General features: G+C 32.6%; 11 non-coding genes across 11 annotated transcripts; all 11 read right to left on the bottom strand.

Moving 5' to 3' along the window:
- Nucleotides 1-16527: 16527 nt before the first annotated feature.
- TRNAP-UGG (transfer RNA proline (anticodon UGG)) lies at nucleotides 16528-16599 on the bottom strand. Its single transcript has one exon. It is a non-coding gene; the product is annotated as a tRNA-Pro (tRNA).
- Nucleotides 16600-17487: 888 nt separating this feature from the next.
- On the bottom strand, nucleotides 17488-17559 carry TRNAP-UGG (transfer RNA proline (anticodon UGG)). Its single transcript has one exon. It is a non-coding gene; the product is annotated as a tRNA-Pro (tRNA).
- A 3925-nt stretch (nucleotides 17560-21484) lies between these two features.
- TRNAP-UGG (transfer RNA proline (anticodon UGG)) lies at nucleotides 21485-21556 on the bottom strand. The gene has a single exon. It is a non-coding gene; the product is annotated as a tRNA-Pro (tRNA).
- An 888-nt stretch (nucleotides 21557-22444) lies between these two features.
- On the bottom strand, nucleotides 22445-22516 carry TRNAP-UGG (transfer RNA proline (anticodon UGG)). Its single transcript has one exon. It is a non-coding gene; the product is annotated as a tRNA-Pro (tRNA).
- A 3925-nt stretch (nucleotides 22517-26441) lies between these two features.
- Nucleotides 26442-26513, bottom strand: TRNAP-UGG (transfer RNA proline (anticodon UGG)). Its single transcript has one exon. It is a non-coding gene; the product is annotated as a tRNA-Pro (tRNA).
- Nucleotides 26514-27398: 885 nt separating this feature from the next.
- TRNAP-UGG (transfer RNA proline (anticodon UGG)) lies at nucleotides 27399-27470 on the bottom strand. Its single transcript has one exon. It is a non-coding gene; the product is annotated as a tRNA-Pro (tRNA).
- A 3003-nt stretch (nucleotides 27471-30473) lies between these two features.
- TRNAP-UGG (transfer RNA proline (anticodon UGG)) lies at nucleotides 30474-30545 on the bottom strand. The gene has a single exon. It is a non-coding gene; the product is annotated as a tRNA-Pro (tRNA).
- Nucleotides 30546-32229: 1684 nt separating this feature from the next.
- On the bottom strand, nucleotides 32230-32301 carry TRNAP-UGG (transfer RNA proline (anticodon UGG)). Its single transcript has one exon. It is a non-coding gene; the product is annotated as a tRNA-Pro (tRNA).
- A 1698-nt stretch (nucleotides 32302-33999) lies between these two features.
- Nucleotides 34000-34071, bottom strand: TRNAP-UGG (transfer RNA proline (anticodon UGG)). The gene has a single exon. It is a non-coding gene; the product is annotated as a tRNA-Pro (tRNA).
- Nucleotides 34072-34959: 888 nt separating this feature from the next.
- On the bottom strand, nucleotides 34960-35031 carry TRNAP-UGG (transfer RNA proline (anticodon UGG)). Its single transcript has one exon. It is a non-coding gene; the product is annotated as a tRNA-Pro (tRNA).
- An 8776-nt stretch (nucleotides 35032-43807) lies between these two features.
- TRNAP-UGG (transfer RNA proline (anticodon UGG)) lies at nucleotides 43808-43879 on the bottom strand. The gene has a single exon. It is a non-coding gene; the product is annotated as a tRNA-Pro (tRNA).
- Between the last annotated feature and the right edge of the window lie 17069 nt (nucleotides 43880-60948).

Below are 60948 nucleotides of genomic sequence, written 5' to 3'. Positions count from 1 at the left end.
TGCAAATAAGTAAATCCAATCTATTTTGAGAGTTTTGAAAAAACAATATTCAGTTGAAATTCACTCTGGAAATTAACTTCAATAAGATAATGGAACCATGTCAAAGAATCTAAAAATTTGGGCTTGTCCAGGATTTGAACCTGTGACCTCTCGCACCCAAAGTGAGAGTCATAGAATCATCATGTAAGCATATTTTATATGATTTCTTATCTGTTTTTATGTGAAAATTGTATTATTTTAAAGTAGTCACTAATGTATACAAGGTGGAAATATTAACATAAGTAATATATTTCCTAATAGTCAATATTTTTCTAAGTATACTTGCTTGGAAATTGCTGTGCAAAGTTTTATGATGCCCAGCAGAGTTTTTCTGATGGATAAAACCCAAGACATGTCACATGCTATGTTCAGATAAGTACTTACAAATAATTTTAGCAGTCTGACAAAAAACAAACTTCAATTCTGCAAATAAGTAAATCCAATCTATTTTGAGAGTTTTGAAAAAACAACATTCAGTTAAAATTCACTCAGGAAATTGACTTCAATAAGATAATGGAACCATGTCAAAGAATCTGAAAAGTTGGGCTCATCCAGGATTTGAACCCGTGACCTCTCGCACCCAAAGTGAGAATCATAGAATCATAAAGTAAGCATGTTTTATTTGATTTCTTAACTGTTTTTATGTGAAAATGGTATTCTTTTAAAGCAGTCTCTAATGTATACAAGGAGGAAATATTAGCATAAATAAAATATTTCCTAATAGTCAATATTTTTCTAAGTATACTTGCTTGGAAATTGCTGTGCAAAGTTTTATGATGCCCAGCAGAGTTTTTCTGATGGATAAAACCCAAGACATGTCACATGCTATGTGCAAATAAGTACTTACAAATAATTTTAGCAGTTTGACAAAAAACAAAATTCAATTCTGCAAATAAGTAAATCCAATCTATTTTGAGAGTTTTGAAAAAACAATATTCAGTTGAAATTCACTCTGGAAATTAACTTCAATAAGATAATGGAACCATGTCAAAGAATCTAAAAATTTAGGCTTGTCCGGGATTTGAACCTGTGACCTCTCGCACCCAAGTGAGAATCATAGAGTCATCAAGTAAGCATGTTTTATTTGATTTCTTAACTGTTTTTATGTGAAAATTGTATTATTTTAAAGCAGTCACTAATGTATATATGGTGGAAATATTAGAATAAATAAAATATTTCCTAATAGTCAATATTTTTCTAAGTATACTTGCTTGGAAATTGCTGTGCAAAGTTTTATGATGCCCAGCAGAGTTTTTCTGATGGATAAAACCCAAGACATGTCACATGCTATGTGCAGATAAGTACTTACTAATAATTTTAGCAGTTTGACAAAAAACAAAATTCAATTGTGCAAATAAGCAAATCCAATCTATTTTGAGAGTTTTGAAAAAACAACATTCAGTTGAAATTCACTCTGGAAATTGACTTCAATAAGATAATGGAACCATGTCAAAGAATCTAAAAATTTGGGCTCATCCAGGATTTGAACCCGGGACCTCTCGCACCCAAAGTGAGAGTCATAGAATCATCATGTAAGCATGTTTTATATGATTTCTTATCTGTTTTTATGTGAAAATTGTATTATTTTAAAGTAGTCACTAATGTATACAAGGTGGAAATATTAACATAAGTAATATATTTCCTAATAGTCAATATTTTTCTAAGTATACTTGCTTGGAAATTGCTGTGCAAAGTTTTATGATGCCCAGCAGAGTTTTTCTGATGGATAAAACCCAAGACATGTCACATGCTATGTGCAGATAAGTACTTACAAATAATATTAGCAGTTTGACAAAAAACAAAATTCAATTCTGCAAATAAGTAAATCCAATCTATTTTGAGAGTTTTGAAAAAACAACATTCAGTTGAAATTCACTCAGGAAATTGACTTCAATAAGATAATGGAACCATGTCAAAGAATTTGAAAATTTGGGCTCGTCCACGATTTGAACCTGGGACCTCTCGCACCCTAAGCGAGAATCATAACCCTAGACCAACAAGCAACCTACCTGAACATTTTTCTATTGATTTTTCAATTGATTTAAAGAAAATAGCTTTGTTTTTAAAAACACCATATACATTTATGTAAAAATGAATTTGTAGAATAAATAAAATATTTCCTTATGGTCCATTAGATAGTTTTCTAAGTATGCACATAGGAAAAGTGCAGGTACAAGATTTTTGAGTGCCTACAGAGTTTGGACTTCTCTCATGGACGAAGCTAAAGACTTGTCATATGCAATGTACAAATCATGCTTCCAGACACAGAAGAAAGGCAAAAGAAAACCTTACAATTTCATTTTTGAACTTTTTGTATTTCAAAATGAGACTATTCTTATAAAACATTCAAAGCTATCTAGACAGTAGGGAACCTGCAGTTTTCCTAATATACCACAATACAGTTGAAATTTGAATAAGTATGCTCTTATTTTTAGAACAACTAAAATGTTTCCAAAAGATTCTATTCATAGTTTTCTTTGTGTGCTTATTTGGAAAGTGCAGTGACAAGATTTAAAAATGGCTACAGAGTTTGGACTTGTCTGATCGATAAAACCCAAGACTTGCCAAAAGCTATGTGTCAATCATGCATAAATAGAAGAAAGGCAATTGAAAAATGATGAAGGCAAGATTCATAAGTATGTACAAATTCTATTGGGAGTATGGCAAAAACAAAACTCAGTTGATGCTATTGACTTAGCCAATTGAGAAAATCAGATATATATAAACCATGAGATGCACTGTAAAAAAGAAATAGAGGGCTCATCCAGGATTTGAAGCCGGGACCTCTCGCACCCAAAGCAAGAATCATACCCCTAGACCAACGAGCCAACTGAAGTAAATTTGTTTTATTTGATTTCTTAACTGTTTTTATGTGAAAATTTTATTATTTTAAAGCAGTCACTAATGTATACAAGGTGGAAATATTAACATAAGTAATATATTTCCTAATAGTCAATATTTGTCTAAGTATACTTGCTTGGAAATTGCTGTGCAAAGTTTTATGATGCCCAGCAGAGTTTTTCTGATGGATAAAACCCAAGTGATGTCACATGCTATGTTCAGATAAGTACTTACAAATAATTTTAGCAGTCTGACAAAAAACAAAATTCAATTCTGCAAATAAGTAAATCCAATCTATTTTGAGAGTTTTGAAAAAACAACATTCAGTTGAAATTCACTCAGGAAATTGACTTCAATAAGATAATGGAACCATGTCAAAGAATCTGAAAAGTTGGGCTCATCCAGGATTTGAACCCGTGAACTCTCACACCCAAAGTGAGAATCATAGAGTCATCAAGTAAGCATGTTTTATTTGATTTCTTAATTGTTTTTATGTGAAAATGGTATTCTTTTAAAGCAGTCACTAATGCTTAAAAGGAGGAAATATTAGCATAATTAAAATATTTCCTAATAGTCAATATTTTTCTAAGTATACTTGCTTGGAAATTGCGGTGCAAAGTTTTATGATGCCCAGTAGAGTTTTTCTGATGGATAAAACCCAAGACATATCACATGCTATGTGCCGGTAAGTAATTACAAATAATTTTAGCAGCTTGACAAAAAACAAAATTCAATTGTGCAAATAAGTAAATCCAATCTATTTTGTGAGTTTTTAAAAAATAATATTCAGTTGAAGATTTGACTCAGAAAATTGACTTCAATAAGATAATGGAACCATGTCAAAGAATCTGAAAATTTGGGCTCGTCCACGATTTGAACCTGGTACCTCTCACACCCTAAGCGAGAATCATAACCCTAGACCAACAAGCCACCTACCTGACCATTTTTCTTTTGATTTTTCAATTGATTTAAAGAAAATAGCTTTTTGTTTTTAAAAACACCATATACATTTATGTAAAAATGAATTTGTAGAATAAATAAAATATTTCCTTATGGTCCAGTAGATAGTTTTCTAAGTATGCATATAGGAAAAGTGCAGGGACGAGATTTGTGAGAGCCTACAGAGTTTGGACTTCTCTCTTGGATGAAGCTAAAGACTTGTAATATGCAATGTAGAAATCATGCTTCCAGACACAGAAGAAAGGCAAAAGAAAACCTTGCAATTTCATTTTTGAACTTTTTGTGTTTCAAAATGAGACTATTCTTTTAAATCATTCAAAGCTATCTAGACAATAGGGAATCTGCAGTTTTCCTAATATACCACAATACAGTTGAAATTTGAATAAGTATGCTCTTATTTTTAGAACAACTAAAATGTTTCCGTAAGATTCTATTGATAGTTTTCTTTGTGTGCTTATTTGGAAAGTGCAGTGACAAGATTTAAAAATGGCTACAGAGTTTGGACTTGTCTGATCGATAAAACCCAAGACTTGTCAAAAGCTATGTGTAAATCATGCATAAATAGAAGAAAATCAATTGAAAAATGATGAAGGCAAGATTCATAAGTATGTACAAATTCTATTGGGAGTATGGCAAAAACAAAACTCAGTTGATGCTATTGACTTAGCCAATTGAGAAAATCAGATATATATAAACTATGAGATGCACAGTAAAAAAGAAATAGAGGGCTCGACCGGGATTTGAACCCGTGACCTCTCGCACCCAAAGTGAGAATCATAGAGTCATCAAGTAAGCATGTTTTATTTGATTTCTTAACTGTTTTTATGTGAAAATGGTATTCTTTTAAAGCAGTCACTAATGTATACAAGGAGGAAATATTAGCATAAATAAAATATTTCCTAATAGTCAATATTTTTCTTAGTATACTTGCTTGGAAATTGCTGTGCAAAGTTTTATGATGCCCAGCAGAGTTTTTCTGATGGATAAAACCCAAGACATGTCACATGCTATGTGCAGGTAAGTAATTACAAATAATTATAGCAGCTTGACAAAAAACAAAATTCAATTGTGCAAATAAGTAAATCCAATCTATTTTGTGAGTTTTTAAAAAATAATATTCAGTTGAAGATTTGACTCAGGAAATTGACTTCAATAAGATAATGGAACCATATCAAAGAATTTGAAAATTTGGGCTCATCCACGATTTGAACCTGGGACCTCTCACACCCTAAGCGAGAATCATAACCCTAGACCAACAAGCCACCTACCTGACCATTTTTCTATTGATTTTTCAATTGATTTAAAGAAAATAGCTTTTTGTTTTTAAAAACACCATATACATTTATGTAAAAATGAATTTGTAGAATAAATAAAATATTTCCTTATGGTCCAGTAGATAGTTTTCTAAGTATGCATATAGGAAAAGTGCAGGGACAAGATTTGTGAGTGCCTACAGAGTTTGGACTTCTCTCATGGACGAAGCTAAAGACTTGTCATATGCAATGTACAAATCATGCTTCCAGACACAGAAGAAAGGCAAAAGAAAACCTTGCAATTTCATTTTTGAACTTTTTGTGTTTCAAAATGAGACTATTCTTTTAAAACATTCAAAGCTATCTAGACAGTAGGGAACCTGCAGTTTTCCTAATATACCACAATACAGTTGAAATTTGAATAAGTATGCTCTTATTTTTAGAACATCTAAAATGTTTCCGTAAGATTCTATTGATAGTTTTCTTTGTGTGCTTATTTGGAAAGTGCAGTGACAAGATTTAAAAATGGCTACAGAGTTTGGACTTGTCTGATCGATAAAACCCAAGACTTGTCAAAAGCTATGTGTAAATCATGCATAAATAGAAGAAAGGCAATTGAAAAATGATGAAGGCAAGATTCATAAGTATGTACAAATTCTATTGGGAGTATGGCAAAAACAAAACTCAGTTGATGCTATTGACTTAGCCAATTGAGAAAATCAGATATATATAAACCATGAGATGCACCGTAAAAAAGAAATAGAGGGCTCGTCCGGGATTTGAACCAGGGACCTCTCGCACCCTAAGCAAGAATCATACCCTAGACTAACGAGCCAACTGAAATAAGCCTGTTTTATTTGATTTCTTAACTATTTTATGTGAAAATGGTATTCTTTTAAAGTAGTCACTATTGTATACAAGGAAGAAATATTAGCATAAATAAAATATTTCCTAATATTCAATATTTTTCTAAGTATACTTGCTTGGAAATTGCTGTGCAAAGTTTTATGATGCCCAGCAGAGTTTTTCTGATGGATAAAACCCAAGACATGTCACACGCTATGTGCAGATAAGTACTTACAAATAATTTTAGCAGTTTGACAAAAAACAAAATTCAATTCTGCAAATAAGTAAATCCAATCTATTTTGAGAGTTTTGAAAAAACAATATTCAGTTGAAATTCACTCTGGAAATTAACTTCAATAAGATAATGGAACCATGTCAAAGAATCTAAAAATTTGGGCTTGTCCAGGATTTGAACCTGTGACCTCTCGCACCCAAGTGAGAATCATAGAGTCATCAAGTAAGCATGTTTTATTTGATTTCTTAACTGTTTTTATGTGAAAATTGTATTATTTTAAAGCAGTCACTAATGTATATATGGTGGAAATATTAGAATAAATAAAATATTTCCTAATAGTCAATATTTTTCTAAGTATACTTGCTTGGAAATTGCTGTGCAAAGTTTTATGATGCCCAGCAGAGTTTTTCTGATGGATAAAACCCAAGACATGTCACATGCTATGTGCAGATAAGTACTTACTAATAATTTTAGCAGTTTGACAAAAAACAAAATTCAATTGTGCAAATAAGCAAATCCAATCTATTTTGAGAATTTGAAAAAACAACATTCAGTTGAAATTCACTCTGGAAATTGACTTCAATAAGATAATGGAACCATGTCAAAGAATCTAAAAATTTGGGCTCATCCAGGATTTGAACCTGGGACCTCTCGCACCCAAAGTGAGAGTCATAGAATCATCATGTAAGCATATTTTATATGATTTCTTATCTGTTTTTATGTGAAAATTGTATTATTTTAAAGTAGTCACTAATGTATACAAGGTGGAAATATTAACATAAGTAATATATTTCCTAATAGTCAATATTTTTCTAAGTATACTTGCTTGGAAATTGCTGTGCAAAGTTTTATGATGCCCAGCAGAGTTTTTCTGATGGATAAAACCCAAGACATGTCACATGCTATGTTCAGATAAGTACTTACAAATAATTTTAGCAGTCTGACAAAAAACAAACTTCAATTCTGCAAATAAGTAAATCCAATCTATTTTGAGAGTTTTGAAAAAACAACATTCAGTTAAAATTCACTCAGGAAATTGACTTCAATAAGATAATGGAACCATGTCAAAGAATCTGAAAAGTTGGGCTCATCCAGGATTTGAACCCGTGACCTCTCGCACCCAAAGTGAGAATCATAGAATCATAAAGTAAGCATGTTTTATTTGATTTCTTAACTGTTTTTATGTGAAAATGGTATTCTTTTAAAGCAGTCTCTAATGTATACAAGGAGGAAATATTAGCATAAATAAAATATTTCCTAATAGTCAATATTTTTCTAAGTATACTTGCTTGGAAATTGCTGTGCAAAGTTTTATGATGCCCAGCAGAGTTTTTCTGATGGATAAAACCCAAGACATGTCACATGCTATGTGCAAATAAGTACTTACAAATAATTTTAGCAGTTTGACAAAAAACAAAATTCAATTCTGCAAATAAGTAAATCCAATCTATTTTGAGAGTTTTGAAAAAACAATATTCAGTTGAAATTCACTCTGGAAATTAACTTCAATAAGATAATGGAACCATGTCAAAGAATCTAAAAATTTAGGCTTGTCCGGGATTTGAACCTGTGACCTCTCGCACCCAAGTGAGAATCATAGAGTCATCAAGTAAGCATGTTTTATTTGATTTCTTAACTGTTTTTATGTGAAAATTGTATTATTTTAAAGCAGTCACTAATGTATATATGGTGGAAATATTAGAATAAATAAAATATTTCCTAATAGTCAATATTTTTCTAAGTATACTTGCTTGGAAATTGCTGTGCAAAGTTTTATGATGCCCAGCAGAGTTTTTCTGATGGATAAAACCCAAGACATGTCACATGCTATGTGCAGATAAGTACTTACTAATAATTTTAGCAGTTTGACAAAAAACAAAATTCAATTGTGCAAATAAGCAAATCCAATCTATTTTGAGAGTTTTGAAAAAACAACATTCAGTTGAAATTCACTCTGGAAATTGACTTCAATAAGATAATGGAACCATGTCAAAGAATCTAAAAATTTGGGCTCATCCAGGATTTGAACCCGGGACCTCTCGCACCCAAAGTGAGAGTCATAGAATCATCATGTAAGCATGTTTTATATGATTTCTTATCTGTTTTTATGTGAAAATTGTATTATTTTAAAGTAGTCACTAATGTATACAAGGTGGAAATATTAACATAAGTAATATATTTCCTAATAGTCAATATTTTTCTAAGTATACTTGCTTGGAAATTGCTGTGCAAAGTTTTATGATGCCCAGCAGAGTTTTTCTGATGGATAAAACCCAAGACATGTCACATGCTATGTGCAGATAAGTACTTACAAATAATATTAGCAGTTTGACAAAAAACAAAATTCAATTCTGCAAATAAGTAAATCCAATCTATTTTGAGAGTTTTGAAAAAACAACATTCAGTTGAAATTCACTCAGGAAATTGACTTCAATAAGATAATGGAACCATGTCAAAGAATTTGAAAATTTGGGCTCGTCCACGATTTGAACCTGGGACCTCTCGCACCCTAAGCGAGAATCATAACCCTAGACCAACAAGCAACCTACCTGAACATTTTTCTATTGATTTTTCAATTGATTTAAAGAAAATAGCTTTGTTTTTAAAAACACCATATACATTTATGTAAAAATGAATTTGTAGAATAAATAAAATATTTCCTTATGGTCCATTAGATAGTTTTCTAAGTATGCACATAGGAAAAGTGCAGGTACAAGATTTTTGAGTGCCTACAGAGTTTGGACTTCTCTCATGGACGAAGCTAAAGACTTGTCATATGCAATGTACAAATCATGCTTCCAGACACAGAAGAAAGGCAAAAGAAAACCTTACAATTTCATTTTTGAACTTTTTGTATTTCAAAATGAGACTATTCTTATAAAACATTCAAAGCTATCTAGACAGTAGGGAACCTGCAGTTTTCCTAATATACCACAATACAGTTGAAATTTGAATAAGTATGCTCTTATTTTTAGAACAACTAAAATGTTTCCAAAAGATTCTATTCATAGTTTTCTTTGTGTGCTTATTTGGAAAGTGCAGTGACAAGATTTAAAAATGGCTACAGAGTTTGGACTTGTCTGATCGATAAAACCCAAGACTTGCCAAAAGCTATGTGTCAATCATGCATAAATAGAAGAAAGGCAATTGAAAAATGATGAAGGCAAGATTCATAAGTATGTACAAATTCTATTGGGAGTATGGCAAAAACAAAACTCAGTTGATGCTATTGACTTAGCCAATTGAGAAAATCAGATATATATAAACCATGAGATGCACTGTAAAAAAGAAATAGAGGGCTCATCCAGGATTTGAAGCCGGGACCTCTCGCACCCAAAGCAAGAATCATACCCCTAGACCAACGAGCCAACTGAAGTAAATTTGTTTTATTTGATTTCTTAACTGTTTTTATGTGAAAATTTTATTATTTTAAAGCAGTCACTAATGTATACAAGGTGGAAATATTAACATAAGTAATATATTTCCTAATAGTCAATATTTGTCTAAGTATACTTGCTTGGAAATTGCTGTGCAAAGTTTTATGATGCCCAGCAGAGTTTTTCTGATGGATAAAACCCAAGTGATGTCACATGCTATGTTCAGATAAGTACTTACAAATAATTTTAGCAGTCTGACAAAAAACAAAATTCAATTCTGCAAATAAGTAAATCCAATCTATTTTGAGAGTTTTGAAAAAACAACATTCAGTTGAAATTCACTCAGGAAATTGACTTCAATAAGATAATGGAACCATGTCAAAGAATCTGAAAAGTTGGGCTCATCCAGGATTTGAACCCGTGAACTCTCACACCCAAAGTGAGAATCATAGAGTCATCAAGTAAGCATGTTTTATTTGATTTCTTAATTGTTTTTATGTGAAAATGGTATTCTTTTAAAGCAGTCACTAATGCTTAAAAGGAGGAAATATTAGCATAATTAAAATATTTCCTAATAGTCAATATTTTTCTAAGTATACTTGCTTGGAAATTGCGGTGCAAAGTTTTATGATGCCCAGTAGAGTTTTTCTGATGGATAAAACCCAAGACATATCACATGCTATGTGCCGGTAAGTAATTACAAATAATTTTAGCAGCTTGACAAAAAACAAAATTCAATTGTGCAAATAAGTAAATCCAATCTATTTTGTGAGTTTTTAAAAAATAATATTCAGTTGAAGATTTGACTCAGAAAATTGACTTCAATAAGATAATGGAACCATGTCAAAGAATCTGAAAATTTGGGCTCGTCCACGATTTGAACCTGGTACCTCTCACACCCTAAGCGAGAATCATAACCCTAGACCAACAAGCCACCTACCTGACCATTTTTCTTTTGATTTTTCAATTGATTTAAAGAAAATAGCTTTTTGTTTTTAAAAACACCATATACATTTATGTAAAAATGAATTTGTAGAATAAATAAAATATTTCCTTATGGTCCAGTAGATAGTTTTCTAAGTATGCATATAGGAAAAGTGCAGGGACGAGATTTGTGAGAGCCTACAGAGTTTGGACTTCTCTCTTGGATGAAGCTAAAGACTTGTAATATGCAATGTAGAAATCATGCTTCCAGACACAGAAGAAAGGCAAAAGAAAACCTTGCAATTTCATTTTTGAACTTTTTGTGTTTCAAAATGAGACTATTCTTTTAAATCATTCAAAGCTATCTAGACAATAGGGAATCTGCAGTTTTCCTAATATACCACAATACAGTTGAAATTTGAATAAGTATGCTCTTATTTTTAGAACAACTAAAATGTTTCCGTAAGATTCTATTGATAGTTTTCTTTGTGTGCTTATTTGGAAAGTGCAGTGACAAGATTTAAAAATGGCTACAGAGTTTGGACTTGTCTGATCGATAAAACCCAAGACTTGTCAAAAGCTATGTGTAAATCATGCATAAATAGAAGAAAATCAATTGAAAAATGATGAAGGCAAGATTCATAAGTATGTACAAATTCTATTGGGAGTATGGCAAAAACAAAACTCAGTTGATGCTATTGACTTAGCCAATTGAGAAAATCAGATATATATAAACTATGAGATGCACAGTAAAAAAGAAATAGAGGGCTCGACCGGGATTTGAACCCGTGACCTCTCGCACCCAAAGTGAGAATCATAGAGTCATCAAGTAAGCATGTTTTATTTGATTTCTTAACTGTTTTTATGTGAAAATGGTATTCTTTTAAAGCAGTCACTAATGTATACAAGGAGGAAATATTAGCATAAATAAAATATTTCCTAATAGTCAATATTTTTCTTAGTATACTTGCTTGGAAATTGCTGTGCAAAGTTTTATGATGCCCAGCAGAGTTTTTCTGATGGATAAAACCCAAGACATGTCACATGCTATGTGCAGGTAAGTAATTACAAATAATTATAGCAGCTTGACAAAAAACAAAATTCAATTGTGCAAATAAGTAAATCCAATCTATTTTGTGAGTTTTTAAAAAATAATATTCAGTTGAAGATTTGACTCAGGAAATTGACTTCAATAAGATAATGGAACCATATCAAAGAATTTGAAAATTTGGGCTCATCCACGATTTGAACCTGGGACCTCTCACACCCTAAGCGAGAATCATAACCCTAGACCAACAAGCCACCTACCTGACCATTTTTCTATTGATTTTTCAATTGATTTAAAGAAAATAGCTTTTTGTTTTTAAAAACACCATATACATTTATGTAAAAATGAATTTGTAGAATAAATAAAATATTTCCTTATGGTCCAGTAGATAGTTTTCTAAGTATGCATATAGGAAAAGTGCAGGGACAAGATTTGTGAGTGCCTACAGAGTTTGGACTTCTCTCATGGACGAAGCTAAAGACTTGTCATATGCAATGTACAAATCATGCTTCCAGACACAGAAGAAAGGCAAAAGAAAACCTTGCAATTTCATTTTTGAACTTTTTGTGTTTCAAAATGAGACTATTCTTTTAAAACATTCAAAGCTATCTAGACAGTAGGGAACCTGCAGTTTTCCTAATATACCACAATACAGTTGAAATTTGAATAAGTATGCTCTTATTTTTAGAACATCTAAAATGTTTCCGTAAGATTCTATTGATAGTTTTCTTTGTGTGCTTATTTGGAAAGTGCAGTGACAAGATTTAAAAATGGCTACAGAGTTTGGACTTGTCTGATCGATAAAACCCAAGACTTGTCAAAAGCTATGTGTAAATCATGCATAAATAGAAGAAAGGCAATTGAAAAATGATGAAGGCAAGATTCATAAGTATGTACAAATTCTATTGGGAGTATGGCAAAAACAAAACTCAGTTGATGCTATTGACTTAGCCAATTGAGAAAATCAGATATATATAAACCATGAGATGCACCGTAAAAAAGAAATAGAGGGCTCGTCCGGGATTTGAACCAGGGACCTCTCGCACCCTAAGCAAGAATCATACCCTAGACTAACGAGCCAACTGAAATAAGCCTGTTTTATTTGATTTCTTAACTATTTTATGTGAAAATGGTATTCTTTTAAAGTAGTCACTATTGTATACAAGGAAGAAATATTAGCATAAATAAAATATTTCCTAATATTCAATATTTTTCTAAGTATACTTGCTTGGAAATTGCTGTGCAAAGTTTTATGATGCCCAGCAGAGTTTTTCTGATGGATAAAACCCAAGACATGTCACACGCTATGTGCAGATAAGTACTTACAAATAATTTTAGCAGTTTGACAAAAAACAAAATTCAATTGTGCAAATAAGCAAATCCAATCTATTTTGAGAGTTTTGAAAAAACAACATTCAGTTGAAATTCACTCAGGAAATTGACTTCAGTAAGATAATGGAACCATGTCAAAGAATCTAAAAATTTGGGCTTGTCCAGGATTTGAACCTGTGACCTCTCGCACCCAAGTGAGAATCATAGAGTCATCAAGTAAGCATGTTTTATTTGATTTCTTAACTGTTTTTATGTGAAAATTGTATTATTTTAAAGCAGTCACTAATGTATATATGGTGGAAATATTAGAATAAATAAAATATTTCCTAATAGTCAATATTTTTCTAAGTATACTTGCTTGGAAATTGCTGTGCAAAGTTTTATGATGCCCAGCAGAGTTTTTCTGATGGATAAAACCCAAGACATGTCACATGCTATGTGCAGATAAGTACTTACTAATAATTTTAGCAGTTTGACAAAAAACAAAATTCAATTGTGCAAATAAGCAAATCCAATCTATTTTGAGAATTTGAAAAAACAACATTCAGTTGAAATTCACTCTGGAAATTGACTTCAATAAGATAATGGAACCATGTCAAAGAATCTAAAAATTTGGGCTCATCCAGGATTTGAACCTGGGACCTCTCGCACCCAAAGTGAGAGTCATAGAATCATCATGTAAGCATATTTTATATGATTTCTTATCTGTTTTTATGTGAAAATTGTATTATTTTAAAGTAGTCACTAATGTATACAAGGTGGAAATATTAACATAAGTAATATATTTCCTAATAGTCAATATTTTTCTAAGTATACTTGCTTGGAAATTGCTGTGCAAAGTTTTATGATGCCCAGCAGAGTTTTTCTGATGGATAAAACCCAAGACATGTCACATGCTATGTTCAGATAAGTACTTACAAATAATTTTAGCAGTCTGACAAAAAACAAACTTCAATTCTGCAAATAAGTAAATCCAATCTATTTTGAGAGTTTTGAAAAAACAACATTCAGTTAAAATTCACTCAGGAAATTGACTTCAATAAGATAATGGAACCATGTCAAAGAATCTGAAAAGTTGGGCTCATCCAGGATTTGAACCCGTGACCTCTCGCACCCAAAGTGAGAATCATAGAATCATAAAGTAAGCATGTTTTATTTGATTTCTTAACTGTTTTTATGTGAAAATGGTATTCTTTTAAAGCAGTCTCTAATGTATACAAGGAGGAAATATTAGCATAAATAAAATATTTCCTAATAGTCAATATTTTTCTAAGTATACTTGCTTGGAAATTGCTGTGCAAAGTTTTATGATGCCCAGCAGAGTTTTTCTGATGGATAAAACCCAAGACATGTCACATGCTATGTGCAGATAAGTACTTACAAATAATATTAGCAGTTTGACAAAAAACAAAATTCAATTCTGCAAATAAGTAAATCCAATCTATTTTGAGAGTTTTGAAAAAACAACATTCAGTTGAAATTCACTCAGGAAATTGACTTCAATAAGATAATGGAACCATGTCAAAGAATCTGAAAATTTGGGCTCGTCCACGATTTGAACCTGGGACCTCTCACACCCTAAGCGAGAATCATAACCCTAGACCAACAAGCCACCTACCTGACCATTTTTCTATTGATTTTTCAATTGATTTAAAGAAAATAGCTTTTTGTTTTTAAAAACACCATATACATTTATGTAAAAATGAATTTGTAGAATAAATAAAATATTTCCTTATGGTCCAGTAGATAGTTTTCTAAGTATGCATATAGGAAAAGTGCAAGGACGAGATTTGTGAGAGCCTACAGAGTTTGGACTTCTCTCTTGGATGAAGCTAAAGACTTGTAATATGCAATGTAGAAATCATGCTTCCAGACACAGAAGAAAGGCAAAAGAAAACCTTGCAATTTCATTTTTGAACTTTTTGTGTTTCAAAATGAGACTATTCTTTTAAATCATTCAAAGCTATCTAGACAGTAGGGAACCTGCAGTTTTCCTAATATACCACAATACAGTTGAAATTTGAATAAGTATGCTCTTATTTTTAGAACAACTAAAATGTTTCCGTAAGATTCTATTGATAGTTTTCTTTGTGTGCTTATTTGGAAAGTGCAGTGACAAGATTTAAAAATGGCTACAGAGTTTGGACTTGTCTGATCGATAAAACCCAAGACTTTTCAAAAGCTATGTGTAAATCATGCATAAATAGAAGAAAGGCAATTGAAAAATGATGAAGGCAAGATTCATAAGTATGTACAAATTCTATTGGGAGTATGGCAAAAACAAAACTCAGTTGATGCTATTGACTTAGCCAATTGAGAAAATCAGATATATATAAACCATGAGATGCACAGTAAAAAAGAAATAGAGGGCTCGACCGGGATTTGAAGCCGGGACCTCTCGCACCCAAAGCGAGAATCATACCCCTAGACCAACGAGCCAACTGAAGTAAATGAGTTTTATTTGATTTCTTAACTGTTTTTATGTGAAAATTTTATTTTTTTAAAGCAGTCACTAATGTATACAAGGAGGAAATATTAGCATAAATAAAATATTTCCTAATAGTCAATATTTTTCTAAGTATACTTGCTTGGAAATTGCTGTGCAAAGTTTTATGATGCCCAGCAGAGTTTTTCTAATGGATAAAACCCAAGACATGTCACATGCTATGTGCAGATAAGTACTTACAAATAATATTAGCAGTTTGGCAAAAAACAAAATTCAATTCTGCAAATAAGTAAATCCAATCTATTTTGAGAGTTTTGAAAAAACAACATTCAGTTGAAATTCTCTCTGGAAATTGACTTCAATAAGATAATGGAACCATGTCAAAGAATCTGAAAATTTGGGCTCGTCTACAATTTGAACTTGGGACCTCTCGCACCATAAGCGAGAATTATAACCCTAGACCAACAAGCCACCTACCTGAACATTTTTTTATTGATTTTTCAATTGATTTAAAGAAAATAGCTTTTTGTTTGTAAAAACACCATATACATTTATGTAAAAATGAATTTGTAGAATAAATAAAATATTTCCTTATGGTCCAGTAGATAGTTTTCTAAGTATGCATATAGGAAAAGTGCAGGGACAAGATTTGTGAGTGCCTACAGAGTTTGGAGTTCTCTCATGGACGAAGCTAAAGACTTGTCATATGCAATGTACAAATCATGCTTCCAGACACAGAAGAAAGGCAAATGAAAACCTTGCAATTTCATTTTTGAACTTTTTGTGTTTCAAAATGAGACTATTCTTTTAAAACATTCAAAGCTATCTAGACAGTAGGGAACCTGCAGTTTTCCTAATATACCACAATACAGTTGAAATTTGAATAAGTATGCTCTTATTTTTAGAACAACTAAAATGTTTCCGTAAGATTCTATTGATAGTTTTCTTTGTGTGCTTATTTGGAAAGTGCAGTGACAAGATTTAAAAATGGCTACAGAGTTTGGACTTGTCTGATCGATAAAACCCAAGACTTGCCAAAAGCTATGTGTCAATCATGCATAAATAGAAGAAAGGCAATTGAAAAATGATGAAGGCAAGATTCATAAGTATGTACAAATTCTATTGGGAGTATGGCAAAAACAAAACTCAGTTGATGCTATTGACTTAGCCAATTGAGAAAATCAGATATATATAAACCATGAGATGCACTGTAAAAAAGAAATAGAGGGCTCGTCCAGGATTTGAACCCAGGACCTCTCGCACCCAAAGCGAGAATCATACCCCTAGATCAACGAGCCAACTGAAGTAAATTTGTTTTATTTGATTTCTTAACTGTTTTTATGTGAAAATTTTATTATTTTAAAGCAGTCACTAATGTATACAAGGTGGAAATATTAACATAAGTAATTTATTTCCTAATAGTCAATATTTTTCTAAGTATACTTGCTTGGAAATTGCTGTGCAAAGTTTTATGATGCCCAGCAGAGTTTTTCTGATGGATAAAACCCAAGACATGTCACATGCTATGTTCAGATAAGTACTTACAAATAATTTTAGCAGTCTGACAAAAAACAAAATTCAATTCTGCAAATAAGTAAATCCAATCTATTTTGAGAGTTTTGAAAAAACAACATTCAGTTCATTGACGAAGCTAAAGACTTGTCATATGCAATGTACAAATCATGCTTCCAGACACAGAAGAAAGGCAAAAGAAAACCTTACAATTTCATTTTTGAACTTTTTGTATTTCAAAATGAGACTATTCTTATAAAACATTCAAAGCTATCTAGACAGTAGGGAACCTGCAGTTTTCCTAATATACCACAATACAGTTGAAATTTGAATAAGTATGCTCTTATTTTTAGAAAAACTAAAATGTTTCCAAAAGATTCTATTGATAGTTTTCTTTGTGTGCTTATTTGGAAAGTGCAGTGACAAGATTTAAAAATGGCTACAGAGTTTGGACTTGTCTGATCGATAAAACCCAAGACTTGCCAAAAGTTATGTGTCAATCATGCATAAATAGAAGAAAGGCAATTGAAAAATGATGAAGGCAAGATTCATAAGTATGTACAAATTCTATTGGGAGTATGGCAAAAACAAAACTCAGTTGATGCTATTGACTTAGCCAATTGAGAAAATCAGATATATATAAACCATGAGATGCACTGTAAAAAAGTAATAGAGGGCTCGTCCAGGATTTGAACCCGGGACCTCTCACACCCAAAGCGAGAATCATACCCCTAGACCAACGAGCCAACTGAAGTAAATTTGTTTTATTTGATTTCTTAACTGTTTTTATGTGAAAATTTTATTATTTTAAAGCAGTCACTAATGTATACAAGGTGGAAATATTAACATAAGTAATATATTTCCTAATAGTCAATATTTGTCTAAGTATACTTGCTTGGAAATTGCTGTGCAAAGTTTTATGATGCCCAGCAGAGTTTTTCTGATGGATAAAACCCAAGTGATGTCACATGCTATGTTCAGATAAGTACTTACAAATAATTTTAGCAGTCTGACAAAAAACAAAATTCAATTCTGCAAATAAGTAAATCCAATCTATTTTGAGAGTTTTGAAAAAACAACATTCAGTTGAAATTCACTCAGGAAATTGACTTCAGTAAGATAATGGAACCATGTCAAAGAATCTAAAAATTTGGGCTTGTCCAGGATTTGAACCTGTGACCTCTCGCACCCAAGTGAGAATCATAGAGTCATCAAGTAAGCATGTTTTATTTGATTTCTTAACTGTTTTTATGTGAAAATTGTATTATTTTAAAGCAGTCACTAATGTATATATGGTGGAAATATTAGAATAAATAAAATATTTCCTAATAGTCAATATTTTTCTAAGTATACTTGCTTGGAAATTGCTGTGCAAAGTTTTATGATGCCCAGCAGAGTTTTTCTGATGGATAAAACCCAAGACATGTCACATGCTATGTGCAGATAAGTACTTACTAATAATTTTAGCAGTTTGACAAAAAACAAAATTCAATTGTGCAAATAAGCAAATCCAATCTATTTTGAGAATTTGAAAAAACAACATTCAGTTGAAATTCACTCTGGAAATTGACTTCAATAAGATAATGGAACCATGTCAAAGAATCTAAAAATTTGGGCTCATCCAGGATTTGAACCCGGGACCTCTCGCACCCAAAGTGAGAGTCATAGAATCATCATGTAAGCATATTTTATATGATTTCTTATCTGTTTTTATGTGAAAATTGTATTATTTTAAAGTAGTCACTAATGTATACAAGGTGGAAATATTAACATAAGTAATATATTTCCTAATAGTCAATATTTTTCTAAGTATACTTGCTTGGAAATTGCTGTGCAAAGTTTTATGATGCCCAGCAGAGTTTTTCTGATGGATAAAACCCAAGACATGTCACATGCTATGTTCAGATAAGTACTTACAAATAATTTTAGCAGTCTGACAAAAAACAAACTTCAATTCTGCAAATAAGTAAATCCAATCTATTTTGAGAGTTTTGAAAAAACAACATTCAGTTAAAATTCACTCAGGAAATTGACTTCAATAAGATAATGGAACCATGTCAAAGAATCTGAAAAGTTGGGCTCATCCAGGATTTGAACCCGTGACCTCTCGCACCCAAAGTGAGAATCATAGAATCATAAAGTAAGCATGTTTTATTTGATTTCTTAACTGTTTTTATGTGAAAATGGTATTCTTTTAAAGCAGTCTCTAATGTATACAAGGAGGAAATATTAGCATATATAAAATATTTCCTAATAGTCAATATTTTTCTAAGTATACTTGCTTGGAAATTGCTGTGCAAAGTTTTATGATGCCCAGCAGAGTTTTTCTGATGGATAAAACCCAAGACATGTCACATGCTATGTGCAGATAAGTACTTACAAATAATATTAGCAGTTTGACAAAAAACAAAATTCAATTCTGCAAATAAGTAAATCCAATCTATTTTGAGAGTTTTGAAAAAACAACATTCAGTTGAAATTCACTCAGGAAATTGACTTCAATAAGATAATGGAACCATGTCAAAGAATCTGAAAATTTGGGCTCGTCCACGATTTGAACCTGGGACCTCTCACACCCTAAGCGAGAATCATAACCCTAGACCAACAAGCCACCTACCTGACCATTTTTCTATTGATTTTTCAATTGATTTAAAGAAAATAGCTTTTTGTTTTTAAAAACACCATATACATTTATGTAAAAATGAATTTGTAGAATAAATAAAATATTTCCTTATGGTCCAGTAGATAGTTTTCTAAGTATGCATATAGGAAAAGTGCAGGGACGAGATTTGTGAGAGCCTACAGAGTTTGGACTTCTCTCTTGGATGAAGCTAAAGACTTGTAATATGCAATGTAGAAATCATGCTTCCAGACACAGAAGAAAGGCAAAAGAAAACCTTGCAATTTCATTTTTGAACTTTTTGTGTTTCAAAATGAGACTATTCTTTTAAATCATTCAAAGCTATCTAGACAGTAGGGAACCTGCAGTTTTCCTAATATACCACAATACAGTTGAAATTTGAATAAGTATGCTCTTATTTTTAGAACAACTAAAATGTTTCCGTAAGATTCTATTGATAGTTTTCTTTGTGTGCTTATTTGGAAAGTGCAGTGACAAGATTTAAAAATGGCTACAGAGTTTGGACTTGTCTGATCGATAAAACCCAAGACTTTTCAAAAGCTATGTGTAAATCATGCATAAATAGAAGAAAGGCAATTGAAAAATGATGAAGGCAAGATTCATAAGTATGTACAAATTCTATTGGGAGTATGGCAAAAACAAAACTCAGTTGATGCTATTGACTTAGCCAATTGAGAAAATCAGATATATATAAACCATGAGATGCACAGTAAAAAAGAAATAGAGGGCTCGACCGGGATTTGAAGCCGGGACCTCTCGCACCCAAAGCGAGAATCATACCCCTAGACCAACGAGCCAACTGAAGTAAATGAGTTTTATTTGATTTCTTAACTGTTTTTATGTGAAAATTTTATTTTTTTAAAGCAGTCACTAATGTATACAAGGAGGAAATATTAGCATAAATAAAATATTTCCTAATAGTCAATATTTTTCTAAGTATACTTGCTTGGAAATTGCTGTGCAAAGTTTTATGATGCCCAGCAGAGTTTTTCTAATGGATAAAACCCAAGACATGTCACATGCTATGTGCAGATAAGTACTTACAAATAATATTAGCAGTTTGGCAAAAAACAAAATTCAATTCTGCAAATAAGTAAATCCAATCTATTTTGAGAGTTTTGAAAAAACAACATTCAGTTGAAATTCTCTCTGGAAATTGACTTCAATAAGATAATGGAACCATGTCAAAGAATCTGAAAATTTGGGCTCGTCTACAATTTGAACTTGGGACCTCTCGCACCGTAAGCGAGAATTATAACCCTAGACCAACAAGCCACCTACCTGAACATTTTTTTATTGATTTTTCAATTGATTTAAAGAAAATAGCTTTTTGTTTGTAAAAACACCATATACATTTATGTAAAAATGAATTTGTAGAATAAATAAAATATTTCCTTATGGTCCAGTAGATAGTTTTCTAAGTATGCATATAGGAAAAGTGCAGGGACAAGATTTGTGAGTGCCTACAGAGTTTGGAGTTCTCTCATGGACGAAGCTAAAGACTTGTCATATGCAATGTACAAATCATGCTTCCAGACACAGAAGAAAGGCAAATGAAAACCTTGCAATTTCATTTTTGAACTTTTTGTGTTTCAAAATGAGACTATTCTTTTAAAACATTCAAAGCTATCTAGACAGTAGGGAACCTGCAGTTTTCCTAATATACCACAATACAGTTGAAATTTGAATAAGTATGCTCTTATTTTTAGAACAACTAAAATGTTTCCGTAAGATTCTATTGATAGTTTTCTTTGTGTGCTTATTTGGAAAGTGCAGTGACAAGATTTAAAAATGGCTACAGAGTTTGGACTTGTCTGATCGATAAAACCCAAGACTTGCCAAAAGCTATGTGTCAATCATGCATAAATAGAAGAAAGGCAATTGAAAAATGATGAAGGCAAGATTCATAAGTATGTACAAATTCTATTGGGAGTATGGCAAAAACAAAACTCAGTTGATGCTATTGACTTAGCCAATTGAGAAAATCAGATATATATAAACCATGAGATGCACTGTAAAAAAGAAATAGAGGGCTCGTCCAGGATTTGAACCCAGGACCTCTCGCACCCAAAGCGAGAATCATACCCCTAGATCAACGAGCCAACTGAAGTAAATTTGTTTTATTTGATTTCTTAACTGTTTTTATGTGAAAATTTTATTATTTTAAAGCAGTCACTAATGTATACAAGGTGGAAATATTAACATAAGTAATTTATTTCCTAATAGTCAATATTTTTCTAAGTATACTTGCTTGGAAATTGCTGTGCAAAGTTTTATGATGCCCAGCAGAGTTTTTCTGATGGATAAAACCCAAGACATGTCACATGCTATGTTCAGATAAGTACTTACAAATAATTTTAGCAGTCTGACAAAAAACAAAATTCAATTCTGCAAATAAGTAAATCCAATCTATTTTGAGAGTTTTGAAAAAACAACATTCAGTTCATTGACGAAGCTAAAGACTTGTCATATGCAATGTACAAATCATGCTTCCAGACACAGAAGAAAGGCAAAAGAAAACCTTACAATTTCATTTTTGAACTTTTTGTATTTCAAAATGAGACTATTCTTATAAAACATTCAAAGCTATCTAGACAGTAGGGAACCTGCAGTTTTCCTAATATACCACAATACAGTTGAAATTTGAATAAGTATGCTCTTATTTTTAGAAAAACTAAAATGTTTCCAAAAGATTCTATTGATAGTTTTCTTTGTGTGCTTATTTGGAAAGTGCAGTGACAAGATTTAAAAATGGCTACAGAGTTTGGACTTGTCTGATCGATAAAACCCAAGACTTGCCAAAAGTTATGTGTCAATCATGCATAAATAGAAGAAAGGCAATTGAAAAATGATGAAGGCAAGATTCATAAGTATGTACAAATTCTATTGGGAGTATGGCAAAAACAAAACTCAGTTGATGCTATTGACTTAGCCAATTGAGAAAATCAGATATATATAAACCATGAGATGCACTGTAAAAAAGTAATAGAGGGCTCGTCCAGGATTTGAACCCGGGACCTCTCACACCCAAAGCGAGAATCATACCCCTAGACCAACGAGCCAACTGAAGTAAATTTGTTTTATTTGATTTCTTAACTGTTTTTATGTGAAAATTTTATTATTTTAAAGCAGTCACTAATGTATACAAGGTGGAAATATTAACATAAGTAATATATTTCCTAATAGTCAATATTTGTCTAAGTATACTTGCTTGGAAATTGCTGTGCAAAGTTTTATGATGCCCAGCAGAGTTTTTCTGATGGATAAAACCCAAGTGATGTCACATGCTATGTTCAGATAAGTACTTACAAATAATTTTAGCAGTCTGACAAAAAACAAAATTCAATTCTGCAAATAAGTAAATCCAATCTATTTTGAGAGTTTTGAAAAAACAACATTCAGTTGAAATTCACTCAGGAAATTGACTTCAGTAAGATAATGGAACCATGTCAAAGAATCTAAAAATTTGGGCTTGTCCAGGATTTGAACCTGTGACCTCTCGCACCCAAGTGAGAATCATAGAGTCATCAAGTAAGCATGTTTTATTTGATTTCTTAACTGTTTTTATGTGAAAATTGTATTATTTTAAAGCAGTCACTAATGTATATATGGTGGAAATATTAGAATAAATAAAATATTTCCTAATAGTCAATATTTTTCTAAGTATACTTGCTTGGAAATTGCTGTGCAAAGTTTTATGATGCCCAGCAGAGTTTTTCTGATGGATAAAACCCAAGACATGTCACATGCTATGTGCAGATAAGTACTTACTAATAATTTTAGCAGTTTGACAAAAAACAAAATTCAATTGTGCAAATAAGCAAATCCAATCTATTTTGAGAATTTGAAAAAACAACATTCAGTTGAAATTCACTCTGGAAATTGACTTCAATAAGATAATGGAACCATGTCAAAGAATCTAAAAATTTGGGCTCATCCAGGATTTGAACCCGGGACCTCTCGCACCCAAAGTGAGAGTCATAGAATCATCATGTAAGCATATTTTATATGATTTCTTATCTGTTTTTATGTGAAAATTGTATTATTTTAAAGTAGTCACTAATGTATACAAGGTGGAAATATTAACATAAGTAATATATTTCCTAATAGTCAATATTTTTCTAAGTATACTTGCTTGGAAATTGCTGTGCAAAGTTTTATGATGCCCAGCAGAGTTTTTCTGATGGATAAAACCCAAGACATGTCACATGCTATGTTCAGATAAGTACTTACAAATAATTTTAGCAGTCTGACAAAAAACAAACTTCAATTCTGCAAATAAGTAAATCCAATCTATTTTGAGAGTTTTGAAAAAACAACATTCAGTTAAAATTCACTCAGGAAATTGACTTCAATAAGATAATGGAACCATGTCAAAGAATCTGAAAAGTTGGGCTCATCCAGGATTTGAACCCGTGACCTCTCGCACCCAAAGTGAGAATCATAGAATCATAAAGTAAGCATGTTTTATTTGATTTCTTAACTGTTTTTATGTGAAAATGGTATTCTTTTAAAGCAGTCTCTAATGTATACAAGGAGGAAATATTAGCATAAATAAAATATTTCCTAATAGTCAATATTTTTCTAAGTATACTTGCTTGGAAATTGCTGTGCAAAGTTTTATGATGCCCAGCAGAGTTTTTCTGATGGATAAAACCCAAGACATGTCACATGCTATGTGCAGATAAGTACTTACAAATAATATTAGCAGTTTGACAAAAAACAAAATTCAATTCTGCAAATAAGTAAATCCAATCTATTTTGAGAGTTTTGAAAAAACAACATTCAGTTGAAATTCACTCAGGAAATTGACTTCAATAAGATAATGGAACCATGTCAAAGAATCTGAAAATTTGGGCTCGTCCACGATTTGAACCTGGGACCTCTCACACCCTAAGCGAGAATCATAACCCTAGACCAACAAGCCACCTACCTAACCATTTTTCTATTGATTTTTCAATTGATTTAAAGAAAATAGCTTTTTGTTTTTAAAAACACCATATACATTTATGTAAAAATGAATTTGTAGAATAAATAAAATATTTCCTTATGGTCCAGTAGATAGTTTTCTAAGTATGCATATAGGAAAAGTGCAGGGACGAGATTTGTGAGAGCCTACAGAGTTTGGACTTCTCTCTTGGATGAAGCTAAAGACTTGTAATATGCAATGTAGAAATCATGCTTCCAGACACAGAAGAAAGGCAAAAGAAAACCTTGCAATTTCATTTTTGAACTTTTTGTGTTTCAAAATGAGACTATTCTTTTAAATCATTCAAAGCTATCTAGACAGTAGGGAACCTGCAGTTTTCCTAATATACCACAATACAGTTGAAATTTGAATAAGTATGCTCTTATTTTTAGAACAACTAAAATGTTTCCGTAAGATTCTATTGATAGTTTTCTTTGTGTGCTTATTTGGAAAGTGCAGTGACAAGATTTAAAAATGGCTACAGAGTTTGGACTTGTCTGATCGATAAAACCCAAGACTTTTCAAAAGCTATGTGTAAATCATGCATAAATAGAAGAAAGGCAATTGAAAAATGATGAAGGCAAGATTCATAAGTATGTACAAATTCTATTGGGAGTATGGCAAAAACAAAACTCAGTTGATGCTATTGACTTAGCCAATTGAGAAAATCAGATATATATAAACCATGAGATGCACAGTAAAAAAGAAATAGAGGGCTCGACCGGGATTTGAAGCCGGGACCTCTCGCACCCAAAGCGAGAATCATACCCCTAGACCAACGAGCCAACTGAAGTCAATGAGTTTTATTTGATTTCTTAACTGTTTTTATGTGAAAATTTTATTTTTTTAAAGCAGTCACTAATGTATACAAGGAGGAAATATTAGCATAAATAAAATATTTCCTAATAGTCAATATTTTTCTAAGTATACTTGCTTGGAAATTGCTGTGCAAAGTTTTATGATGCCCAGCAGAGTTTTTCTAATGGATAAAACCCAAGACATGTCACATGCTATGTGCAGATAAGTACTTACAAATAATATTAGCAGTTTGGCAAAAAACAAAATTCAATTCTGCAAATAAGTAAATCCAATCTATTTTGAGAGTTTTGAAAAAACAACATTCAGTTGAAATTCTCTCTGGAAATTGACTTCAATAAGATAATGGAACCATGTCAAAGAATCTGAAAATTTGGGCTCGTCTACAATTTGAACCTGGGACCTCTCGCACCGTAAGCGAGAATTATAACCCTAGACCAACAAGCCACCTACCTGAACATTTTTTTATTGATTTTTCAATTGATTTAAAGAAAATAGCTTTTTGTTTGTAAAAACACCATATACATTTATGTAAAAATGAATTTGTAGAATAAATAAAATATTTCCTTATGGTCCAGTAGATAGTTTTCTAAGTATGCATATAGGAAAAGTGCAGGGACAAGATTTGTGAGTGCCTACAGAGTTTGGAGTTCTCTCATGGACGAAGCTAAAGACTTGTCATATGCAATGTACAAATCATGCTTCCAGACACAGAAGAAAGGCAAATGAAAACCTTGCAATTTCATTTTTGAACTTTTTGTGTTTCAAAATGAGACTATTCTTTTAAAACATTCAAAGCTATCTAGACAGTAGGGAACCTGCAGTTTTCCTAATATACCACAATACAGTTGAAATTTGAATAAGTATGTTCTTATTTTTAGAACAACTAAAATGTTTCCGTAAGATTCTATTGATAGTTTTCTTTGTGTGCTTATTTGGAAAGTGCAGTGACAAGATTTAAAAATGGCTACAGAGTTTGGACTTGTCTGATCGATAAAACCCAAGACTTGCCAAAAGCTATGTGTCAATCATGCATAAATAGAAGAAAGGCAATTGAAAAATGATGAAGGCAAGATTCATAAGTATGTACAAATTCTATTGGGAGTATGGCAAAAACAAAACTCAGTTGATGCTATTGACTTAGCCAATTGAGAAAATCAGATATATATAAACCATGAGATGCACTGTAAAAAAGAAATAGAGGGCTCGTCCAGGATTTGAACCCGGGACCTCCCGCACCCAAAGCGAGAATCATACCCCTAGATCAACGAGCCAACTGAAGTAAATTTGTTTTATTTGATTTCTTAACTGTTTTTATGTGAAAATTTTATTATTTTAAAGCAGTCACTAATGTATACAAGGTGGAAATATTAACATAAGTAATTTATTTCCTAATAGTCAATATTTTTCTAAGTATACTTGCTTGGAAATTGCTGTGCAAAGTTTTATGATGCCCAGCAGAGTTTTTCTGATGGATAAAACCCAAGACATGTCACATGCTATGTTCAGATAAGTACTTACAAATAATTTTAGCAGTCTGACAAAAAACAAAATTCAATTCTGCAAATAAGTAAATCCAATCTATTTTGAGAGTTTTGAAAAAACAACATTCAGTTCATTGACGAAGCTAAAGACTTGTCATATGCAATGTACAAATCATGCTTCCAGACACAGAAGAAAGGCAAAAGAAAACCTTACAATTTCATTTTTGAACTTTTTGTATTTCAAAATGAGACTATTCTTATAAAACATTCAAAGCTATCTAGACAGTAGGGAACCTGCAGTTTTCCTAATATACCACAATACAGTTGAAATTTGAATAAGTATGCTCTTATTTTTAGAACAACTAAAATGTTTCCAAAAGATTCTATTGATAGTTTTCTTTGTGTGCTTATTTGGAAAGTGCAGTGACAAGATTTAAAAATGGCTACAGAGTTTGGACTTGTCTGATCGATAAAACCCAAGACTTGCCAAAAGTTTTGTGTCAATCATGCATAAATAGAAGAAAGGCAATTGAAAAATGAAGGCAAGATTCATAAGTATGTACAAATTCTATTGGGAGTATGGCAAAAACAAAACTCAGTTGATGCTATTGACTTAGCCAATTGAGAAAATCAGATATATATAAACCATGAGATGCACTGTAAAAAAGTAATAGAGGGCTCGTCCAGGATTTGAACCCGGGACCTCTCACACCCAAAGCGAGAATCATACCCCTAGACCAACGAGCCAACTGAAGTAAATTTGTTTTATTTGATTTCTTAACTGTTTTTATGTGAAAATTTTATTATTTTAAAGCAGTCACTAATGTATACAAGGTGGAAATATTAACATAAGTAATATATTTCCTAATAGTCAATATTTGTCTAAGTATACTTGCTTGGAAATTGCTGTGCAAAGTTTTATGATGCCCAGCAGAGTTTTTCTGATGGATAAAACCCAAGTGATGTCACATGCTATGTTCAGATAAGTACTTACAAATAATTTTAGCAGTCTGACAAAAAACAAAATTCAATTCTGCAAATAAGTAAATCCAATCTATTTTGAGAGTTTTGAAAAAACAACATTCAGTTGAAATTCACTCAGGAAATTGACTTCAATAAGATAATGGAACCATGTCAAAGAATCTGAAAAGTTGGACTCATCCAGGATTTGAACCCGTGACCTCTCGCACCCAAAGTGAGAATCATAGAGTCATCAAGTAAGCATGTTTTAATTGATTTCTTAACTGTTTTTATGTGAAAATGGTATTCTTTTAAAGCAGTCACTAATGCTTAAAAGGAGGAAATATTAGCATAATTAAAATATTTCCTAATAGTCAATATTTTTCTAAGTATACTTGCTTGGAAATTGCGGTGCAAAGTTTTATGATGCCCAGCAGAGTTTTTCTGATGGATAAAACCCAAGACATATCACATGCTATGTGCAGGTAAGTAATTAGAAATAATTTTAGCAGCTTGACAAAAAACAAAATTCAATTGTGCAAATAAGTAAATCCAATCTATTTTGTGAGTTTTTAAAAAATAATATTCAGTTGAAGATTTGACTCAGAAAATTGACTTCAATAAGATAATGGAACCATGTCAAAGAATCTGAAAATTTGGGCTCGTCCACGATTTGAACCTGGGACCTCTCACACCCTAAGCGAGAATCATAACCCTAGACCAACAAGCCACCTACCTGACCATTTTTCGATTGATTTTTCAATTGATTTAAAGAAAATAGCTTTTTGTTTTTAAAAACACTATATACATTTATGTAAAAATGAATTTGTAGAATAAATAAAATATTTCCTTATGGTCCAGTAGATAGTTTTCTAAGTATGCATATAGGAAAAGTGCAGGGACGAGATTTGTGAGAGCCTACAGAGTTTGGCCTTCTCTCTTGGATGAAGCTAAAGACTTGTAATATGCAATGTAGAAATCATGCTTCCAGACACAGAAGAAAGGCAAAAGAAAACCTTGCAATTTCATTTTTGAACTTTTTGTGTTTCAAAATGAGACTATTCTTTTAAATCATTCAAAGCTATCTAGACAGTAGGGAACCTGCAGTTTTCCTAATATACCACAATACAGTTGAAATTTGAATAAGTATGCTCTTATTTTTAGAACAACTAAAATGTTTCCGTAAGATTCTATTGATAGTTTTCTTTGTGTGCTTATTTGGAAAGTGCAGTGACAAGATTTAAAAATGGCTACAGAGTTTGGACTTGTCTGATCGATAAAACCCAAGACTTGTCAAAAGCTATGTGTAAATCATGCATAAATAGAAGAAAGGCAATTGAAAAATGATGAAGGCAATATTCATAAGTATGTACAAATTCTATTGGGAGTATGGCAAAAACAAAACTCAGTTGATGCTATTGACTTAGCCAATTGAGAAAATCATATATATATAAACCATGAGATGCACAGTAAAAAAGAAAAAGAGGGCTCGATCGGGATTTGAAGCCGGGACCTCTCGCACCCAAAGCGAGAATCATACCCCTAGACCAACGAGCCAACTGAAGTAAATGAGTTTGATTTGATTTCTTAACTGTTTTTATGTGAAAATTTTATTTTTTTAAAGCAGTCACTAATGTATACAAGGAGGAAATATTAGCATAAATAAAATATTTCCTAATAGTCAATATTTTTCTAAGTATACTTGCTTGGAAATTGCTGTGCAAAGTTTTATGATGCCCAGCAGAGTTTTTCTAATGGATAAAACCCAAGACATGTCACATGCTATGTGCAGATAAGTACTTACAAATAATATTAGCAGTTTGGCAAAAAACAAAATTCAATTCTGCAAATAAGTAAATCCAATCTATTTTGAGAGTTTTGAAAAAACAACATTCAGTTGAAATTCTCTCTGGAAATTGACTTCAATAAGATAATGGAACCATGTCAAAGAATCTGAAAATTTGGGCTCGTCTACAATTTGAACCTGGGACCTCTCGCACCCTAAGCGAGAATTATAACCCTAGACCAACAAGCCACCTACCTGAACATTTTTCTATTGATTTTTCAATTGATTTAAAGAAAATAACTTTTTGTTTGTAAAAACACCATATACATTTATGTAAAAATGAATTTGTAGAATAAATAAAATATTTCCTTATGGTCCAGTAGATAGTTTTCTAAGTATGCATATAGGAAAAGTGCAGGGACAAGATTTGTGAGTGCCTACAGAGTTTGGACTTCTCTCATGGACGAAGCTAAAGACTTGTCATATGCAATGTACAAATCATGCTTCCAGACACAGAAGAAAGGCAAATGAAAACCTTGCAATTTCATTTTTGAACTTTTTGTGTTTCAAAATGAGACTATTCTTTTAAAACATTCAAAGCTATCTAGACAGTAGGGAACCTGCAGTTTTCCTAATATACCACAATACAGTTGAAATTTGAATAAGTATGCTCTTATTTTTAGAACAACTAAAATGTTTCCGTAAGATTCTATTGATAGTTTTCTTTGTGTGCTTATTTGGAAAGTGCAGTGACAAGATTTAAAAATGGCTACAGAGTTTGGACTTGTCTGATCGATAAAACCCAAGACTTGCCAAAAGCTATGTGTCAATCATGCATAAATAGAAGAAAGGCAATTGAAAAATGATGAAGGCAAGATTCATAAGTATGTACAAATTCTATTGGGAGTATGGCAAAAACAAAACTCAGTTGATGCTATTGACTTAGCCAATTGAGAAAATCAGATATATATAAACCATGAGATGCACTGTAAAAAAGTAATAGAGGGCTCGTCCAGGATTTGAACCCGGGACCTCTCACACCCAAAGCGAGAATCATACCCCTAGACCAACGAGCCAACTGAAGGAAATTTGTTTTATTTGATTTCTTAACTGTTTTTATGTGAACATTTTATTATTTTAAAGCAGTCACTAATGTATACAAGGTGGAAATATTAACATAAGTAATATATTTCCTAATAGTCAATATTTTTCTAAGTATACTTGCTTGGAAATTGCTGTGCAAAGTTTTATGATGCCCAGCAGAGTTTTTCTGATGGATAAAACCCAAGACATGTCACATGCTAGGTTCAGATAAGTACTTACAAATAATTTTAGCAGTCTGACAAAAAACAAAATTCAATTCTGCAAATAAGTAAATCCAATCTATTTTGAGAGTTTTGAAAAAACAACATTCAGTTGAAATTCACTCAGGAAATTGACTTCAATAAGATAATGGAACCATGTCAAAGAATCTGAAAAGTTGGGCTTATCCAGGATTTGAACCCGTGACCTCTCGCACCCAAAGTGAGAATCATAGAGTCATCAAGTAAGCATGTTTTATTTGATTTCTTAACTGTTTTTATGTGAAAATTTTATTTTTTTAAAGCAGTCACTAATGTATACAAGGAGGAAATATTAGCATAATTAAAATATTTCCTAATAGTCAATATTTTTCTAAGTATACTTGCTTGGAAATTGCTGTGCAAAGTTTTATGATGCCCAGCAGAGTTTTTCTAATGGATAAAACCCAAGACATGTCACATGCTATGTGCAGATAAGTACTTACAAATAATATTAGCAGTTTGGCAAAAAACAAAATTCAATTCTGCAAATAAGTAAATCCAATCTATTTTGAGAGTTTTGAAAAAACAACATTCAGTTGAAATTCTCTCTGGAAATTGACTTCAATAAGATAATGGAACCATGTCAAAGAATCTGAAAATTTGGGCTCATCTACAATTTGAACCTGGGACCTCTCGCACCGTAAGCGAGAATTATAACCCTAGACCAACAAGCCACCTACCTGAACATTTTTCAATTGATTTAAAGAAAATAACTTTTTGTTTGTAAAAACACCATATACATTTATGTAAAAATGAATTTGTAGAATAAATAAAATATTTCCTTATGGTCCAGTAGATAGTTTTCTAAGTATGCATATAGGAAAAGTGCAGGGACAAGATTTGTGAGTGCCTACAGAGTTTGGACTTCTCTCATGGACGAAGCTAAAGACTTGTCATATGCAATGTACAAATCATGCTTCCAGACACAGAAGAAAGGCAAATGAAAACCTTGCAATTTCATTTTTGAACTTTTTGTGTTTCAAAATGAGACTATTCTTTTAAAACATTCAAAGCTATCTAGACAGTAGGGAACCTGCAGTTTTCCTAATATACCACAATACACTTGAAATTTGAATAAGTATGCTCTTATTTTTAGAACAACTAAAATGTTTCCGTAAGATTCTATTGATAGTTTTCTTTGTGTGCTTATTTGGAAAGTGCAGTGACAAGATTTAAAAATGGCTACAGAGTTTGGACTTGTCTGATCGATAAAACCCAAGACTTGCCAAAAGCTATGTGTCAATCATGCATAAATAGAAGAAAGGCAATTGAAAAATGATGAAGGCAAGATTCATAAGTATGTACAAATTCTATTGGGAGTATGGCAAAAACAAAACTCAGTTGATGCTATTGACTTAGCCAATTGAGAAAATCAGATATATATAAACCATGAGATGCACTGTAAAAATGTAATAGAGGGCTCGTCCAGGATTTGAACCCGGGACCTCTCACACCCAAAGCGAGAATCATACCCCTAGACCAACGAGCCAACTGAAGTAAATTTGTTTTATTTGATTTCTTAACTGTTTTTATGTGAAAATTTTATTATTTTAAAGCAGTCACTAATGTATACAAGGTGGAAATATTAACATAAGTAATATATTTCCTAATAGTCAATATTTTTCTAAGTATACTTGCTTGGAAATTGCTGTGCAAAGTTTTATGATGCCCAGCAGAGTTTTTCTGATGGATAAAACCCAAGACATGTCACATGCTAGGTTCAGATAAGTACTTACAAATAATTTTAGCAGTCTGACAAAAAACAAAATTCAATTCTGCAAATAAGTAAATCCAATCTATTTTGAGAGTTTTGAAAAAACAACATTCAGTTGAAATTCACTCAGGAAATTGACTTCAATAAGATAATGGAACCATGTCAAAGAATCTGAAAAGTTGGGCTTATCCAGGATTTGAACCCGTGACCTCTCGCACCCAAAGTGAGAATCATAGAGTCATCAAGTAAGCATGTTTTATTTGATTTCTTAACTGTTTTTATGTGAAAATGGTATTCTTTTAAAGCAGTCACTAATGCTTACAAGGAGGAAATATTAGCATAATTAAAATTTTTCCTAATAGTCAATATTTTTCTAAGTATACTTGCTTGGAAATTGCTGTGCAAAGTTTTATGAAGCCCAGCAGAGTTTTTCTGATGGATAAAACCCAAGACATGTCACATGCTATGTGCAGGTAAGTAATTACATATAATTTTAGCAGCTTGACAAAAAACAAAATTCAATTGTGCAAATAAGTAAATCCAATCTATTTTGTGAGTTTTTAAAAAATAATATTCAGTTGAAGATTTGACTCAGAAAATTGACTTCAATAAGATAATGGAACCATGTCAAAGAATCTGAAAATTTGGGCTCATCCACGATTTGAACCTGGGACCTCTCACACCCTAAGCGAGAATCATAACCCTAGACCAACAAGCCACCTACCTGACCATTTTTCTATTGATTTTTCAATTGATTTAAAGAAAATAGCTTTTTGTTTTTAAAAACACCATATACATTTATGTAAAAATGAATTTGTAGAATAAATAAAATATTTCCTTATGGTCCAGTAGATAGTTATCTAAGTATGCATATAGGAAAAGTGCAGGGACAAGATTTGTGAGTGCCTACAGAGTTTGGACTTCTCTCATGGACGAAGCTAAAGACTTGTCATATGCAATGTACAAATCATGCTTCCAGACACAGAAGAAAGGCAAATGAAAACCTTGCAATTTCATTTTTGAACTTTTTGTGTTTCAAAATGAGACTATTCTTTTAAAACATTCAAAGCTATCTAGACAGTAGGGAACCTGCAGTTTTCCTAATATACCACAATACAGTTGAAATTTGAATAAGTATGCTCTTATTTTTAGAACAACTAAAATGTTTCCGTAAGATTCTATTGATAGTTTTCTTTGTGTGCTTATTTGGAAAGTGCAGTGACAAGATTTAAAAATGGCTACAGAGTTTGGACTTGTCTGATCGATAAAACCCAAGACTTGCCAAAAGCTATGTGTCAATCATGCATAAATAGAAGAAAGGCAATTGAAAAATGATGAAGGCAAGATTCATAAGTATGTACAAATTCTATTGGGAGTATGGCAAAAACAAAACTCAGTTGATGCTATTGACTTAGCCAATTGAGAAAATCAGATATATATAAACCATGAGATGCACTGTAAAAAAGAAAAAGAGGGCTCGTCCAGGATTTGAACCCGGGACCTCTCGCACCCAAAGCGAGAATCATACCCCTAGATCAACGAGCCAACTGAAGTAAATTTGTTTTATTTGATTTCTTAACTGTTTTTATGTGAAAATTTTATTATTTTAAAGCAGTCACTAATGTATACAAGGTGGAAATATTAACATAAGTAATTTATTTCCTAATAGTCAATATTTTTCTAAGTATACTTGCTTGGAAATTGCTGTGCAAAGTTTTATGATGCCCAGCAGAGTTTTTCTGATGGATAAAACCCAAGACATGTCACATGCTATGTTCAGATAAGTACTTACAAATAATTTTAGCAGTCTGACAAAAAACAAAATTCAATTCTGCAAATAAGTAAATCCAATCTATTTTGAGAGTTTTGAAAAAACAACATTCAGTTCATGGACGAAGCTAAAGACTTGTCATATGCAATGTACAAATCATGCTTCCAGACACAGAAGAAAGGCAAAAGAAAACCTTACAATTTCATTTTTGAACTTTTTGTATTTCAAAATGAGACTATTCTTATAAAACATTCAAAGCTATCTAGACAGTAGGGAACCTGCAGTTTTCCTAATATACCACAATACAGTTGAAATTTGAATAAGTATGCTCTTATTTTTAGAACAACTAAAATGTTTCCAAAAGATTCTATTGATAGTTTTCTTTGTGTGCTTATTTGGAAAGTGCAGTGACAAGATTTAAAAATGGCTACAGAGTTTGGACTTGTCTGATCGATAAAACCCAAGACTTGCCAAAAGCTATGTGTCAATCATGCATAAATAGAAGAAAGGCAATTGAAAAATGATGAAGGCAAGATTCATAAGTATGTACAAATTCTATTGGGAGTATGGCAAAAACAAAACTCAGTTGATGCTATTGACTTAGCCAATTGAGAAAATCAGATATATATAAACCATGAGATGCACTGTAAAAAAGTAATAGAGGGCTCATCCAGGATTTGAACCCGGGACCTCTCACACCCAAAGCGAGAATCATACCCCTAGACCAACGAGCCAACTGAAGTAAATTTGTTTTATTTGATTTCTTAACTGTTTTTATGTGAAAATTTTATTATTTTAAAGCAGTCACTAATGTATACAAGGTGGAAATATTAACATAAGTAATATATTTCCTAATAGTCAATATTTGTCTAAGTATACTTGCTTGGAAATTGCTGTGCAAAGTTTTATGATGCCCAGCAGAGTTTTTCTGATGGATAAAACCCAAGTGATGTCACATGCTATGTTCAGATAAGTACTTACAAATAATTTTAGCAGTCTGACAAAAAACAAAATTCAATTCTGCAAATAAGTAAATCCAATCTATTTTGAGAGTTTTGAAAAAACAACATTCAGTTGAAATTCACTCAGGAAATTGACTTCAATAAGATAATGGAACCATGTCAAAGAATCTGAAAAGTTGGGCTCATCCAGGATTTGAACCCGTGACCTCTCGCACCCAAAGTGAGAATCAAAGAGTCATCAAGTAAGCATGTTTTAATTGATTTCTTAACTGTTTTTATGTGAAAAAGGTATTCTTTTAAAGCAGTCACTAATGCTTAAAAGGAGGAAATATTAGCATAATTAAAATATTTCCTAATAGTCAATATTTTTCTAAGTATACTTGCTTGGAAATTGCGGTGCAAAGTTTTATGATGCCCAGCAGAGTTTTTCTGATGGATAAAACCCAAGACATATCACATGCTATGTGCAGGTAAGTAATTAGAAATAATTTTAGCAGCTTGACAAAAAACAAAATTCAATTGTGCAAATAAGTAAATCCAATCTATTTTGTGAGTTTTTAAAAAATAATATTCAGTTGAAGATTTGACTCAGAAAATTGACTTCAATAAGATAATGGAACCATGTCAAAGAATCTGAAAATTTGGGCTCATCCACGATTTGAACCTGGGACCTCTCACACCCTAAGCGAGAATCATAACCCTAGACCAACAAGCCACCTACCTGACCATTTTTCTATTGATTTTTCAATTGATTTAAAGAAAATAGCTTTTTGTTTTTAAAAACACCATATACATTTATGTAAAAATGAATTTTTAGAATAAATAAAATATTTCCTTATGGTCCAGTAGATAGTTTTCTAAGTATGCATATAGGAAAAGTGCAGGGACGAGATTTGTGAGAGCCTACAGAGTTTGGACTTCTCTCTTGGATGAAGCTAAAGACTTGTAATATGCAATGTAGAAATCATGCTTCCAGACACAGAAGAAAGGCAAAAGAAAACCTTGCAATTTCATTTTTGAACTTTTTGTGTTTCAAAATGAGACTATTCTTTTAAATCATTCAAAGCTATCTAGACAGTAGGGAACCTGCAGTTTTCCTAATATACCACAATACAGTTGAAATTTGAATAAGTATGCTCTTATTTTTAGAACAACTAAAATGTTTCCGTAAGATTCTATTGATAGTTTTCTTTGTGTGCTTATTTGGAAAGTGCAGTGACAAGATTTAAAAATGGCTACAGAGTTTGGACTTGTCTGATCGATAAAACCCAAGACTTTTCAAAAGCTATGTGTAAATCATGCATAAATAGAAGAAAGGCAATTGAAAAATGATGAAGGCAAGATTCATAAGTATGTACAAATTCTATTCGGAGTATGGCAAAAACAAAACTCAGTTGATGCTATTGACTTAGCCAATTGAGAAAATCAGATATATATAAACCATGAGATGCACAGTAAAAAAGAAATAGAGGGCTCGACCGGGATTTGAAGCCGGGACCTCTCGCACCCAAAGCGAGAATCATACCCCTAGACCAACGAGCCAACTGAAGTAAATGAGTTTTATTTGATTTCTTAACTGTTTTTATGTGAAAATTTTATTTTTTTAAAGCAGTCACTAATGTATACAAGGAGGAAATATTAGCATAAATAAAATATTTCCTAATAGTCAATATTTTTCTAAGTATACTTGCTTGGAAATTGCTGTGCAAAGTTTTATGATGCCCAGCAGAGTTTTTCTAATGGATAAAACCCAAGACATGTCACATGCTATGTGCAGATAAGTACTTACAAATAATATTAGCAGTTTGGCAAAAAACAAAATTCAATTCTGCAAATAAGTAAATCCAATCTATTTTGAGAGTTTTGAAAAAACAACATTCAGTTGAAATTCACTCAGGAAATTGACTTCAATAAGATAATGGAACCATGTCAAAGAATCTGAAAAGTTGGGCTCATCCAGGATTTGAACCCGTGAACTCTCGCACCCAAAGTGAGAATCATAGAGTCATCCAGTAAGCATGTTTTATTTGATTTCTTAACTGTTTTTATGTGAAAATGGTATTCTTTTAAAGCAGTCACTAATGCTTACAAGGAGGAAATATTAGCATAATTAAAATATTTCCTAATAGTCAATATTTTTCTAAGTATACTTGCTTGGAAATTGCTGTGCAAAGTTTTATGATGCCCAGCAGAGTTTTTCTGATGGATAAAACCCAAGACATGTCACATGCTATGTGCAGGTAAGTAATTACATATAATTTTAGCAGCTTGACAAAAAACAAAATTCAATTGTGCAAATAAGTAAATCCAATCTATTTTGTGAGTTTTTAAAAAATAATATTCAGTTGAAGATTTGACTCAGAAAATTGACTTCAATAAGATAATGGAACCATGTCAAAGAATCTGGAAATTTGGGCTCGTCCACAATTTGAACCTGGGACCTCTCACACCCTAAGCGAGAATCATAACCCTAGACCAACAAGCCACCTACCTGACCATTTTTCTATTGATTTTTCAATTGATTTAAAGAAAATAGCTTTTTGTTTTTAAAAACACCATATACAATTATGTAAAAATGAATTTGTAGAATAAATAAAATATTTCCTTATGGTCCAGTAGATAGTTTTCTAAGTATGCATATAGGAAAAGTGCAGGGACAAGATTTGTGAGAGCCTACAGAGTTTGGACTTCTCTCTTGGATGAAGCTAAAGACTTGTCATATGCAATGTACAAATCATGCTTCCAGACACAGAAGAAAGGCAAAAGAAAACCTTGCAATTTCATTTTTGAACTTTTTGTGTTTCAAAATGAGACTATTCTTTTAAATCATTCAAAGCTATCTAGACAGTAGGGAACCTGCAGTTTTCCTAATATACCACAATACAGTTGAAATTTGAATAAGTATGCTCTTATTTTTAGAACAACTAAAATGTTTCCGTAAGATTCTATTGATAGTTTTCTTTGTGTGCTTATTTGGAAAGTGCAGTGACAAGATTTAAAAATGGCTACAGAGTTTGGACTTGTCTGATCGATAAAACCCAAGACTTGTCAAAAGCTATGTGTAAATCATGCATAAATAGAAGAAAGGCAATTGAAAAATGATGAAGGCAAGATTCATAAGTATGTACAAATTCTATTGGGAGTATGGCAAAAACAAAACTCAGTTGATGCTATTGACTTAGCCAATTGAGAAAATCAGATATATATAAACCATGAGATGCACAGTAAAAAAGAAATGGAGGGCTCGACCAGGATTTGAACCCAGGACCTCTTGCACCCAAAGCAAGAATCATACCCCTAGACCAACGAGGCAACTGAAGTAAATGTGTTTTATTTGATTTCTTAACTGTTATTATGTGAAAATTGTATTTTTTTAAAGCAGTCACTAATGTATACAAGGAGGAAATATTAGCATAAATAAAATATTTCCTAATAGTCAATATTTTTCTAAGTATACTTGCTTGGAAATTGCTGTGCAAAGTTTTATGATGCCCAGCAGAGTTTTTCTGATGGATAAAACCCAAGACATGTCACATGCTATGTGCAGATAAGTACTTACTAATAATTTTAGCAGTTTGACAAAAAACAAAATTCAATTGTGCAAATAAGCAAATCTAATCTATTTTGAGAGTTTTGAAAAAACAACATTCAGTTGAAATTCACTCTGGAAATTGACTTCAATAAGATAATGGAACCATGTCAAAGAATCTAAAAATTTGGGCTCGTCCGTGATTTGTACCCGGGACCTCTCGCACCCAAAGTGAGAGTCATAGAATCATCAAGCAAGCATGTTTTATATGATTTCTTAACTGTTTTTATGTGAAAATTTTATTATTTTAAAGCAGTCACTAATGTATACAAGGTGGAAATATTAACATAAGTAATATATTTCCTAATAGTCAATATTTGTCTAAGTATACTTGCTTGGAAATTGCTGTGCAAAGTTTTATGATGCCCAGCAGAGTTTTTCTGATGGATAAAACCCAAGACATGTCACATGCTATGTTCAGATAAGTACTTACAAATAATTTTAGCAGTCTGACAAAAAACAAAATTCAATTCTGAAAATAAGTAAATCCAATCTATTTTGAGAGTTTTGAAAAAACAACATTCAGTTGAAATTCACTCAGGAAATTGACTTCAATAAGATAATGGAACCATGTCAAAGAATCTGAAAAGTTGGGCTTATCCAGGATTTGAACCAGTGACCTCTCGCACCCAAAGTGAGAATCATAGAGTCATCAAGTAAGCATGTTTTATTTGATTTCTTAACTGTTTTTATGTGAAAATGGTATTCTTTTAAAGCAGTCACTAATGCTTACAAGGAGGAAATATTAGCATAATTAAAATATTTCCTAATAGTCAATATTTTTCTAAGTATACTTGCTTGGAAATTGCTGTGCAAAGTTTTATGATGCCCAGCAGAGTTTTTCTGATGGATAAAACCCAAGACATGTCACATGCTATGTGCAGGTAAGTAATTACATATAATTTTAGCAGCTTGACAAAAAACAAAATTCAATTGTGCAAATAAGTAAATCCAATCTATTTTGTGAGTTTTTAAAAAATAATATTCAGTTGAAGATTTGACTCAGAAAATTGACTTCAATAAGATAATGGAACCATGTCAAAGAATCTGGAAATTTGGGCTCGTCCACAATTTAAACCTGGGACCTCTCACACCCTAAGCGAGAATCATAACCCTAGACCAACAAGCCACCTACCTGACCATTTTTCTATTGATTTTTCAATTGATTTAAAGAAAATAGCTTTTTGTTTTTAAAAACACCATATACATTTATGTAAAAATGAATTTGTAGAATAAATAAAATATTTCCTTATGGTCCAGTAGATAGTTTTCTAAGTATGCATATAGGAAAAGTGCAGGGACAAGATTTGTGAGAGCCTACAGAGTTTGGACTTCTCTCTTGGATGAAGCTAAAGACTTGTAATATGCAATGTACAAATCATGCTTCCAGACACAGAAGAAAGGCAAAAGAAAACCTTGCAATTTCATTTTTGAACTTTTTGTGTTTCAAAATGAGACTATTCTTTTAAATCATTCAAAGCTATCTAGACAGTAGGAAACCTGCAGTTTTCCTAATATACCACAATACAGTTGAAATTTGAATAAGTATGCTCTTATTTTTAGAACAACTAAAATGTTTCCAAAAGATTCTATTGATAGTTTTCTTTGTATGCTTATTTGGAAAGTGCAGTGACAAGATTTAAAAATGGCTACAGAGTTTGGACTTGTCTGATCGATAAAACCCAAGACTTGTCAAAAGCTATGTGTAAATCATGCATAAATTGAAGAAAGGCAATTGAAAAATGATGAAGGCAAGATTCATAAGTATGTACAAATTCTATTGGGAGTATGGCAAAAACAAAACTCAGTTGATGCTATTGACTTAGCCAATTGAGAAAATCATATATATATAAACCATGAGATGCACAGTAAAAAAGAAATAGAGGGCTCGACCGGGATTTGAAGCCGGGACCTCTCGCACCCAAAGCGAGAATCATACCCCTAGACCAACGAGCCAACTGAAGTAAATGAGTTTTATTTGATTTCTTAACTGTTTTTATGTGAAAATTTTTTTTTTTTAAAGCAGTCACTAATGTATACAAGGAGGAAATATTAGCATAAATAAAATATTTCCTAATAGTCAATATTTTTCTAAGTATACTTGCTTGGAAATTGCTGTGCAAAGTTTTATGATGCCCAGCAGAGTTTTTCTGATGGATAAAACCCAAGACATGTCACATGCTAGGTTCAGATAAGTACTTACAAATAATTTTAGCAGTCTGACAAAAAACAAAATTCAATTCTGCAAATAAGTAAATCCAATCTATTTTGAGAGTTTTGAAAAAACAACATTCAGTTGAAATTCACTCAGAAAATTGACTTCAATAAGATAATGGAACCATGTCAAAGAATCTGGAAATTTGGGCTCGTCCACAATTTGAACCTGGGACCTCTCACACCCTAAGCGAGAATCATAACCCTAGACCAACAAGCCACCTACCTGACCATTTTTCTATTGATTTTTCAATTGATTTAAAGAAAATAGCTTTTTGTTTTTAAAAACACCATATACATTTATGTAAAAATGAATTTGTAGAATAAATAAAATATTTCCTTATGGTCCAGTAGATAGTTTTCTAAGTATGCATATAGGAAAAGTGCAGGGACAAGATTTGTGAGAGCCTACAGAGTTTGGACTTCTCTCTTGGATGAAGCTAAAGACTTGTAATATGCAATGTACAAATCATGCTTCCAGACACAGAAGAAAGGCAAGAGAAAACCTTGCAATTTCATTTTTGAACTTTTTGTGTTTCAAAATGAGACTATTCTTTTAAATCATTCAAAGCTATCTAGACAGTAGGAAACCTGCAGTTTTCCTAATATATTACAATACAGTTGAAATTTGAATAAGTATGCTCTTATTTTTAGAACAACTAAAATGTTTCCAAAAGATTCTATTGATAGTTTTCTTTGTATGCTTATTTGGAAAGTGCAGTGACAAGATTTAAAAATGGCTACAGAGTTTGGACTTGTCTGATCGATAAAACCCAAGACTTGTCAAAAGCTATGTGTAAATCATGCATAAATAGAAGAAAGGCAATTGAAAAATGATGAAGGCAAGATTCATAAGTATGTACAAATTCTATTGGGAGTATGGCAAAAACAAAACTCAGTTGATGCTATTGACTTAGCCAATTGAGAAAATCAGATATATATAAACCATGAGATGCACAGTAAAAAAGAAATAGAGGGCTCGACCGGGATTTGAAGCCGGGACCTTTCGCACCCAAAGCGAGAATCATAACCCTAGACCAACGAGCCAACTGAAGTAAATGAGTTTTATTTGATTTCTTAACTGTTTTTATGTGAAAATTTTATTTTTTTAAAGCAGTCACTAATGTATACAAGGAGGAAATATTAGCATAAATAAAATATTTCCTAATAGTCAATGTTTTTCTAAGTATACTTGCTTGGAAATTGCTGTGCAAAGTTTTATGATGCCCAGCAGAGTTTTTCTAATGGATAAAACCCAAGACATGTCACATGCTATGTGCAGATAAGTACTTACAAATAATATTAGCAGTTTGGCAAAAAACAAAATTCAATTCTGCAAATAAGTAAATCCAATCTATTTTGAGAGTTTTGAAAAAACAACATTCAGTTGAAATTCACTCAGGAAATTGACTTCAATAAGATAATGGAACCATGTCAAAGAATCTGAAAAGTTGGGCTTATCCAGGATTTGAACCAGTGACCTCTCGCACCCAAAGTGAGAATCATAGAGTCATCAAGTAAGCATGTTTTATTTGATTTCTTAACTGTTTTTATGTGAAAATGGTATTCTTTTAAAGCAGTCACTAATGTATACAAGGAGGAAATATTAGCATAAATAAAATATTTCCTAATAGTCAATATTTTTCTAAGTATACTTGCTTGGAAATTGCTGTGCAAAGTTTTATGATGCCCAGCAGAGTTTTTCTGAAGGATAAAACCCAAGACATGTCACATGCTATGTGCAGGTAAGTAATTACATATAATTTTAGCAGCTTGACAAAAAACAAAATTCAATTGTGCAAATAAGTAAATCCAATCTATTTTGTGAGTTTTTAAAAAATAATATTCAGTTGAAGATTTGACTCAGAAAATTGACTTCAATAAGATAATGGAACCATGTCAAAGAATCTGAAAATGTGGGCTCGTCCACAATTTGAACCTGGGACCTCTCACACCCTAAGCGAGAATCATAACCCTAGACCAACAAGCCACCTACCTGACAATTTTTCTATTGATTTTTCAATTGATTTAAAGAAAATAGCTTTTTGTTTTTAAAAACACCATATACATTTATGTAAAAATGAATTTGTAGAATAAATAAAATATTTCCTTATGGTCCAGTAGATAGTTTTCTAAGTATGCATATAGGAAAAGTGCAGGGACAAGATTTGTGAGAGCCTACAGAGTTTGGACTTCTCTCTTGGATGAAGCTAAAGACTTGTCATATGCAATGTACAAATCATGCTTCCAGACACAGAAGAAAGGCAAATGAAAACCTTGCAATTTCATTTTTGAACTTTTTGTGTTTCAAAATGAGACTATTCTTTTAAAACATTCAAAGCTATCTAGACAGTAGGGAACCTGCAGTTTTCCTAATATACCACAATACAGTTGAAATTTAAATAAGTATGCTCTTATTTTTAGAACAACTAAAATGTTTCCGTAAGATTCTATTGATAGTTTTCTTTGTGTGCTTATTTGGAAAGTGCAGTGACAAGATTTAAAAATGGCTACAGAGTTTGGACTTGTCTGATCGATAAAACCCAAGACTTGCCAAAAGCTATGTGTCAATCATGCATAAATAGAAGAAAGGCAATTGAAAAATGATGAAGGCAAGATTCATAAGTATGTACAAATTCTATTGGGAGTATGGCAAAAACAAAACTCAGTTGATGCTATTGACTTAGCCAATTGAGAAAATCAGATATATATAAACCATGAGATGCACCGTAAAAAAGAAATAGAGGGCTCGTCCAGGATTTGAACCCAGGACCTCTCGCACCCAAAGCGAGAATCATACCCCTAGACCAACGAGCCAACTGAAGTAAATTTGTTTTATTTGATTTCTTAACTGTTTTTATGTGAAAATTTTATTATTTTAAAGCAGTCACTAATGTATACAAGGTGGAAATATTAACATAAGTAATATATTTCCTAATAGTCAATATTTTTCTAAGTATACTTGCTTGGAAATTGCTGTGCAAAGTTTTATGATGCCCAGCAGAGTTTTTCTGATGGATAAAACCCAAGACATGTCACATGCTATGTTCAGATAAGTACTTACAAATAATTTTAGCAGTCTGACAAAAAACAAAATTAAATTCTGCAAATAAATAAATCCAATCTATTTTGAGAGTTTTGAAAAAACAACATTCAGTTGAAATTCACTCAGGAAATTGACTTCAATAAGATAATGGAACCATGTCAAAGAATCTGAAAAGTTGGGCTTATCCAGGATTTGAACCCGTGACCTCTCGCACCCAAAGTGAGAATCATAGAGTCATCAAGTAAGCATGTTTTATTTGATTTCTTAACTGTTTTTATGTGAAAATGGTATTCTTTTAAATCAGTCACTAATGCTTACAAGGAGGAAATATTAGCATAATTAAAATATTTCCTAATAGTCAATATTTTTCTAAGTATACTTGCTTGGAAATTGCTGTGCAAAGTTTTATGATGCCCAGCAGAGTTTTTCTGATGGATAAAACCCAAGACATGTCACATGCTATGTACAGGTAAGTAATTACATATAATTTTAGCAGCTTGACAAAAAACAAAATTCAATTGTGCAAATAAGTAAATCCAATCTATTTTGTGAGTTTTTAAAAAACAACATTCAGTTGAAATTCTCTCTGGAAATTGACTTCAATAAGATAATGGAACCATGTCAAAGAATCTGAAAATTTGGGCTCGTCTACAATTTGAATCTGGGACCTCTCGCACCGTAAGCGAGAATCATAACCCTAGACCAACAAGCCACCTACCTGAACATTTTTCTATTGATTTTTCAATTGATTTAAAGAAAATAGCTTTTTGTTTGTAAAAACACCATATACATTTATGTAAAAATGAATTTGTAGAATAAATAAAATATTTCCTTATGGTCCAGTAGATAGTTTTCTAAGTATGCATATAGGAAAAGTGCAGGGACAAGATTTGTGAGTGCCTACAGAGTTTGGACTTCTCTCATGGACGAAGCTAAAGACTTGTCATATGCGATGTACAAATCATGCTTCCAGACACAGAAGAAAGGCAAATGAAAACCTTGCAATTTCATTTTTGAACTTTTTGTGTTTCAAAATGAGACTATTCTTTTAAAACATTCAAAGCTATCTAGACAGTAGGGAACCTGCAGTTTTCCTAATATACCACAATACAGTTGAAATTTGAATAAGTATGCTCTTATTTTTAGAACAACTAAAATGTTTCCGTAAGATTCTATTGATAGTTTTCTTTGTGTGCTTATTTGGAAAGTGCAGTGACAAGATTTAAAAATGGCTACAGAGTTTGGACTTGTCTGATCGATAAAACCCAAGACTTGCCAAAAGCTATGTGTCAATCATGCATAAATAGAAGAAAGGCAATTGAAAAATGATGAAGGCAAGATTCATAAGTATGTACAAATTCTATTGGGAGTATGGCAAAAACAAAACTCAGTTGATGCTATTGACTTAGCCAATTGAGAAAATCAGATATATATAAACCATGAGATGCACCGTAAAAAAGAAATAGAGGGCTCGTCCAGGATTTGAACCCAGGACCTCTCGCACCCAAAGCAAGAATCATACCCCTAGATAAACAAGCCAACCGAAAAAAGTTTTTTTTTTTTGATTTCTTAACTATTTTAAGTGAAAATGGTATTCTTTTAAAGCAGTCACTAATGTATACAAGGAAGAAATATTAGCATAAATAAAATATTTCCTAATAGTCAATATTTTTCTAAGTATACTTGCTTGGAAATTGCTGTGCAAAGTTTTATGATGCCCAGCAGAGTTTTTCTGATGGATAAAACCCAAGACATGTCACATGCTATGTGCAGATAAGTACTTACAAATAATTTTAGCAGTTTGACAAAAAACATAATTCAATTCTGCAAATAAGTAAATCCAATCTATTTTGAGAGTTTTGAAAAAACAATATTCAGTTGAAATTCACTCTGGAAATTAACTTCAATAAGATAATGGAACCATGTCAAAGAATCTAAAAATTTGGGCTCATCCGGGATTTGAACTCGTGACCTCTCGCACCCAAAGTGAGAATCATAGAGTTATCAAGTAAGCATGTTTTATTTGATTTCTTAACTGTTTTTATGTGAAAATTGTATTATTTTAAAGCAGTCACTAATGTATATATGGTGGAAATATTAGAATAAATAAAATATTTCCTAATAGTCAATATTTTTCTAAGTATACTTGCTTGGAAAATGCTGTGCAAAGTTTTATGATGATTCAAGAAAAGGAAAGTGGACAGGGGGATTCTCATAACCACACAGGACTAAAGTGTCAATTGATAGAAGTATTCAGTATAATAGTCAAAGACCAGCATATTTTAAAGAATTAAAATAGTATTTATTTCCTTAATAATTGTCATAGAATTGCCGGTGGTGCACCATTGGAAAAGTACAGATAGTACTTATATAGTGGGTATTGAGTCATAATAGAAAATGACTCAGAAAAAAGAAATTTCCTTTTTTGATGCACTCTTGTTACCTAATAATTAGTACATTGAATATCAGTACAGTATAAAACTTAACTTTTAATTATTGGACAAACAAACACAACAAAAGACATACATACAAAAAATCTGCTCGCAATCAAAGTATATAATGCTGCAGATAACTTGCTCAGCTTATAATGCTGCAAATAATTTACTCCCTTCAGGAGTGTTAATTGTTAAACTGGCTCAAAACAATTAATATAATCTATATAGGTCTATTATTACTCCAATCAATTGTGCTATATCAGCTAGTTTACTAAATACATAATTGGTTATTTCATCAATGTGAATAGACCTTATATTGAACAAGAGAAATTATAAAAAGTGAAATATATCAGTCAAAGGACCAATTTGTATTATCGTTCCTTGAAATATAGATAACAGTCCCGTTACAGGTATAAATTAAACATAGCAGGGTTACTCACATCCTCATAATTAACCCCTGTCAGAGTATTTGCATATGGTATAAGCAAAGATGTCAAAAAATAAATGTACATACAGAACCAGGTAGTTGATAGTATATATCATTCCATCCATATACCTATTCTTATTTGTGTATAGCAATAATGTTTAAATCCACATAATTAACCCCTGCTCAGAAAGCCACAATCAACAATGTCCAATATTAGATCAATTAAAGAATATAATACTTGATGGCATTTGTATCCACATTAAATACATTGTAGATCGTAATCTGGAGGCAGTTCAAAGTATAGGGTATTTGTAGATAATAATATATGGGACCAATCCAGGTAAATTATATTCTGAAAAGACCCCCACCCTGTTGGGGGAAGACCACTCACCCCTGTTTCCATTTACCCTAATGGGTATTGAACGGATCAGAGGGAGATGGAGACCTCCTGGGTGTAGGGTGAAACAATAGGACACAAAGAGAGTCATTGGTTCCTACTTTCCCAGCTAACACCGGTATCCCCCTGTTGCAGATATTGCAGCGCAGGGCGTTATAACCGGTGACAGCGGGATGAGGGGGCAGACGGAATAACCTGGTAGCCTGATATACAAGTCTGGCAGGGGAGGGATGATCGGGAGCGGCGTCCCGCTAGGTAACCTTGCTGCCGTCAGAAGCCGGGTCACATGGGTGCCCTGTGATGCCCGGAGTCCTGGCGCTGGCTGATGACGCGCGTTTCACATAGAGAGCTTGTTCACATCAGAGCCTATGTTATCCCTGTGACAGCTTCTCCTTAAAAAGCCCCAGGGTTTATGTTAATTGTCATGATTGACATGGGTAATTTAGAGATTATTGATCTCTCATTATTGGTTTAGTGTCTTTTAAGTAAAAAATAAAAAAATAAATCAATACTAGTTGAGTCTTGGGGTAATTTATCAATTATTACATAGCTGAACATAAATTATAACGAAATTGTAATAGATTGTGTATACTGGACACCAATACATAACTTAAATTAGACATAATTACGTGTAATATCATTATTTGAGACATATAGTCTTTATTATTCTCATAGTTGAGATATAATTAAACAGCCAGACATCAGTCACAATAGAGTGTAGATATATATTATTAAGGCATCCTTATACGTAATAAAATGAATTTATTTACTTCACAAAATAAATATAAAACCCCCAATAATCAGGTTATAAATTAGTAAAAAAAATTTTTTATATAATTCATATTGCATTAAAAATATAACCACAAAAAATAGAATTCAAGATTAAAGTAACATTATGATTCGATACAGTGATAGAATGTGATAAAGTATGTGATTCCATATAGTGTTCATTATGTGATCGATAGTATCATAGTTATATAAGGGAGATGACCTCCAAAATATATTCAAAATAATTGTGACATTAAAACAAAAAATATAATAAATATAGATAATGTTAAATAAAAAGTGTTGATTTATGTTAGACAAAAAACTAACTAAATACAAGTGTAAGAAGTGCTGAAGTGACTATCTATCAGTTAATATGACTGAAAAGAATCCAAATTATAATATATAAAAAATAAGGGGTATCTAAAAATTAAATAAATAGGATCAAATCATATAAATATTAATAATATTCTAAAAATGACACAATTATATATATATACACTCCACTAATATAAGGTTAATCAGTCAATGTAGTACCAACCAATAGTTGTTTATTGAATAAAAGTTGGAGAGAGAATACAGAAAATGCTGTTTATAGTGATTAACAGGATTACTAGAGACATTCAAGTCAATTATTCCTAATAGAAAGAGGGAAAATTACCTATATTATCTCCTACCTAAACCAACTTATGTTATAGACGGAACATCTCTACATATACATGTACTGGTAAAGGGAGAGAGAAAGGTTTTTTTAGTTTATGGCATCCGTATTAAACTTCATGTCGGCAAAAAGACTCCATAATTATTAGATTCATTGAGTCCTTTTGGTATTAATAAACCCATTTGAAAAATCCATTTACTTTCCATCTTTGAAAGTTCTTTAGTGGTATCACCTCCTCTTATGCCCATATGTAATCTCTCAAGTCCAAAAACTCTTAAGTCTTTACTGTTGTTAGGATGAGCACGTAGGAAATGTCTCACCACTGAGGTGAGTTGCTTATTCTTCCTTAAGTCCGATGCTGCATTCCGAATGTTCCCAAGATGTTCTAGGATCCTTGATTTTAACATCCTTGTAGTCATTCCTATATATTGCCTATCACATGGACATCTGATGCAATAGATCACATTCGTGGTTTTACAATTGATGTAATCATTAATTTTGATATTGTCGCCATATTTGTCTTTTACCACCGATTGTTGGATCATGTATTCACATACTTTACATGATCCACATGGGTAAGTGCCCTTAATCCTGTTCTTATTTGTGGATGTTCTGACAAAATGACTCCGGACCAATTTATCCTTTAGATTCGGGGATCGCCTCCAACTCATTGATATCCTTGGGCCCAATTTTTGGTTCAGATCTACATCATTAAGTAGAATATGCCAATATTTGTTAAGAGCATCCTGAATTTTATACCACTCATAACAAAAATCGCCCACAAATCTCATTTCTGGGGGTTCATTTTGTAGTTTCAATTTCTTTCTTTTGCTTTCCTGAAAAATCAGGGTGTCCCTGTTTGTTATTAGCAGTGAAGATTTTACTTTTTTGATGCTCCTCATGCTATATCCTCTTTCTACAAGTCTTGTCGCCAATTCTTCGCTCTTTACTTTATACACCTCATCATCAGAGCAATTGCGTCTTAGACGCAGGAATTCCCCTCTTGGGATATTTGAGAGTGTAGATGGAAAGTGTGAGCTTGAGCAATGAAGCAGGCTGTTAGTTGCTGTTTCTTTTCTATACAGCTCAGTTGATAACATATTATTACTGTCTCTATAGAGTTTCAGATCTAGGAATGTTACCTCAGATTCACTTATATTGTGGGTCAGTCTCAGGTTCAGATCATTTTCATTGAGTAATGTAATGAATTCCTCGAGGGGTGCTCTTTCTCCCTCCCATATCAAGAGAACATCATCTATGTATCTCATCCACATCATGATGTTTTTTGTAAATCTGTCGTATTTTTCATGAAAAACGATTTCTTGTTCCCACCAACCTAGATATAGGTTGGCGTAAGTGGGTGCACATGCTGCCCCCATAGCCGTGCCCCTGATCTGTGTATAGAACATATTATTAAATGTAAAAACATTTTTATTCAAAATGAAATGTAAAAGTTCCAGTAAGAATTCCTTGAAATCGTCTATTCCTTCTGTTTTCAAAAAATATTCAACAGCTTTAATCCCCTTTTGATGGCTAATGCTGGTATAGAGGGATTCAACATCTAAACTCACCAATAAAGAATTACTTTCCAATTTAATATCATGGATTTTGGTTAGTACATCTGTCGTGTCCCGTGTGTATGAGGACAAACTCTCCACATGTTTTCTTGAATGTATATCGACAAAGGTACTTGCTCTCTCAGAAATACCACCTATCCCTGAGACAATTGGTCTGCCGGGAGGTTTTTTTATATCTTTATGTACCTTTGGAAGTAGGTAAAAACTGGGAGTACGAGGATTATCATTTTTAAGATATTCAAATTCCTGTTTGGTTATAGTACCATTGGATCTTGCTCTATTGATAATCCCATCATAGATGATTTTACAATTCTCTGTTGGGTTGAACATTGACTTGTGATAACATTCCTGATTGTTCAGTTGTCTCATTGCTTCTGCCATATACATAGAGATAGGCCAGATCACTATGTTGCCCCCTTTATCAGAGGGCTTGATGACCACATCATTCCATTTTGTTATTTCATTTAAGGCTTGTCTTTCTTTTTTACTGAGATTATCCCTATATCTCGGAATCTTCCTCATCTTGTGCATTTGGTCTAGTTCTTTGCTTACTAGACTAATAAATATTCCCACTTCTGGGCATATATGGTCCTGTGGGGTAAAGTTAGATTTTTTCTTACAGATTATACAACCTGATTGTGCCCCACTCTCCTTCTCTGAGGAAAGTTCTTCTAGAATTTGAACCATTTCCTGATCTTGTGTCGTCAGGAGACCCGTGTCTTCTCCATCTTGTGGTATAAATTTATCTTGTTGGGCATGAAATTTGGTTAGTAGTAATTTTCTACCAAATAATTTCAAATCCCTTTCCCAACCAAATCTATTCAAGCTTTTCATGGGTGAGAATGTTAGTCCACGACTAAGCACCTCTGTTTGATCAAATGTTAGGGAGTGCTCTGAGAGATTGATAATCTTCAGTTGTGAGTCATTTATCAAAAATTTTTGTTTCTCCTCATTGGGTACTTTATGATGGGTGGGGAATCCCACCTGGGAGTTTCGTATCCCCCTCTTCTTCCCCCTCCTTGTTTTCCTCTTGGCGGACGACCTCTTTTTCCTGGGCCATAGCCTAAAAAAGGAGGAATCTCTATTTGTTCCAAGGGGTTTGGTCCCATAATTGGGGAAATATGCGGATTAGATTGTAACTCCTCTCCTCCTGAGGATTCAGCCTCTGAAGATGTGTAATTATCTTGAAATCTATCCCTATGTACCTGTTCCTTGTTCTTTTTGCTCCATTTAAAAATTCTATCCATCTGATAATCTTTTTTATCCCGAAGGAATTTCCTCTTCTTCCTTTCAATGATGGTTTTTTCATAGTCCTCCAGATCCTTTCTATTCTTTTCGAATTGATTTTGAAAGTCTGTATCCTTTTCCCATGTTTCTAGGGCTTTCCCCAAATTTCCTATCTCTTTTTCACACTCTTCTAATACCAAATGATGATGTTTAATGAGGATATTCATAAGATCATGTGAACATTTTAATAGGCATTTATCCCATTCCTCTGATAGATTGTCCGTTATAAGGTCATAGGCTGGGAAAATTTTTGGTCTCAGTCCTCTTGTGGTTATTTGTTGTTTCACATAGTTGTCAAGACTTATTAAATCCCAATTAATTCGAGTTTGTTTCTTCAGTAGAAAACTTAGTTGGCGATAGTCTGTCTCCCATGTATCTTTTGTAATTGTTTTTATTGTAAGATCTGAAAAAATGTCGCTATAATCCTCTGTTCTGCGTCTATTACCCAGGGCATTTTTAAGCGAAAATTCTGCCATTATTTAGGGAAGAGAAATTTTTTAAATCTTATTAAGCTTGATACTAAGATTCTAAATATATATCTCCCATATGTGTTGTTTAGGTATATCTTAGAGACGTCCGTGCAGGTTTCTGAAATTGAGCTCAGCTCAACATATTATAGTAATTCAAGAAAAGGAAAGGGGACAGGGGGATTGTCGAAACCGCACAGGACTAAAGTGTCAATTGATAGAAGTATTCAGTATAATAGTCAAAGACCAGCATATTTTAAAGAATTAAAATAGGATTTATTTCCTTAATAATTCTCATAGAATTGCTGGTGGTGCACCATTGGAAAAGTACAGATAGTACTTATATAGTGGGTATTGAGTCATAATAGAAAATGACTCAGAAAAAAGAAATTTCCTTTTTTGATGCACTCTTGTTACCTAATAATTAGTACATTGAATATCAGTACAGTATAAAACTTAACTTTTAATTATTGGACAAACAAACACAACAAAAGACATACATACAAAAAATCTGCTCGCAATCAAAGTATATAATGCTGCAGATAACTTGCTCAGCTTATAATGCTGCAAATAATTTACTCCCTTCAGGAGTGTTAATTGTTAAACTGGCTCAAAACAATTAATATAATCTATATAGGTCTATTATTACTCCAATCAATTGTGCTATATCAGCTAGTTTACTAAATACATAATTGGTTATTTCATCAATGTGAATAGACCTTATATTGAACAAGAGAAATTATAAAAAGTGAAATATATCAGTCAAAGGACCAATTTGTATTATCGTTCCTTGAAATATAGATAACAGTCCCGTTACAGGTATAAATTAAACATAGCAGGGTTACTCACATCCTCATAATTAACCCCTGTCAGAGTATTTGCATATGGTATAAGCAAAGATGTCAAAAAATAAATGTACATACAGAACCAGGTAGTTGATAGTATATATCATTCCATCCATATACCTATTCTTATTTGTGTATAGCAATAATGTTTAAATCCACATAATTAACCCCTGCTCAGAAAGCCACAATCAACAATGTCCAATATTAGATCAATTAAAGAATATAATACTTGATGGCATTTGATTCCACATTAAATACATTGTAGATCGTAATCTGGAGGCAGTTCAAAGTATAGGGTATTTGTAGATAATAATATATGGGACCAATCCAGGTAAATTATATTATGAAAAGACCCCCACCCTGTTGGGGGAAGACCACTCACCCCTGTTTCCATTTACCCTAATGGGTATTGAACGGATCAGAGGGAGATGGAGACCTCCTGGGTGTAGGGTGAAACAATAGGACACAAAGAGAGTCGTTGGTTCCTACTTTCCCAGCTAACACCGGTATCCCCCTGTTGCAGATATTGCAGCGCAGGGCGTTATAACCGGTGACAGCGGGATGAGGGGGCAGACGGAATAACCTGGTAGCCTGATATACAAGTCTGGCAGGGGAGGGATGATCGGGAGCAGCGTCCCGCTAGGTAACCTTGCCGCCGTCAGAAGCCGGGTCACATGGGTGCCCTGTGATGCCCGGAGTCCTGGCGCTGGCTGATGACGCGCGTTTCACATAGAGAGCTTGTTCACATCGGAGCCTATGTTATCCCTGTGACAGCTTCTCCTTAAAAAGCCCCAGGGTTTATGTTAATTGTCATGATTGACATGGGTAATTTAGAGATTATTGATCTCTCATTATTGGTTTAGTGTCTTTTAAGTAAAAAATTAAAAAATAAATCAATACTAGTTGAGTCTTGGGGTAATTTATCAATTATTACATAGCTGAACATAAATTATAACGAAATTGTAATAGATTGTGTATACTGGACACCAATACATAACTTAAATTAGACATAATTACGTGTAATATCATTATTTGAGACATATAGTCTTTATTATTCTCATAGTTGAGATATAATTAAACAGCCAGACATCAGTCAGTCAAAAGAGTGTAGATATATATTATTAAGGCATCCTTATACGTAATAAAATGAATTTATTTACTTCACAAAATAAATATAAAACCCCCAATAATCAGGTTATAAATTAGTAAAAATTTTTTTTGATATAATTCATATTGCATTAAAAATATAACCACAAAAAATAGAATTCAAGATTAAAGTAACATTATGATTCGATACAGTGATAGAATGTGATAAAGTATGTGATTCCATATAGTGTTCATTATGTGATCGATAGTATCATAGTTATATAAGGGAGATGACCTCCAAAATATATTCAAAATAATTGTGACATTAAAACAAAAAATATAATAAATATAGATAATGTTAAATAAAAAGTGTTGATTTATGTTAGACAAAAAACTAACTAAATACAAGTGTAAGAAGTGCTGAAGTGACTATCTATCAGTTAATATGACTGAAAAGAATCCAAATTATAATATATAAAAAATAAGGGGTATATAAAAATTAAATAAATAGGATCAAATCATATAAATATTAATAATATTCTAAAAATGACACAATTATATATATATACACTCCACTAATATAAGGTTAATCAGTCAATGTAGTACCAACCAATAGTTGTTTATTGAATAAAAGTTGGAGAGAGAATACAGAAAATGCTGTTTATAGTGATTAACAGGATTACTAGAGACATTCAAGTCAATTATTCCTAATAGAAAGAGGGAAAATTACCTATATTATCTCCTACCTAAACCAACTTATGTTATAGACGGAACATCTCTACATATACATGTACTGGTAAAGGGAGAGAGAAAGGTTTTTTTAGTTTATGGCATCCGTATTAAACTTCATGTTGGCAAAAAGACTCCATAATTATTAGATTCATTGAGTCCTTTTGGTATTAATGAACCCATTTGAAAAATCCATTTACTTTCCATCTTTGAAAGTTCTTTAGTGGTATCACCTCCTCTTATGCCCATATGTAATCTCTCAAGTCCAAAAACTCTTAAGTCTTTACTGTTGTTAGGATGAGCACGTAGGAAATGTCTCACCACTGAGGTGAGTTGCTTATTCTTCCTTAAGTCCGATGCTGCATTCCGAATGTTCCCAAGATGTTCTAGGATCCTTGATTTTAACATCCTTGTAGTCATTCCTATATATTGCCTATCACATGGACATCTGATGCAATAGATCACATTCGTGGTTTTACAATTGATGTAATCATTAATTTTGATATTGTCACCATATTTGTCTTTTACCACCGATTGTTGGATCATGTATTCACATACTTTACATGATCCACATGGGTAAGTGCCCTTAATCCTGTTCTTATTTGTGGATGTTCTGACAAAATGACTCCGGACCAATTTATCCTTTAGATTCGGGGATCGCCTCCAACTCATTGATATCCTTGGGCCCAATTTTTGGTTCAGATCTACATCATTAAGTAGAATATGCCAATATTTGTTAAGAGCATCCTGAATTTTATACCACTCATAACAAAAATCGCCCACAAATCTCATTTCTGGGGGTTCATTTTGTAGTTTCAATTTCTTTCTTTTGCTTTCCTGAAAAATCAGGGTGTCCCTGTTTGTTATTAGCAGTGAAGATTTTACTTTTTTGATGCTCCTCATGCTATATCCTCTTTCTACAAGTCTTGTCGCCAATTCTTCGCTCTTTACTTTATACACCTCATCATCAGAGCAATTGCGTCTTAGACGCAGGAATTCCCCTCTTGGGATATTTGAGAGTGTAGATGGAAAGTGTGAGCTTGAGCAATGAAGCAGGCTGTTAGTTGCTGTTTCTTTTCTATACAGCTCAGTTGATAACATATTATTACTGTCTCTATAGAGTTTCAGATCTAGGAATGTTACCTCAGATTCACTTATATTGTGGGTCAGTCTCAGGTTCAGATCATTTTCATTGAGTAATGTAATGAATTCCTCGAGGGGTGCTCTTTCTCCCTCCCATATCAAGAGAACATCATCTATGTATCTCATCCACATCATGATGTTTTTTGTAAATCTGTCGTATTTTTCATGAAAAACGATTTCTTGTTCCCACCAACCTAGATATAGGTTGGCGTAAGTGGGTGCACATGCTGCCCCCATAGCCGTGCCCCTGATCTGTGTATAGAACATATTATTAAATGTAAAAACATTTTTATTCAAAATGAAATGTAAAAGTTCCAGTAAGAATTCCTTGAAATCGTCTATTCCTTCTGTTTTCAAAAAATATTCAACAGCTTTAATCCCCTTTTGATGGCTAATGCTGGTATAGAGGGATTCAACATCTAAACTCACCAATAAAGAATTACTTTCCAATTTAATATCATGGATTTTGGTTAGTACATCTGTCGTGTCCCGTGTGTATGAGGACAAACTCTCCACATGTTTTCTTGAATGTATATCGACAAAGGTACTTGCTCTCTCAGAAATACCACCTATCCCTGAGACAATTGGTCTGCCGGGAGGTTTTTTTATATCTTTATGTACCTTTGGAAGTAGGTAAAAAGTGGGAGTATGAGGATTATCATTTTTAAGATATTCAAATTCCTGTTTGGTTATAGTACCATTGGATCTTGCTCTATTGATAATCCCATCATAGATGATTTTACAATTCTCTGTTGGGTTGAACATTGACTTGTGATAACATTCCTGATTGTTCAGTTGTCTCATTGCTTCTGCCATATACATAGAGATAGGCCAGATCACTATGTTGCCCCCTTTATCAGAGGGCTTGATGACCACATCATTCCATTTTGTTATTTCATTTAAGGCTTGTCTTTCTTTTTTACTGAGATTATCCCTATATCTCGGAATCTTCCTCATCTTGTGCATTTGGTCTAGTTCTTTGCTTACTAGACTAATAAATATTCCCACTTCTGGGCATATATGGTCCTGTGGGGTAAAGTTAGATTTTTTCTTACAGATTATATGACCTGATTGTGCCCCACTCTCCTTCTCTGAGGAAAGTTCTTCTAGAATTTGAACCATTTCCTGATCTTGTGTCGTCAGGAGACCCGTGTCTTCTCCATCTTGTGGTATAAATTTATCTTGTTGGGCATGAAATTTGGTTAGTAGTAATTTTCTACCAAATAATTTCAAATCCCTTTCCCAACCAAATCTATTCAAGCTTTTCATGGGTGAGAATGTTAGTCCATGACTAAGCACCTCTGTTTGATCAAATGTTAGGGAGTGCTCTGAGAGATTGATAATCTTCAGTTGTGAGTCATTTATCAAAAATTTTTGTTTCTCCTCGTTGGGTACTTTATGATGGGTGGGGAATCCCACCTGGGAGTTTCGTATCCCCCTCTTCTTCCCCCTCCTTGTTTTCCTCTTGGCGGATGACCTCTTTTTCCTGGGCCATAGCCTAAAAAAGGAGGAATCTCTATTTGTTCCAAGGGGTTCGGTCCCATCATTGGGGAAATATGCGGATTAGATTGTAACTCCTCTCCTCCTGAGGATTCAGCCTCTGAAGATGTGTAATTATCTTGAAATCTATCCCTATGTACCTGTTCCTTGTTCTTTTTGCTCCATTTAAAAATTCTATCCATCTGATAATCTTTTTTATCCCGAAGGAATTTCCTCTTCTTCCTTTCAATGATGGTTTTTTCATAGTCCTCCAGATCCTTTCTATTCTTTTCGAATTGATTTTGAAAGTCTGTATCCTTTTCCCATGTTTCTAGGGCTTTCCCCAAATTTCCTATCTCTTTTTCACACTCTTCTAATACCAAATGATGATGTTTAATGAGGATATTCATAAGATCATGTGAACATTTTAATAGGCATTTATCCCATTCCTCTGATAGATTGTCCGTTATAAGGTCATAGGCTGGGAAAATTTTTGGTCTCAGTCCTCTTGTGGTTATTTGTTGTTTCACATAGTTGTCAAGACTTATTAAATCCCAATTAATTCGAGTTTGTTTCTTCAGTAGAAAACTTAGTTGGCGATAGTCTGTCTCCCATGTATCTTTTGTAATTGTTTTTATTGTAAGATCTGAAAAAATGTCGCTATAATCCTCTGTTCTGCGTCTATTACCCAGGGCATTTTTAAGCGAAAATTCTGCCATTATTTAGGGAAGAGAAATTTTTTAAATCTTATTAAGCTTAATACTAAGATTCTAAATATATATCTCCCATATGTGTTGTTTAGGTATATCTTAGAGACGTCCGTGCAGGTTTCTGAAATTGAGCTCAGCTCAACATATTATAGTAATTCAAGAAAAGGAAAGGGGACAGGGGGATTGTCGAAACCGCACAGGACTAAAGTGTCAATTGATAGAAGTATTCAGTATAATAGTCAAAGACCAGCATATTTTAAAGAATTAAAATAGGATTTATTTCCTTAATAATTCTCATAGAATTGCTGGTGGTGCACCATTGGAAAAGTACAGATAGTACTTATATAGTGGGTATTGAGTCATAATAGAAAATGACTCAGAAAAAAGAAATTTCCTTTTTTGATGCACTCTTGTTACCTAATAATTAGTACATTGAATATCAGTACAGTATAAAACTTAACTTTTAATTATTGGACAAACAAACACAACAAAAGACATACATACAAAAAATCTGCTCGCAATCAAAGTATATAATGCTGCAGATAACTTGCTCAGCTTATAATGCTGCAAATAATTTACTCCCTTCAGGAGTGTTAATTGTTAAACTGGCTCAAAACAATTAATATAATCTATATAGGTCTATTATTACTCCAATCAATTGTGCTATATCAGCTAGTTTACTAAATACATAATTGGTTATTTCATCAATGTGAATAGACCTTATATTGAACAAGAGAAATTATAAAAAGTGAAATATATCAGTCAAAGGACCAATTAGTATTATCGTTCCTTGAAATATAGATAACAGTCCCATTACAGGTATAAATTAAACATAGCAGGGTTACTCACATCCTCATAATTAACCCCTGTCAGAGTATTTGCATATGGTATAAGCAAAGATGTCAAAAAATAAATGTACATACAGAACCAGGTAGTTGATAGTATATATCATTCCATCCATATACCTATTCTTATTTGTGTATAGCAATAATGTTTAAATCCACATAATTAACCCCTGCTCAGAAAGCCACAATCAACAATGTCCAATATTAGATCAATTAAAGAATATAATACTTGATGGCATTTGTATCCACATTAAATACATTGTAGATCATAATCTGGAGGCAGTTCAAAGTATAGGGTATTTGTAGATAATAATATATGGGACCAATCCAGGTAAATTATATTATGAAAAGACCCCCACCCTGTTGGGGGAAGACCACTCACCCCTGTTTCCGTTTACCCTAATGGGTATTGAATGGATCAGAGGTAGATGGAGACCTCCTGGGTGTAGGGTGAAACAATAGGACACAAAGAGAGTCATCGGTTCCTACTTTCCCAGCTAACACCGGTATCCCCCTGTTGCAGATATTGCAGCGCAGGGCGGTATAACCGGTGACAGCGGGATGAGGGGGCCGATGGAATAACCTGGTAGCCTGATATACAAGTCTGGCAGGGGAGGGATGATCGGGAGCGGCGTCCCGCTAGGTAACCTTGCCGCCGTCGGAAGCCGGGTCACATGGGCGGCCTGTGAAGCCCGGAGTCCTGGCGCTGGCTGATGAAGCGTGTTTCACATAGAGAGCTTGTTCACATCGGAGCCTATGTTCTCCCTGTGACAGCTTCTCCTTAAAAAGCCCCAGGGTTTATGTTAATTGTCATGATTGACATGGGTAATTTAGAGATTATTGATCTCTCATTATTGGTTTAGTGTCTTTTAAGTAAAAAATTAAAAAATAAATCAATACTAGTTGAGTGTTGGGGTAATTTATCAATTATTACATAGCTGAACATAAATTATAACGAAATTGTAATAGATTGTGTATACTGGACACCAATACATAACTTAAATTAGACATAATTACGTGTAATATCATTATTTGAGACATATAGTCTTTATTATTCTCATAGTTGAGATATAATTAAACAGCCAGACATCAGTCACAATAGAGTGTAGATATATATTATTAAGGCATCCTTATACGTAATAAAATGAATTTATTTACTTCACAAAATAAATATAAAACCCCCAATAATCAGGTTATAAATTAGTAAAAAAAATTTTTTATATAATTCATATTGCATTAAAAATATAACCACAAAAAATAGAATTCAAGATTAAAGTAACATTATGATTCGATACAGTGATAGAATGTGATAAAGTATGTGATTCCATATAGTGTTCATTATGTGATCGATAGTATCATAGTTATATAAGGGAGATGACCTCCAAAATATATTCAAAATAATTGTGACATTAAAACAAAAAATATAATAAATATATATAATGTTAAATAAAAAGTGTTGATTTATGTTAGACAAAAAACTAACTAAATACAAGTGTAAGAAGTGCTGAAGTGACTATCTATCAGTTAATATGACTGAAAAGAATCCAAATTATAATATATAAATGTTTAATTTATACCTGTAACGGGACTGTTATCTATATTTCAAGGAACGATAATACAAATTGGTCCTTTGACTGATATATTTCACTTTTTATAATTTCTCTTGTTCAATATAAGGTCTATTCACCTTGATGAAATAACCAATTATGTATTTAGTAAACTAGCTGATATAGCACAATTGATTGGAGTAATAATAGACCTATATAGATTATATTAATTGTTTTGAGCCAGTTTAACAATTAACACTCCTGAAGGGAGTAAATTATTTGCAGCATTATAAGCTGAGCAAGTTATCTGCAGCATTATATGCTTTGATTGCGAGCAGATTTTTTGTATGTATGTCTTTTGTTGTGTTTGTTTGTCCAATAATTAAAAGTAAAGTTTTATGATGCCCAGCAGAGTTTTTCTGATGGATAAAACCCAAGAC

The sequence above is a fragment of the Taudactylus pleione genome, unplaced genomic scaffold (genome assembly GCF_031769625.1).
Source record: "Taudactylus pleione unplaced genomic scaffold, aTauple2 ptg000317l, whole genome shotgun sequence".
Classification (NCBI taxonomy): domain Eukaryota; kingdom Metazoa; phylum Chordata; class Amphibia; order Anura; family Myobatrachidae; genus Taudactylus; species Taudactylus pleione.
Note: the sequence above shows the minus strand (reverse complement) of the source record. Positions and strands in the feature narration are given on the sequence as shown.